Source organism: Kogia breviceps, chromosome 4 (genome assembly GCF_026419965.1).
Source record: "Kogia breviceps isolate mKogBre1 chromosome 4, mKogBre1 haplotype 1, whole genome shotgun sequence".
NCBI classification, from domain to species: domain Eukaryota; kingdom Metazoa; phylum Chordata; class Mammalia; order Artiodactyla; family Physeteridae; genus Kogia; species Kogia breviceps.
Window position 1 is genome coordinate 55,060,814 of NC_081313.1, and position 61,919 is coordinate 55,122,732.

Sequence of the window (61,919 nt, forward strand, 5' to 3'; positions counted from 1 at the left end):
CGTAAGGGCTTTCTCTACCTGCAGCGAGCAGGGGCTAATCTTCATTGTGGTACACAAGCTTCTCATTGCGGTGTCTTCTCTTGTTGAGGAGCGTGGGCTTAGTTGCTCCAAACCATGTGGGATCTTCCCAGACCAGGGCTCAAAACCATGTCCCCTGCATTGGCAGGCAGATTCTTAACCACTGTGCCACCAAGGAAGTCCCCTGGAGTTTCTTTTTATATTTGTTTGTTAGGTCTCTTTCTTTTAAGTTGGAGGATTTCCTCGAATGTCCAGTGCTCCTTGGCTGGCTGTTAATAGTTAAGAGTAAGAAATTTAAAACATTGATTAGAAGCTCTTTGTCAGTGTACAAGTATGTCAAACGGTGAGTGTCACTTTATTTTTTTTATTAGTTATCTGTCTTATACATATTAGTGTATATATGTCAATCCCAATCTCCAATTCATCCCACACCCCAACCCCCTTTCCCCCCTTCGTGTCCATTCATTTGTTCTCTATATCTGTGTCTCTATTTCTGCCTTGCAAATCAGATGAACATCTGTACCATTTTTCTAGATTCCACGTATATGTGCTAGTATACGATATTTGTTTTTCTCTTTCTGACTTATTTCACTCTGTATGAGAGTATCTAGGTCCACATCTCTACAAATGACCCAATTTCATTCCTTTTTATGGTTGACTAATATTCCATTACTCAGATATGTACCACATCTTCTTTATCCATTCATTTGTTAATGGGCATCTAGGTTGCTTTCATGACCTGGTTATTGTAAATAGTGTTGCAATGAACATTGGGGTGCATGTGTCTTTTTGAACTATGGTTTTCTCTGGGTATATGCCCAGTAGTGGGATTGCTGGGTTATATGGTAATTCTAGTTTTAGTTTTTTAAGGAACCTCCTTACTGTTCTCCATGGTGGCTACATCAATTTACATTCCCACCAACAGTGCAAGAGGTTTCCCTTTTCTCCAGCATTTGTCGTTTGTAGATTTTCTGATGATGGCCATTCTGACTGATGTGAGGTGATACCTCATTGCAGTTTTGATTTGTATTTCTCTAATAATTAGTGATGTTGAGCAGCTTTTCATGTGCCTCTTGGCCATCTGTATGTCTTCTTTGGAGAAATATCTATTTAGGTCTTCTGCCCATTTTTTGATTGGGTTGTTTGTTTTTTTAATATTGAGCTGCATGAGCTATTTATATATTTTGGAGATTAATCCTTTGTCTATTGCTTTGTTGCAAATATTTTCTCCCACTCTGAGGGTTGTCTTTTCATCTTGTTTATGGTTTCCTTTGCTGTGCAAAAACTTTGAAGTTTCATTAGGTCCCATTTGTTTATTTTTATTTTTATTTCCATTACTCTAGGAGATGGGTCAAAAAAGATCTTGTTGTGATTTTTGTCAAAGAGTGTTCTTCCTATGTTTTCCTCTAAGAGATTTATAGTGTCTGGTCTTACATTTAGGTCTTTAATCCGGTTTATTTTTGTGTATGGTATTAGGGAGTGTTCTAATTTCATTATTTTACATGTAGCTGCCCAGTTTCCCCAGCACCACTTATTGAAGAGACAGTCTTTTCTCCATTGTATATCCTTGCCTCCTTTGTCATAGATCAGTTGACCATAGGTGCATGGGTTTATCTCTATCCTGTACCACTGATCTATATTTCTGTTTTTCTGCCAGTACTGTATTGTCTTGATTATTGTAGCTTTGTCATATAGTCTGAAGTCAGCAAGTCTGATTCCTTCAGTTCCGTTTTTTTCCCTCAAGATTGTTTTGGCAGTGAGTGTCACTTTAAACATGACCCATCCATTTCATTGGTAACCCTTCTTAACCATCTGTATTTTTAAGAATTTTCTCTTGGGCTGGTCCATTTCTCAGAGAGGCATGCTTTTATCTCACTTAGGAGGTTATATGTCCGGCTGCCTGCATTTTAGGGGACTGAGTGGAAGAGGGAACTGGGTCTCACCATTGGGATGAAGAATTTCACTTCACCCCCACTCAGTTTGCCTGGTGCCTAAAATCCAGAGTTCCATTAGTTCAGCCTCTCCGGAACATAAACCTCTAATCATCTGCCAGGACAAAGAAGATGCTGCACTCTCACTGCACTCCTAAGTGCAGGAGGAAATCAAGCAATCCTGTTTTCAGCTCTACCTACACCACCAGTTTCATAGACTCCTGGTGCCTCCAATACCCAAGACTGCTGGTGTCTACAGCATGAATCAGTTTGCTTCTTTACTTTCCATTGCCAGCTTATATTCCAACTTTCTTGGTCTGGCATTTCCATTAATACTCTTCAATGTGTTTCCTACTTCTAAAATGGTGTCATTATTGTCTCACCCATCTTTGAGAGTTTATGCATTAAAAAAAAAATCCCTTTACTGCCTTCAAGAAGAAACAAAGATAAATATGTATATTTAATCTGCCATGTTAAACCACTACTCCCTCTGAGAAACACTGCCTTCTCTTCTCTGAGACACCACTATTTGGTCTCCTACCTCTTTGGTGTTCTTGTCCAATTTTCCTAACTTCCTAACAGAGAGGGCCTCTCCCTCTCTGTTCAGTCTTTAAAATGGAGGGCCCTGGGGCTTGCTCCTGGGCATCTACTCTTCTTTACATTCCTTCTCTAGATGATCTCATCTGCATCAGACTTTAAATACTATCTCAGCAAAGGAGGCTTTAGCTCCCACCCTGGCCTCAGCCTAGTAGACCTCTCCTCTTGTATATCTCTAGGCATTCCAAATGTCCTGCTACTCCCTAAAAGCTGCTCATCTGTTAGCGTTCCGTTTCATTTACTCAAGTCAAAACCTAAGAGTCATCCTTGACCCCTTTTCTCTCACTCTAAGCATGTAAACCATTAAGACCCAGCAAGTCTACCTCCAAAATATATCCAGAATCTATCCCATTCTGTCTACCACTACTAGTACCATCAAAGCCATCATCTTTTGCCTGGCCTGCTACAGGAGCCTATTAATGGCTCCCCTGCTTCTCTTCTCCTCCTGCTTCCCCCTCTGTCTCCTTCCCACCTACATGTATTCTCTCCACAGTGACTACAGTAATCTTTCAGAAAGACAGATTATGCCACACCTTGACTTAAAACCCTCCAAAGCCTTCCACTGCACTTATCATAGCTTGGTTTACAATGCCTTGTGTAATTTTACCCTTTCCAATTTCTTTAATCTCATCTCTACTCCCCTCCTCCCCCCATACTCCAGCCACACCAGCTTTTCTGAACATGACAAGCTCATTCCTATTACAAAAATTAATAAACAGAAAGCTCAGTTAAAATAGAATGGGAGGTCAGAAAGGGGAGCTTTCATGCCCTGTGACTTTGGCAGAGCCCAACAAGAAAAAGAGAGACTTTCTCTTCTTACCTGGCAAGAGCTCAGCCAATAAGAAGCCACTATATTTCAAATTCTCAATTCCTCCAAAGGACTCTGTTTACTATAGCCCTTCCAACTGCTTTTTCCCCTCTCTGTAAGAGTCCTCTCCTTGTGGCATGGGACTTGCATGGCTTGCCAAGGGTACAGATCCCAAATTGCAATTCTTTGTTGATCCTCAATAAACCCATTTTTGCTGGAGAAATAACTGGAAGTCTATTTATTTTAGGTCAACACTATCATTGGGTTGTCACAGACTATTTCCTTTATCTGGAATGTTTTCCTTCTTGTCATTTAAACCTCAGCTTAAATGTCAACTTCTCAGACTGTCCCTGACCACCAAGTCTAAGTCAGCTACCAAATCACTCTATTTGCATCACTTTCTTTTTATTCTCTGCCTAGCACTTAGTACTATAAGATATTTTTCCTACTTTACTTATTTAGTCTCTGTCCTATTGGAATATATGCTTAATGAGAGCAGGGATCTCATCTGTTTTGTTCAGAGCTGTATTCCTAGCACCTAGAACATCACCTGGTATATAGTTGGCGCTACTAACCGGGCCAGGGTTGAGAACATTGAGTAGTTCACCGAGAAGAAAAGTCAAGTTTCTAAGTGTTATAAAGAAAGGAGATGATCCACGAAACTTGTGTTAATTATGCATCAAAAGTTAACATTCTGAATAGAAATCATAGGGGGAAAGTCATAGGGGGACTTCCCTGGTGGTCCAGTGGCTAAGACTCCATGCTCCCAGTGCAGGGGGCCTGGGTTCAATCCCTGGTCAGGGAACTAAATCCCACATGCCACAACTAAGACCTGGCACAGCCAAATAAATAAATATTTTTTTAAAAAGAAGAATAAATGAGTTATAGGTATGTACATAGTTGGCAAGATTTCTCAAGCTTAGCACTACTAGACTATTGACATTTGGGGCTGGATAATTATGTGTGTGTGTGTGTGTGTGTGTGTGTGTGTGTGTGTGTGTGTGTGTGTGTTTAGAGGGTATAGGGGCTGTCTTGTGCACTGTAGGATGTTTAGAAACATCTCTGGTCTCTACCCACTAGATGCCAGTAGCACCTTCCCAGTTGTGACAACCAGAAATGCCAAATGGCTCCCCAAGCTTGGGACAAAATATTCCCCAGTTGAGAACTACTATGTTAAAAGAAGTTCCACTGAGCAATGGTCAGGAAGTGGTCTTCACTTAGGTCTGCTAAAGGTCTGGCATCCTAGGGTCATTCAAAGTATATGGCTTTTTATCAGCTTCAGCTAGTTAGAGAGAGCCCATGGCATTGGGACAACAGGGTCAACAGTTCCTAAGCAAGTGCTGCTGCGAGGGGAGGTGAAATCTAGGGGGAAATCTGATGAGAAGCACAGTCTTAAAGTGTCTCCCCACGGACACTTTATTCGTTGTCAGAAACAAACAACTAAATGTTCAGTGGAGAAAGAGGTAGCAGCTTGGCCAAGTGATCAAAATTAATCTCACTTATGGGGAACAGGTGAACACCATGTGTCTGCAGAGTTGATCCACTAAGAAGAATATGATGTCATCTACATGGCATAACAGCCAAGAGTACATAACCTCGATGTAAATCACAAGGAACAATTAGACAAACGCAAAAATAAGAAAGTTCTATTTTCTAAAAAGTGGCATGGAGTACTGTATTCTTCAAAAGCATCAGTGTTATAAAAGACAAAGAAAAGCTGCAGAAACTGTTCCAGACTAAAGGAGGCTACATGCAACATTGACCCTAGCTGGATCCTGTACTGGAGAAAAGAAAATGCTAGGAAGGACATTATTAAGTCAACTGACAAAACTGGAATACAAACTAGGTTGAATACAATGTTGTGATAAAGGAAATTTATGAAGTTGATAACTATAGTGTGATTATGTTAAAAGAACATTCCTTTTACTTAGGAAATACACACTGAAGAATTGAGGGATAAGGGGCCATGATAACGTAACTTACCCTCAAATGTTTCAGGAAGAAAATGTTTCTATACAGTTATACATGGATAGATCTATATATAAGAAAGATTAAGTAAATGATAAAGCAAATGGGGTAAAAGGTTAAGTATATATATACATATATTTTTAGGTTAAGGATATTTGAATCTGGGTAAAGGGTATACGTGTGTTCCTTGTAATATTTTTGTTTGCAACTTTTCTAAGTTTGAAATTATTTTCAAATTAAAAGTAAAACAAAAAGATTGGCTTTGGGAAAAAATTTGATTGAAATAATCTGGCACGTTAAGAGGCTGGCATTATTCTTAAGAGACAATTAGTGTTTTGGAAACGTCATGGATCTAAAGAAATCTAAGTTTAGTCTCCTGTTACTAATTTGTGATACTGAGAAAGTCACCCAAAGCCTCTCTGAGCTTGTTTCTCCAACCCAGAGTGCTGCCAGAATGATCAAATGAAAGAATGTATATACAAAAGCCTTTCCTGCTACATGCCACTGCAGAAGAGGAAAGTGTGTTTAACAATAAGTAGGACTAAAGCCATAACTTCCTCTCACGTCAAACCAGCGACTCCACTCTCTTTTCCAAGGCCCCGCTGCTAACTACGGCTGCGCACAGGTTCGCCTCTCCAGGTGGGCGGTGATCACCCCTCTCCAGGTGGCAACAGTAGCTACTTGACAGCGCAGGCGCCGAGCCAGACCACGTGACGGCCTGGCCCCACCCCCGCCCGTACTTCTTCGCGGGATCGCCCTGGAAACGCATTCTAGGAGGAACCGGCCGCCGCCAATGGGAAGAGAGCGAGTGCCACGAACAAGCCAATAGGGAGGGAGTGGTGCGGGATTTAAACCTCAAGCGGGGCCTGATTCCTCCCGGCGTGCTGCGGAGGAACGGCTGCTGGCCTGCGTTGGGTTCAAGGTCCCCGGCTGGTCTGGGGCTCCCGTGCTCTGCTTCTTCCTACTGAGCTGCTGCCTGGTGCAGAGGAAGCCATGGCGCTCCGGATCACCAGGGTGAGCTTCTAGGGGCGGTGAACAAACGCGGCTCTCCTGGCTCGCTGCGTCTCCTCTCCCTATCTCTCCTGCTGGAGTTCCCCTGGCGGGAGTGGACCGGGACAGATGTGGGGGGAGGATGGCGGTCGGTGGGCCCCTAAAACGGTGGGAGAGTTTGGGGTGCGGACAGACGGAGAGAGGAAGGTGAGAAAGAAGTGGATGGGGCTTGGATAAAGTCGGGGGGGAGGGGACAGATGGAGGGTAGACGCGAAACCTTTTGTAAAAGGTGACGGAGGACCCCTGAGCGAGCTCCCACCAACTGCATAACCGCCTCCCCACCGGAAAGGTGCCTGCAATTGAAGGCTTTTTCGATTTCCTTTCAAATGTAAACTCATGGTATTTTAGGTCGGGCGGGGACTGAGCAGGCAATCCCTCAATAGGTGAAAGAACAAGTTCGGGGAGGAATCTGGCTTGTTACAGCTTTAGCGTAGACCTTGGAACGCAGGTTTCCCCTGGGAACCCATTTACAGTCGGCATTCCTCCTGAGAGCCTCTGTTTTGCCCCCGCTTTAACCGTTGATTTACTCTAACTTGGCTGAGTCAGTTCTCAAAGTGGTCTTGCTTCTTACAGAACACGAAAATTAATGCTGAAAATAAGGCGAAGGTCAGTATGGCAGGCGCAAAGCGCGTGCCTGTGGCCACTGTTGCAGCCTCTAAGCCCGGGCTGAGGCCAAGAACAGCTCTTGGAGACATCGGTAACAAAGTCAGTGAACAGCCACAGGCCAAATTGCCCCTGAAGAAGGTAACTAACTGTCTTCCTGATTCAACTACTCTGTAAGAGTCTGCCTTCCAACTGTGACCCGTAATGGAGAAACATTCCATTCTCTCCTTTTCATCCACAGGAAGCAAAAACTTTAGCTGCTGGAAAAGTTATTGCTAAAAAACTACCAAAACCTCTGGAAAAGGCTCCTGTACCTGTGCCGGAGCCCCAGCCGGAGCTGGATCTGGAGCCAGAGCCAGAGCCGGAAACCGAGCCTGTTAAAGAAGAGAAACTTCCCCCTGAGCCTATTTTGGTAAACTTAACTGTAATATTTTAGAGCCTGTTGATTGTTTCTTTTCCCTTCATTTTACTAATGCATGGCATAGCATTGACTAAATAAGAAAAATAGTAACATTTATAGAGTGCTTAGCAGGAGGTAGGCTCTGCTAAGCACTTTACATGCATTAGCTCACATAATCCTACACTCTCTTAGTGCGCTGGTATTATTACCTCTACTTTTAGATAATGGAATAGAGAAGTATTAAGTATCTTTTCTAGAGTCATATCTCATCAGTGGCACATAATTGGATTCAAACCCAGGCTATCTGGCTTCAGAATCTATGCTTTTAATTGCTTTGTTATACTACCCCTCCTTTGTTTACTGTACTGAGTAGTAGCTGCCTGGACTAAAGATTTTGCTGTCTTTGGGTACAAGCCATCTCTGGCCAGAATTTATTGACTGAAACACAGATTGTTGAGTCCTTTTTTTTTTTTACTCCATAATGTGGCCACCAAATAATTAATAATAAGTCTGTACCACTGGAATTTATATAAGGATGTAAAGCAGAAAATGGAGCTTTCCAGAGAATGTAAGAAGATGAGTTAACACTTAGCCTCAAAAACCAAGAACATTTTATTAAATATCAGGTATGTAAATGTATCTACTCCTGTGAAGAAAAAATACACCATCTAGAAGAGGCTGCTTTCCTGAAACTACAATGAACTGCATTCTTTTTTTTTTCTTCAATATTTATTTATTTGGTTGTGCCAGGTCTTAGTTGTGGCTTGCTGGCTCCTTAGTTGCAGCACTTGGGCTCCTTAGTTGTGGCATGCGAACTCTTAGTTGCAGCATGTATGTGGGATCTAGTTCCCTGACCAGCAATGAACTGCATTCTTTTTTTTTTTTCTCTGCTGTGGCCCCTCCCGTTGCGGAGCACAGGCTCCAGACGCGCAGGCTCATTTTATTTATTTATTTTTGGCTGTGTTGGGTCTTTGTTGCTGCACGCGGGCTTTCTCTAGTTGCAGGGGTGGGGTCTCCCCTTCATTGAGTTGCACAGGCTTCTCATTGCGGTGGCTTCTCTTGTTGCAGAGCATGGGCTCTAGGCACATGGGCTTCAGTAGTGTGGCACGCAGGTTCAATAGTTGTGGCTCGTGGGCTCTAGAGCACAAGCTCAGTAGTTCAACTGAGTTCAAGCTCAACTAGGCACACAGGCCTAGTTGCTCTGTGGCATGTGGGATCTTCCTGGACCGGGGCACGAACCCGTGTCCCCTGCATCGGCAGGCAGACTCTCAATCACTGCGCCACCAGGGAAGCCCAATGAACTTCATTCTTAAGTTCTAATTTTTAAAACTTCATTAAAGCTGGTTGGGAAAATGATCGGTTAAAGTCATTCAGCCTAGCTCTATATCTAAGGGAAGGGAATGTGAGGCTATGGCTTTAGTATTGTCCTTCTGGACATACCACAGAAACCTGTAGCATGCGCAGTCTTTAACTGGCCATACCAAATGACCTGAGCTTTCCCTCAAAGTCCCATACTGATTCTTGCCTTCACTGTCCCACCCTCTTTCTTTTAACTGATAACCTTCTCATCCTTCAAAACAGCTCAATCATCAACACCTAAAGCTTTCCCTAACTTTCCCAACCCTACCCTAACTTCCCGCACCTCTAGGATTTGTTCCTAGAATCAATCTCTTTACTTCATTTACTTATTTCTTCTAAATTCAAAGCCACTTGAGGACACCATAAAGCCAGTGCCTAGCATAGAGCTTGACTTAAGAAAGTGCTCAATAAATGTTTGGACAACCGGGTAACTGGAGCTTGAAGAAAATGGTTCATGATAACAAAGTCAGTTAATCCTTAGTAGTTTGGGGGCTTCCCTGGTGGCACAGTTGTTAAGAATCCGCCTGCCAATGCAGGGGACCCGGGTTCGAGCCCTGGTCCGGGAAGATCCCACATGCCACAGAGCAACTAGGCCTGTGTGCCACAACTACTGAGCCTGCGCTCTAGAGCCCGCGAGCCACAACTACTGAACCTGCGTGCCACACTACTGAAGCCCATGTGCCTAGAGCCCATGCTCTGCAACAAGAGAAGCCACCACAATGAGAAGCCTGTGCAAATCAATGAAGGGGAGACCCCACTCCTGCAACTAGAGAAAGCCTGTGTGCAGCAACAAAGACCCAACACAGCCAAAAATAAATAAATAAAATCCTTAGTAGTCGGGACAGGACTTGTGTTCTCCTGTGCAGTGGGAAGCAGGCCATGTTACTAAAGACTAACTTGTCATTCACTTGGATTAACTTTACATGACATTGCTAAGCAAATGCGTTACTTATCAGTTTCCTTTGGAGGAAAGTCTAGATGTGAACTTGCTTCCTGTCCTTTTTACCTGTTAGCATTCTACTGACTCTAAACTGATTCAGTCTAAGTTGGCATTTCATCTTTCATATTATTCACTTCCTGAAGACAAATTGAATAAATTTGAAAAGGTAAATGAATTGTATGTCTATTCAGCAGATAGTCTCTTGAATTGGTACCAATAATCTGACCTTCATTCCCAGATTGTATGCTCCTCTTTGCTATTATTTCAAAAAGTCTATTCTGTTTCAAGGTTGATACTCCCTCTCCAAGCCCCATGGAAACATCTGGCTGTGCCCCTGCAGAAGAGTATCTGTGCCAGGCTTTCTCTGATGTAATTCTTGCAGTGAATGATGTGGATGCAGAAGATGGAGCGGATCCAAACCTTTGTAGTGAATATGTAAAAGATATCTATGCTTATCTGAGACAACTTGAGGTCAGTAATATTAAACCTTTGTTTTTTCTAAACTGCATCCAGCTTTATTAAAGAGATTTTCCATTAACAGTTCACAACAATTTAAGCAAGATATGAGCAGCATTTCTTAACAGGTTCCACTTTGAAATTCTTCGTGGAAAAATAAAAAGCCCCAAAGTAAGCCAATGAAATCTTTTTTTGGGGGGGTGGGGGGGTTGCATGCATAGCTTGTGGGATATTAGTTTCCTGACCAGGGATTGAACCCCGGGCCTGGCAGTGAAAGTCCTGACCACTGGACCGCCAGGAAATTCCCAATGAAGTCTCTATTTGCCATTTTGAACAGGGAAAATTCAAAGTGAGAGTGGATACTACCTTGGCTTTTCCTAAAGGAAAGTCCAGAGATTGAAAGGTATTTTATACCTATCACAGTTAGGAGTGAGTGAGTCCCAAATTCTGGGTTTAAGGAGCATAACAGGCAGGAGGTACATGGTAATGGAGAAGATGCTGAAAAACTGTAGCCAAAAAAAGGCATTTTGGGTCAGTGTTGCTTATGAGCATGTGATATCAGAGAAGTTGTTCTTTGTGTCCAAGAGGGGAGTATACTCAAAAACTAAAGGTTTTGGTTTTCTTCCATTTCATCCCATTTCTGAAACTTTCTATTAGTGTCCTTTGCCCTTTTCTCCCCCAAACAAGGAAGCATTCTGTATATTAACAACATAAGCTATAGAGTTACCAAATTTACCCAGCTGCTTGTTTATAATGCGTTGTGTTCTAGTGGTATCATTAACATCTTCAGGCTCTTGTCTGGTTCTTTTGGGCATCTCCATTTTCTACAGGATTGTCCTGTAAGAAGACTTCCTTGCCAGCACCAGCCTTCTGCTGTGTATTTCTTTTCTCCCTTGTCCTTAAAGTTTGTGTTCTAACTTTGGAGGAGTGGGTTTAGCAGATGTGTGTGCTGGATGTTGATGGTTGACTTTTGTTACCTATGGTGTTTTGGGGGTTTAAACCCTGGAGTAGGAGTGGTAGCATATTGGTTCCAGCTGATCTGGGAGCTGCTGCTATTTTTTCTACTTCATAAAACTCAGGTTGTGGGTTTAGAGTCTTAAGTGAAAAGATCTGAGGTGATAGATAGTATGGTATCCTTATTTGGGAAGAAGTGGGGAAAGGGTGTGGGCCAGTAGTAGTGATGGTGAATTGGACATGGTAAGATTTGCCAATATGAAAACCTGTCACACTGTCCTGTTTAATGTTTGCTTTCTTTGTTTCTCAGTGGTAGAGCTGTTTGCAGTGACCAAATGAATAACTGAGTTAAGAACCGTTAGAGATTCTAAATGTTCCAGAGCTATTTTGAGGTGACTCTATTTCTGGTCAGAAATGTCATGTGGAGTCTTGCTTCTTAGGATAATCAGCATTTCTTTTGCAGGAAGAGCAAGCAGTCAGACCAAAATACCTGCTGGGTCGTGAAGTCACTGGAAACATGAGAGCCATCCTAATTGACTGGCTTGTGCAGGTTCAAATGAAATTCAGGTTACTCCAGGAGACCATGTACATGACTGTTTCCATTATTGATCGGTTCATGCAGGTGAGCATAATTCTCCAATTGAGGGTTCTCCCTTCCAGTATCCTAGCTGAGTCATAAGAAACAGACTTTTTCAGCTAAAATCTGTCTTGAGGCATGGGGTGTCATTAATTGAGATTCCGTTGTGAGAGTGTGTCTTTCCCACCACTCCTTCACAGTTCTGTGCCTCCTTTTTCAAATATGTATTACTTATTGATCCAGTTGAAATTCCCATTGCAGGATAATTGTGTGCCCAAGAAGATGCTGCAGCTGGTTGGTGTCACTGCCATGTTTATTGCAAGCAAATATGAGGAGATGTACCCTCCAGAAATTGGTGACTTTGCCTTTGTGACTGACAACACCTACACTAAGTACCAAATCAGACAGATGGAAATGAAGATTCTAAGAGCTTTAAATTTTAGTCTGGGTCGCCCTCTACCCCTGCATTTCCTTCGGAGAGCCTCTAAGATTGGAGAGGTACAGATTTCTTGAAACCTTTGGTATGGTACATTAGGGAATACTGCTGGCCAATGAGATCTAATTCAAGTGCCTTGTATTTATACCTAACTACGTGAGGAAGGGATAAAGATGGTATTTATTTCCAATCAGGCTGTATGTTAATATTATTATTAAAGCCTTTCATGGGCAATTGCATTTGAGAGTTTGTAGGCAAACATCTGTAGTTAGTTGTGGGCATACCAGTTACTGCCAATGCAGAATTCTCTGACAGAACCTGTGGGTTTTATTCCAGGTTGATGTTGAGCTACATACTTTGGCCAAATATCTGATGGAACTAACTACGTTGGACTACGATATGGTGCACTTTCCTCCTTCTCAGATTGCAGCGGGAGCTTTTTGCTTAGCACTGAAAATTCTTGATAATGGTGAATGGGTAAGCTCTGTCCCACAAACTGAAGTTACCCTGAGCTTTTAAATTATAATATTTACTGCATACAGGACTGTTGTCATTAAAGGACAGTTCAAACGGTTCTTAAATATGGCATCTACTGAGAGAATGATTTTAAAAACATCTTGTTTGTGATATCTCCATAGAGTGCTTCCATTTCATTGCCTAATCTCATCTATCTATACCCCTTTGAGAAAGGCAGAGCAGCTGCTGCTCCTTACAGATGGAGAAGCTCAAGCAGGTCAAATGACATACTAGAAGTTCATTCATATTTGTTGATTCAACAAGTATTTCTCCTACATGCTGTGTGATACTCTAGGCCCTAGAAATAGAATTATGAATGAGAAAGTCAGCTCCAAAGAACTTGGAGTCTAGCTTTGGGGTGGGCAAGTCAGCAATTACAAAAGTGTAATTAAGTTGGAGCACAGGATCCTAGAGAAGCCATGAAAGAAGGGTATTTGGGGAAGAAGGGGGTCTTAAGCTTGTCTTAAATTTTGATTATAATCAGTCATACAGTATCTACTTCCCTACCTTAGTTTCGGATAACATCTAGAAATTTTATGAAAATTATTGGTGATGAGCATTTTCAACATTAACTTTTGTTGTCTTAGACACCAACTCTACAGCATTACCTGTCATACACTGAAGAATCCCTTCTTCTTGTTATGCAACACCTGGCTAAGAATATAATCATGGTGAATCGTGGGCTTACAAAGCATATGGTGAGTCAATGGTACTGTATGGTGTTGGGAAAAGTGAAAAATCATTAAGATTTTGTGTTTTTTTTGTATATAAATTTATTTATTTTTGGCTGTGTTGGGTCTTCATTGCTGCGCTCGGGCTTTCTCTTGTTGCGCTGAGCGGGGGCTACTCTTCGTTGCGGTGGGAGGGATTCTTATTGCGGTGGCTTCTTTCATCATGGAATACAGGCTTTAGGTGCGCGGGCTTCAGTAGTTGTGGCACTCAGGCTCAGTAGTTGTGGTTCTCGGGGTCTAGAGCTCAGGCTCAGTAGTTAACGGTGCACGGGCTTAGTTGCTCCGCGGCATGTGGGATCTTCTCGGACCAGGCCTCGAACCCTTGTCCGCTGCATTGGCAGGCGGACTCCTAACCACTGCACCACCAGGGAAGTCCAATCATTAAGATTTTATGCCTGTAAATTCATAGCTTGCTTTTAAGGAGTTGATTTTTAAGTGTATATGTGTATCGTTGGTTCTTACATTGTTTTCCTCTTTTCCTCCATTAATCACTATGCTTTTCTCTTCCAGACTATAAAGAACAAGTATGCTACGTCTAAGCATGCTAAGATCAGCACTCTAGCACAGCTGAATTCTGCACTAGTTCAAGATTTAGCCAAGGCTGTGGCAAAGGTGTAACGTGTGAACTTTGGAATACTATAAAATCTGCAAATAAAATTGGCACCATGTGCCATCTGTACATATTATATGTTACATTTATTTACTTTTAATAAAGTTGTAGTCCTTTTTACTTAAACCTTAACTCATTTGAATGTGGCTACTTCCCACTTGAGGATAAAAGTTGTTTTAAAGGTACAGTGGGGGAATAGTAAAAAAAACTTGGGGACCCAATTAATATACACAATTGGTTCTTCTTGGTTCTTGTTTTATGCACCTGGCTTTACTTCAGATAAATTACTAAGCTCTTGAAGGCATTTACAATCCTTACTTACTTTATGTCATACTGTATGTACGCCCAGTCATCTTAAGAGAATTGGCTGCCTAGTTCTATGTAAGGAAAAGTACCACCTCGTTCCCAGTTCCCCCGATTTATTTCTATTCCCTCTGGTGGTTGCTGCTCTAATTCTAAGTAATCTACTCGTACCACTTTCTTAAATTATCAACTTAAACTAGTATCAACTTTTTCACTTGGAAAAATAAGAATTTTAATTTATATTCAAAACCTAGTTTGCTTTTTCATTATTGGTTAAGAATATAAAACAATCCTCAAAACATAAGAAAGCATCTAAAAACGTTTATTTACCCACCCCCTCTTACTCTCCTACGTCTCAGTCCCGTCCACCTGAAGGATATCAGGAGTTTGGGATGTATCCATTCATGCCTTCTATGAATATAGACCTGCATGTAAATTGTTATGGGGGAGGTTATTTCAAAAATGAGATTATTCTATATACTTAGCAAATTTTTCAACATGGACAAGCCTTACCTGTATTTGGGCATTATAGGCCATAGTATGGATATACTATAATGTAATTAACCATTCCCCTGTTTATGTTCAGATTGCTTTTTGTCTTTGCTCCTACAGACAATGCTGTTTAAATGTCATTATATCCCATGCCTTTCTTTATGTACACTGGGTTCTCCAAAGAGTATGTTCTAAGTTCTGGCAGGTACAGCCATTGATGTTCTCAATGTCATCAGCATTAAATGTACAAAAGTTCTGGTTTTCTCTGCATCCTTGCCAGAGCTGAAGGTAATCATTCTCTTTAATTTCTGTGAGTTTGGCAAAAAAATGTCCTATTTTGTTTGCTGTTTTAATTTATACTTCTCATGAGTAGTTGAATCAATATTTGTTGTCTGCTTATTTATCAATTTGTAAGGCTTTCCCAGTTTGTCATTTGCCCTAAATCTGTTGATGCTATATCTTTTGCCATGCAGACACTTTAAATTTTTATGTTATCAAAACTTTTTTCTGTAGTTGCTTTTGGATTTTTGGTGTTAAGGTCAACTCCATCCTCAAACCATTACCATCTCTTAAATTTCTAAATTTTTCCTGTTTAGGTCTACAAGCCCTCAGTAAACCTTTTGTATGTTGTATGAGATAGGATTCTTAACTTCCAGATGGATGCCCATTTGCACCAGCCAGTATTATATGTTTAAAATCCTTGTACAATTGAAACATCAGTTGTTCCCTGATCTACTTGTTTTTTCCTGTGATTAATATAGTTTTACATTAAATTTATCTGGTATGATGAGGCTACCACTGTTCCCCAAATATGTGGGGGCAATTTCAAACACATGAACTTTAAAATTATGTCCATTTACTGAAAAGCTCCTTTGAGATTTTGACTGTATATTATATACATATATATAGAATGTTATGTACTAGCTCTGGATGGACTGACATTGTCTTCCCATCCAGAAACATTTTTCTGCATCAAAGACTTCTTGCATGCCTTTCATTGCAATGTTAGAATTTAATTATGTAATTGGTATACTTTTCTTGTCAAGGTTTATTGCTGGGTTTATGCTTTTTTTGGTCACTATTGTGAATAGGCCTTATTTCCCACTTCTATTTTTTATTGCTAGTTGTATTTTTGTTACTCAGTTACATCGATGTTCTTACTTGATTTTAGTGCTTTTCTAGGCCTTAAATCCCCAAATTTTATTCTTTCAACTATTTGATTTTTAAGTTATTGTTTTAGAATCTCTAAAATAACATTGATAATCAGTAGATACCCATCTTATTCCTGGATTGGACATCTCTTCAGTATTTTTACCATCTAATATTTATGTTAGTCTTTAAAAAAAAAACAGAAGAGCCCCAATGATATCATAAGCTGAAAGAGTAAATAAAATTCCCCAGCCTTGACTATTAAAAACTCTCAGCAGGAAGAGAAATTTAAAATGTATTCATTTATTGAAAGCTAGCTAAGTTAATCTGTAAAGTCACCTGACCTGTTGCTGCTTATAATGGTAGCTTTCCATGTTTTTTTGGTGTTTTTTAGGAATTTCCCACCACCATCACCTTAGAAAATCATCCATTCTGGATTTTCTAAATTATAGCTGTAGAGGTATATGATATTATTCCATCTCTTTTGTATTACACTTATATCTTCTCATTCCTGATGTTGAATACTTGTGTTTTCTAATCAGGCTTGCCTAGGGGGTCTTTTACTGGTGTTTTGAAACGATACAAAAGTATCATTTCTACTACCTTTATTTGGTAGTTTTAGCTTTTATGTTAATTCTCACCAACTGCTTTTCTTTTGGTTATTTTCTAGCTTAGGTTAAATATTTAATATATTTTTAGTAATAAAAGCCTTTGTATATACATCTTCCTCTGTGATAGCTGGTTTCTAAAGTCCTCTTTTGTCAATATCTGGTTATTTCTTTTGTGATCCTTTTTGATCTGGAGATTATTTTACTGCTTTTTTTTTTTTTTCCTAACATCTTTATTGGAGTATAATTGCTTTACAATGGTGTGTTAGTTTCTGATTTACAACAAGGTGAATCAGTTATACATATACATATGATCCCATATCTCTTCCCTCTTGCGTCTTCCTCCCTCCCACCCTCCCTATCCCACCTCTCTAGGTGGTCACAAACCACCTAACTGCTCTCCCTGTGCCATGCAGCTGCTTCCCACTAGCTATCCACCCTACGTTTGGTGGTATATATATGTCCATTCCAGTCTCTCACTTCGTCACAGCTTACCCTTCCTCCCCATATCCTCAAGTCCATGCTCTAGTAGGTCTGTGTTTTATTCCTGTCCTACCCCTAGTCTCTTCATGACATTTGTTTTTCTGAGATTCCATATATATGTGTTAGCATATGGTATTTGTTTTTCTCCTTCTGACTTACTTCACTCTGTATGACAGACTCCAGGTCTATCCACCTCACTACAAATAACTCAGTTTCATTTCCTTTTATGGCTGAGTAATATTCCATTGTATATATGTGCCACATCTTTATCCATTCACCTGTTGATGGACACTTAAGTTGCTTCCATGTCCTGGCTATTGTAAATAGAGCTGCAGTGAACATTTTGGTACATGACTCTTTTTGAATTATGGTTTTCTCAGGGTATATGCCCAGTAGTGGGATTGCTGGGACGTATGGTAGTTCTATTTGTAGTTTTTTAAGGAACCTCCATACTGTTCTCCATAGTGGCTGTATCAAATTACATTCCCACCAGCAGTGCAATAGGGTTCCCTTTTCTCCACACCCTCTCTAGTATTTATTGTTTCTAGGTTTTTTGATGATGGCCATTCTAACTGGTGTGAGGTGATAACCTCATTGTAGTTTTGATTTGCATTTCTCTAATGATTAATGATGTTGAGCATTCTTTCATGTGTTTGTTGGCAATCTGTATATCTTCTTTGGAGAAATGTCTATTTAGATCTTCTGCCCACTTTTGGATTGGGTTTTTGGTTTTTTGTTATTGAGCTGCCTGAGTTGCTTATAAATTTTGGAGATTAATGCTTTGTCAGTTGTTTCATTTGCAACTATTTTCTCCCATTCTGAGGGTTGTCTTTTGGTCTTGTTTATGGTATCCTTTGCTGTGCAAAAGCTTTTAAGTTTCATTAGGTCCCATTTGTTTATTTTTGTTTTTATTTCCATTTCTCTAGGAGATGGGTCAAAAAGGATCTTGCTGTGATTTATGTCATAGAGTGTTCTGCCTATGTTTTCCTCTAAGAGTTTGATAGTGTCTGGCCTTACATTTAGGTCTTTAACCCATTTTGAATTTATTTTTGTGTGTGGTGTTAGGGAGTGTTCTAATTTCATACTTTTAGGTGTAGCTGTCCAGTTTTCCCAGCACCACTTATTGAAGAGGCTGTCTTTCTCCACTGTATATTCTTGCTTCCTTTATCAAAGATAAGGTGACTATATGTGTGTGAGTTTATCTCTGGGCTTTCTATCCTGTTCCACTGATCTATATTTCTGTGTTTGTGCCAGCACCATACTGTCTTGATCACTGTAGCTTTGTAGTATAGTCTGAAGTCAGGGAGCCTGATTCTTCCAGCTCCATTTTTCATTCTCAAGATTGCTTTGGCTATTCGGGGTCTTTTGTGTTTCCATACAAATTGTGAAATTTTTTGTTCTAGTTCTGTAAAAAAATGCCAGTGGTAGTTTGATAGGGATTGCATTGAATCTGTAGATTGCTTTGGGTAGTAGAGTCATTTTCACAATGTTGATTCTTCCAATCCAAGAACAGGATATGTCTCTCCATCTATTTGTATCATCTTTAATTTCTTTCTTCAGTGTCTTATAATTTTCTGCATACAAGTCTTTTGTCTCCTTAGGTAAGTTTATTCCTAGATATTTTATTTTTTTTGTCTTATTGGTAAATGGGAGTGTTTTCCTTAATTTCTCTTTCAGATTTTTCATCATTAGTGTTTAAGAATGCCAGAGATTTCTGTGCATTATACTGCTTATTTTCTAAGTAGTTTATTTATTTTTGCTGCATTGGGTCTTTGTTGCTGCACACGGGCTTTCTCTAGTTGTGGCCAGCAGGGGCTTCTCATGGCAGTGGCTTCTCGTTGCAGAGCACGGGCTCTAGGTGCATGGGCTTCAGTAGTTGCAGCACGTGGGCTCAGTAGTTGTGGCACACAGGCTCAGTTCCTCCACAGCATGTGGGATCTTCCCAGACTAGGGATCAAACCTGTGTCCCCTGCATTGGCAGGCGGATTCTTAACCTCTGTGCCAGCAGGGAAGTCCCAGTAGTTTTTTTTTTTTTTTTTTTTTGTCAGACATCTGTATGTTGGTAATTTTTTATTTCATTGGAAATAAGGTCGGTAAAAAAAAAAGGCCTTTCAAAACTTTTCTACATGGATAAGTACTTGACTGACTTATGTAAATATTCCATGGATTTTATTTCCTAATAGGAAACAAAGTTTTAGTGATTTACATAGGCAAATATTAAGGATACAGAGGAAAAAAACTGTATGGCTGTCATATACACAAGTGTGTGCACTTGTGCACATAAATTCTTTTTTTTATTTTTGCGGTACGCGGGTCTTTCACTGTTGTGGCCCCTCCCGTTGCAGAGCCCACGCAGGCTCAGCGGCCATGGCTCATGGGCCCAGCCACTCCATGGCATGTGGGGTCATCCTCCCAGACTGGGGCACGAACCCATGTTCCCTGCATCTGCAGGCGGACTCTCAACCACTGCGCCACCAGGGAAGCCTATAAATTCCTATTTTTAAGAGCCATTTGAAAGTAAATTTCAGGTGTCAATATAATGTCCCCTTAAATACTTCCATCATGAATCTATGTCCTAAGAATTAAGACCCTTAATTTTGATTTGGACCATTATTACAGTCTTTATTGAATTTCTTACATTACTGCGTCTGTTTTACATTTTGTTTTTTTTGGCCACGAGGCAAGTTGTATCTTAGCTCCCTGACCAGGGATCAAACCTGCCCACCCTGCATTGGAAGGCGAAGTCTTAACCACTGGACCACCAGGGAAGTCCCCACAATCTTTTTATCACACTAAGAAAGTTAAGAACTCCATATGTAATACACAGTACATAATCAAATTTCCACAATCATTCCAAAAATGTCTTATAAACATTTTTCCAATCCAGAGTTCCAAGTTTCATTTCTTTTTCCATATAGAACAATTGCCCTGCCTTTTTTTTTTTTTTTGGCTGCATTGGGTCTTTGTTGCTGCGCATGGGCTTCTCCTTGTGGTGGCTTCTCTTGTTGCAGAGCATGGGCTCTAGGTGTGCAGGCTTTGGTAGTTGTGGCACGCGGGCTCAGTAGTTGTGGCTCGCAGGCTCTAGAGCACAAGCTCAGTAGTTGTGGTGCACGGGCTTAGTTGCTCCGCGGCATGTGGGATCTTCCCAGACCAGGGCTTGAACCCGTGTCCCCTGCACTGGCAGGCAGGAAGATTCTTAACCACTGTGCCACCAGGGAAGTCCCCATTGCCCTGCTTTTTAACATGAATTGTCTAGGCCATTTTTCTCATAGAATGTCCTTCATTCCAGATTTGTTGTCTGATTGTTTCTTCATAGTTAAGTTCAGGTTATGCATTTTGGCAAGAATATTGGTGATTTGCAAAACTTAGGCATCATCGGAGTCACGTATCAGATTGTTAAACACTACTGGTGATACCACATTGGATCATCTGGGTAAGGTGGTAACCACCAGATGAGTTTTGCTGTAAAGGTGCTGTTCTCTTTTTAGTTTTAACATTCATTAACGATACTTGCTTTGAATAATCTTATTTCACTGGGAGTGGGATGATGGTAATTATCTAATTTATCATCCATTCTATACTATTGGACATTGATTCTGATGCATGCTCACCTTGGAGAACCACTTCGTGGTCTTCATCCCAAATTTGGCCAGTGGACACCTGACAGGCAAACTGATTAAAAGGATGAGATTGATGTGAGATATTGGAAGATATCCCGATAAAAGCTGTTAAGTGAAAAAAGAATAGGGTCACTTTTTTGTAAAGAAAAAAGGAAGCAAAATGTTCTTCCAGGAATTTGGCAGTAGGAGTGGTGATCCTAACATTTTACATCCGACCGTGCCTTTGAATGTTTTACCAGGAGCTGAATTACTTTGATAATAGGAAGAAAGGGGAGAATTGTGTGAACAAGTATAACTTAGGGGAAACTCGCTATAGAAGGGAATGCTAGGCTCTGTTGTTTAGAGGCCCGAGCTGCTTGTGCTTGTGCGGCAAAGACTGTCCCCCTTACACGACTGACCATAGTGAAAAACTACAAAGCAGTCAGGCATTTATGTCCTGCATTGCCCGGTCACTGCTCAGCTAAGAAAGCTCAATTATAATCTTCCGGATCATCAAGCTGACACTTGGGGGCACCCAACTCTGTTACGAGTTCGAATCTTACAGCTGAATTTCAAACTGGAAGTCTGCACTGCCTCGTGGGGAGGAAGTGGGTATCTCTGAACTTGGGCCACTCTCTTCCCCGCCAAATGAGGGGCCTGGACTTAATGAGATCAGAGCAAAAGTCTACCTAACCCTCCAATGTTTATCTCTGCCAGCCTGCCCGGCACAGCCATCCTCCAAGGCCGCGGATGGAAGAAGGGGAGTGCTAAGGTGGGTCACTAACGGCTATCCCAGCTCCAAGGCTGAAAGACCTGTGATGTCGGGGTTCTCTCCCCTGTAGGCCGCGGTGCCAGGAGCCGGGGAGTGCCCCCGAACGGCTGCTGCATAGCCCTTAGCCCAGCACTCCACAGAACTGACGCTGAATTAAAGTGCTTCCAACTTTCACTAGTGGTCTGTAACGGTTTTAACCAGTACCTGGGCCAGGAAGGGTAAAAGAAGGGACAGCAGCCGCCGGAGACCGGGGCGGAAAAGGCGGGGCCCTGCGCCGGAAGGGGCGGGGTGGGGCGCCATGACCCTGCGGCCCCTTCCGGTGTCAATTTAGTGGCGGGAAAAGCGGCCCCTTCTAGGGTAGCGTGTGTTGGCCCTAAGTGGTAGCTCTTCGCGCCACGGATGGAGACGCAGTCCGAGGAGCAAGCCGCTGCCGAGGCCGCGGACTCCAGAGGGGAAAGCGAGCCGCCACAAGTCGCCGACGCCCAGGCGGCGTGTCCCGAGGACCGCATGACCCTGCTGCTCAGGTTGTTCCCTCTGGCCGGCTGGGCGGGAACCAAGTGGGCGTCGTGGCCAAGAGCTCCCCGCTTTGATTAGAATGTCCAGGGTTCGAATTCAGCGTCGGTCGCTTAATGGCTGCGTGCCTGCATCATTCACTTAAGCTCTTGAAGCCCCTTTCTTCATCTTGGCAAAGGAGAGAAAAATGACAGCTTCCTAGCAGAGTTGCTGTGGGCATTAAACGAGATATTCCGGAATCAGCGTTTAGCAAAGGGCCCTTAGAGCCTATGGAGCTGTAATTAACGCCTCCTTTCTTACCCAGTCATGCCCTGGGGCCCCTATTTTCAAGCCCTTTTGTTGGTTGCATGGAAGCCCTGATAACACTGGAGGGAGGTGGCTCCGCCCTTTTCTGTTATAGCTATGGCCCTTTTCAATCCAGAAGCTTCATTAGTTATATTTTCTACCAGGAAGCAACGTTTCTACGTTGCTAGGGCAAGAATTGATGAGAAAGGACATCAGTCTTTTACACCAGTGGGCAACTGTGGCCCTGGCCTTATCCATCCTACTCTGTTGTGTGACCCCCTCAAGCTAAGTTTTCATGTGTTTAAATGGTTGGGGGGAGTGGAATCACAAGAATATTTAATAATAACAGATGAAAATTATATGAAATTAAATTTCAGTCCCCTTAAGTAAAGTTTTATTGGAACACAACTTTCCTGCTTCAAGGGCTGAGTTGAGTAGTTACAGCAGATACTGTATGACTCACAAAGCCTAAAATATTTGCTGTCTGGTCCTTTACAGAAAAAAATTTGCAGATTTCTGTTCTAAATCAAAACAAGGTGATTTTTTTTAAAAAAAAGCTTTGTAAAAGTATTTCGGCTTTACCACTGCTTTGAAAGGCCTTGCCTAATAATAAACCTCACAACCTCACTTTAAAAATTCCCTCCTACCAGTGCACAACAGGTTCTCCCAAACATGGAATCTTGTAGCCCAGGTCTTACCTGAATCAGGATGAGGGAATTGTGCGTCCAGGTGGGGCTGTTGGCCATGCCTCTGCCTGTGGCTTATCTGCACATTCTGCCTCCCCTCCTACCCCCACTTTCTCCTGCTCTTCCATCATGGTAATTGTCAGGGAAATTGTTCACCTACAAGGGACTGCACGTCTCCTACTAGGATTCTGTGGGTATGGCTGGAAGTCTGGAGAAAGTCATGCTTCTATGTGGCTTTCCAATGTCCAGTTATGATTGGTACAAGATTTAGGTAGGTTAGACCATCCAGTTTCATTCAGTGATCGCCCTCGATTTCTTTGGCGTTGGTGTCAGTGACAACCTGAGATCACACTATTCCATGTTTGATCAGGCCAGCCTCATGGAGGCACTTTGGCGGTATCTGGGACTCCAGAACCTCAGGATCAACCTTTTTTCTCATGATTATGTAGATGTCTTTGCCCAGGAGCTGCTCTGCAGGCTCAAGCAGATTTGATCTGGTCGGCTTACTATAAAGAGTCTCTGTCAAACAGAATTGTATTTCCGAAGACTCACCATCTTCTCCTTCAGAGGCCTCTCAAAGAGGGAAGCATGCTTTCACCCATTCTCACTTGATTAATGAACTTCTTTGTATTCTCTCAAGGTCTCACCACAGTCTTTGGGCCATATACCCGACCCTCTGAGAGTGAGTTGTGGGACCTGTGGACAGGGATAGGCAACAGTGATGGGAACTTAGTTATAGACAGTCTTTTATAATATATCCATCAGAGGAAGAAGTTTGGAAGACACCGGGTCGGAGCTCTTGCCTTTAACTCTTCCTGTTCATTTTATCTATGAGGCATTGGATCTGGTCAGTCCCTATCCAGAGTTCTTGGAGTCATATAGGAAAATGCTGGTGCAGTCCATTGTCAATTCTGGACAGCCATATTAGCCACTGTCCACAGCTAGAGTATCCCATGGCCTTCTTGAATGTATATATGGGCTTCATCAACTCCTGGAAAGAATAGCTTCCCTGTATTACCTTCTCCTATTCCCTTATTTGTTGTGTATTGCACTTAGGAAGAAATGCCCAAAAGAGGTCCTGGCTACCAAACACTGTTCTCTCACAAAGGTCAACCTGACTCGTTGTTGTTGTTGTTTTTCGGTACGTGGGTCTCTCACTGTTGTGGCCTCTCCCGTTGCGGAGCACAGGCTCCGGACGCGCAGGCTCAGCGGCCATGGCTCACGGGCCCAGCCGCTCCGCGGCATGTGGGATCCTCCCGGACCGGGGCACGACCCCATGTCCCCTGTATCGGCAGGCGGACTCTCAACCACTGCGCCACCAGGGAAGCCCCACCTGACTCATTTTGATCTATTTGTTTGTGTAGCCCTTCTTTTTAAGCCTCATTTCAGTGTGGCCCATTAAGAATAATTTAAAAATCAAATTTGAGGGTTTCCCTGGTGGCGCAGTAGTTAAGAATCCACCTGCCGATGCAGGGGACACGGGTTCGTGCCCCGGTCCGGGAGGATCCCACATGCCGCAGAGCGGCTGGGCCCGTGAGCCATGGCCACTGAGCCTGTGAGTCCGGAGCCTGTGCTCCGCAACAGGAGAGGCCACAACAGTGAGAGGCCCGGGTACCACAAAAAAAAAAAAAAAAAAAAAAAAAAATCAAATTTGAAACTTTTCCTCACAGATGCTGTTTTCCTACTGTATTTCGAGTATTTTTCTGAGGCCTTATAAATTCTTTATGCCCATTTAAAATAAAATAGGCCAAAATGGAAGACATTAATGCTATTTATTTGTACTCATTTTGTTGCATCAGCTTGCAAAAAAGATGAGTAGATTTTTAATATAGTAATGAGTAAAACCTCAATAAATAATATAACTTTCTTCTCTTTATCTGTTTTCAGGGTAAGAGCACAGACCAAACAACAACTCTTGGAATATAAATCAATGGTTGATGCAAGTAAGTATTTTCATTTTCAAATAAGGTTTTGTGAGTTTGTTGATGAATAGTACTCCAGGGAATACACCAATTTTACAAAAATTTATTTATTTAGGGAATGGGAGGGCCAGCATAATGCAGTACTATACCCTGTAAGAAGGCAGAAAGCAGGCTTGCCCTGGTCCTAAGGAACTAGTTAGGAATTCAAGAAATGTATATAAAACAAGTAAATAACAATACAGGACAATTAAGTTCTGTTGATCAGAGAATTGGGAAATCCCTGTGGACTTAGGAAATCACAAAACTTACTACCATCAACAACCTGAACATTAAATTAGCAGATTAGGTGATTGTTAAGCAAGTGATCTGACACCTATACTTTGAGAAACACTGGATTATTGGCGTGAGAGCAGAAGAGGCATAAAGGTGTAAGTGAAAATTTTCAATTCTAAACACAGAAAAATTTTAAATTTATCTTTTAAAATTATTAATCCAGAAATCTCAGGGACCAAGAGAGTAGTAAAATGATGATTTAGTCATCCTGAAGTAATAACCACCTAATAGCCACCTGATTTATTGTAAGCCCTTGGGTCACAAAGATAGATTTTGGTTACCCTTTCTTTCTCTATGAAATAAACTTAAAGAGTAACATCAAATAGTACACTAGGTGGAATCACGAATTGTGGAGGGACCTCCCTGGTGGTCCAGTGGATGAGACAGCACTCCCAGTGCACTGGGCCCAGATTCAATCCCTGGTCAGGGAACTAGATCGCACATGCATGCCACAACTAAGTAGCCTGCATGCCGCAACTAAAAGAACGCACGTGCCACAACAAAGATCTTGTGTGCCGCAACTAGGGCCTGGCGCCTCCAAAATAAATAAATAAATAAATCTTTTTTTAGAAAAAATTGTGGAAAAGCCAAGGGACCTCATAGATGTCTTAATCACTTCCCTGAATCCATGTTTGAACTTAGGTAATTTTTGAGCTCTCCTGAAGCTCTCTTTAAGGTCATAGATCTGAAGGCATTTCTGGTGTGTTTTCCATCTCCATTCCAGGGTTTGTAAAGTCGTATTTTGTAAAAAACCAAACCAAACCCTAAAAAAATGGACCCCCAGCCTCTTTTCTGCTTACTGTAACTAGTAACTGTAGGAACTAGGATATTAACCAGGCCTTCTTGCCTCCAAAGCCATGTCCCTTTTGTTATATCAATAATGCTTGCCTCCTGAAAAAGAATATCTATTACATATATTTATATATAAATATATTATATATATATATATCTGAATCACTTTGCTGTATACCTGAAACTGATACAACATTGTAAATCAACTATACTTCAATTTAAAAAATGCTTAACTCAAAGATGGTTAGTAGGTCACTGCCCTTCCCCTGGAGGAATTAATGGTGTTCTTGTTTCCAAAGCTCATGTTCCTTGTATTAACCCAGTTACGTTTACCTTAGAGATGAGAAGTAGGACATACCTAATGCTTTTTCTGGCATGAGAGCCCATGTAATAAAAAAGTATATTCGATCTTAGATGTTGAAGTATAGGGGAAAAGCTATTCAAACTTTGGACCATTGAAGAATTATCTCTGAGTATTCCTGCACTCATAGTTGAATGAATTGATGCTAGGGATGGAGATACGGTGTTGAACAAAGCAGACTTTACCCTCATGGAGCTTAAATTCTATGTAGCAAAACAGGTAAGCAAAGAAACATGTGAGATAATTATGAGGTGAGGTAAATGTGATGAAGGCAATAATGGTGTGATAAGAGGGAGTGTCTACTTTAGACAGAGGAATCAGAGATGGCTTCTTCGAGAAGATGACCTTAAAGCTAAAATCCAAGTGATAAAAGAGTCTGCCTCCTCATGCAGTTCTTGTTTTCCCTGTATAGATAATTTTATTTTTAAAGGGTTGTGACATCTGAAAACTTGAGTAGATTTAATAGTCCACACTCTAGAATTTCTAGAATTTCTAGAAATTATAGTATTTGGTAGTGTTCAGTGTAGAAGTCATACATGTATTTTGTTAAATTTATCCTTAAGTATTTTGTGTTTTTGCGTGCAATTTTACATGTATTTTTAAATTTTAATTTCCTATTGTTAGTTGCTAATATATAGACATAGTTTTTTTTTTACATTGATTTTGTTCATTTTTTACTTTTTCTATCATTCTAAAACTGTGCTGTCTGACGTATTAGCCATTAGCTCCATGTGACTGTTGAACACTTGGAATGTGGTTAGTCCTCATTGAGAAGGACTGTAAATGTAAAATATGCACAGAAGAAAAGATTGTGAAATGTTTCAGTAGTAATTAGAAATTGATTACATGTTAAAATGATAATATTTTGGATCTGTTGGGTTTAATAAGCTATATTAAAATTAATTTCACTTATTTCTTTTGTAGTGTGGAAATGAAATTAAAAGTTACGTATTTGGTTTGCATTTGTGGCTTACATTATATTTCTGTTGGACAATGCTTTTATAAAATACTACTAACATCAAAAATTTATTTATTTGTAGATGAAGAAAAAACTCCAGAACAAATCATGCAGGAAAAGCAAATTGAAGCGTAGGTCATATTTTAAAATTTTAGTTGTGGTTTTTACAGATTTAATAATATATCCATCTTATAATATTGGCTGTCTTTTTCCTTTCCTTTTTTTTTTTCCAAGTAATTTGTAATGCACATATTGAGAAGTTGTTGATGTGGGATGTAGACTTACATGCACATGAGTGATCATATTATCACTTTTGGCATCCTCCACACCTTAACAAGATACTTAGCAAAGTGTCATAGCAGGAATCAGTTTACCAGATCTGTAAATGTATAGGTGTGGGGAGCCTGTAGAATACTTTTATTTAGAGAATAGGCATTTTACTTTCTTCACAGATTTACTTTATACCTTTATTCAAGTAGTTACTTTTTCTGATATTGCTGAAATTCTTTTGTTCATGCTTTTTTGGCAGTAAAATTGAAGAACTGGAAAAAGAAATTGAAGAGGCAAAAGTTGCTTTTGAAATGAAAAAGCTTGCGTTAGACAGGTAATTATTACCTTTTAAGTATGCAAAATGGGTATGGCTCAAGGTGGAGGGGATATTTTAACTAGTCTGAAGTAATCAATCAAAATGATGTTTAGATAATGGTCCCAGAAATTTTGAGCCCTGAGAGAAAAGTTATGTCATTCATTAATGTCTTCATTTGATGAAGTTACATAAGATAGGGTTAATAAGGAAATGTCAGTCAAGATAATAAAAGTGTGAGGTTAAATCTCATTCTGTGTTTGAAAGGATTATATGGATTCATTTACTCCAGTAACTTTTTAAAAAATATTTATTTATTTATTTTATTTTTTGGCTGCATCAGTTCTTAGTTGGAGCACGCAGGATCTTCGTTGTGGCGTGTGGGCTTCTCTCTAGTTTTGGCGCTTGAGCTCAACAGTTGCGGCATGTAGGCTCTCTAGTTGTGGCTTGTGTGCTCAGTAGTTGGGGCTCAAGGGCTTAGTTGTCCCGCGGCATATGGGATCTTAGTTCCCCGACCAGGGATCGAACCTGTGTCCCCTGCATTGGAAGGTAGATTCTTAACCACTGGACCACCAGGGAAGACCCCTATTCCAGTAACTCTTAATGGAGTAAAAGAATTGTCATTGAGTTTAAATATATTTTTAATTTTAGGCTTTGCATATATATTTTAAAATTCATTCAACAAATATTTGAGTGCTTACTGTGTCGTAAGCTTTGTGCTGGAGCTGGCATACAGTTGTTAATAAGACAAACGGTGGTCTCTATTATAGACTTATGATCTGAATTAATAGTCTCAATTAAGTGAATGACTCTAACAGTTTTTTCCTGTATTTCTGGCCATCCCAGATGAATTTACTTACGTTTAATTGAAAAGTAGTTAAAGCCCTTTTAATTGCTTCTAACAGTGAACATTTTTCCCTCATTTCATATGCTGGCTCATTATATAGATCATATTTTTTAAGTAAGGTGACTTCAAAGCTATTAAGATATCCCCCTTTAAGGAAATGACTGATATTGCTGAGCTGATTGCCTTTTTTTTTTTTAATTTATTTTTGGTTGCTTTGGGTCTTCATTGCCATGCACGGGCTTTCTCTAGCTGCGGCGAGCAGGGGCTACTCTTCTTTGCAGTGCATGGGTTTCTCATTGCAGTGGCTTCTCTTGTTGCGGAGCATAGGCTATAGGTGTGTGGGCTTCAGTAGTTGTGGCACACAGGCTCAGTGGTTGTGGCTCTTTGGCTCTAGAGTGCTGGGTCAGTAGTTGTGGCACGTGGGCTTAGTTGCTCCGTGGCATGTGAGATCTTCCTGGACCAGGGCTCGAACTTGTGTCCCCTGCATTGGCAGGTGGATTCTTAACCACTGTGTCACCAGGGAAGACCCTGATTGCCTTTTTATTATTATTTGTTAGCTATTTGAATTTAAAAATAAATTACAGTGCTTGCTTATACATAGACACATTTTAAAGTTCACAGTCAATTATGGCTTTGTATTCCCAAACTGTACTCATTTTGGGCCCGTGTTGATCTCTGTAGTAACCTTTTTTTTTCTTCCAGTTTTATTGTAATATAATTGACATACAGCACTGTATAAGTTTAAGGTGTGCAGCATAATGGTTTGACTTACATGCATCCTGAAATGATTATCACATTAGGTTTAGTGAACATCCATCATCTCAGATAGATACAAAATTAAAGAAATAGCAAAAAAAAATTTTTCTTGTGATGAGAACTCTTAGGATTTATTCTCTTAACAACCTGCATATATAATTTACAGCAGTGTTAAACATGTTTATCTTGTTGTACATTACATTTTGTAGTGCCTTAATGCTTCCTCACAGCCCCGCACTAAGGTGGACAGCTTGGAGAGTAAGTTCAGGCTGGGTGTCAGGTCTGCTCAGCCCCCCTCTCTGGCCATATGCATAACTGCATGCAACAGCCCCATTTATATTGGTGTTCCTTCATATTTCTATAACTTACTTATCAAAGTATTTCCCATATGATACTGTTTGAAAACCTACTTTTGTTTTATGTTATATTTAAAGAGAAATCAATCTTTACCTTGTCATATTTTTAAATTTTCTTTTTCAATGTACCCTAAATGTTATCCATGTTTTATAATGGAAGATTTTTTTCCTCTATAGGATACAGCTTTCAAGTGCAGTTAAAAAACACCTGGAGAAAATTAACACCAAGACTAGGTATGTTTTTTGTTTGTTTTATTTTCTTTTTTCTGGATTTGGTAAGGGTGGGAATAAGGGAGGTCCGCATAATGACTAGTTCTATGAATTTTTTTTTTTTAATTACCTGTCACTGCTGACCACCTTTATCTGGGGAATAAGAAACATGACAGAATTTCTGTGGGCCCGTCTCATAATTACAACTTTATAGTCCTGTTGACATCTTGTTTCATATGGATCAGGACCCTAAGGAGCAATGGAGGTTTTACCTTTACAATCTGGGATTTAAAAAAAAAAAAAAAAAATTATTTATTTATTTATATGGCTGCACCAGGTCTTAGTTCCCTGACCTGGGATCGAACCCGGGCCCCCTGCATTGGGAATGTGGAGTCTTAACCACTGGACCACCAGGAAAGTCCCCAATCTGAGAATTCTGAAGGAGGTTGTTTTTGTTTTGAATACATTTATTTATTTATTTATTTTTGTCTGCTTTGGGTCTTTGTTGCTGTGTGTGGGCTTTCTCTAGTTGCAGTGAGCGGGGGCTATTCTGTTGTGGTATGTGGGCTTCTCATTGCAGTGGCTTCTCTTGTTGCGGAGCACATGCTCTAGGCACATGGGCTTCAGTAGTTGGGACACGCGGGCTCAGTAGTTGGGACACGCGTGCTCAGTAGTTGTGGCTCGCAGGCTCTAGAGCGCCGGCTCAGTAGTTGTGGTGCACAGGCTTAGTTGCTCTGCGACATGTTGGATCTTCCTGGACCAGGGCTCGAACCCGTGTCCCCTGCATTGGCAGGCGGATTCTCAACCAGTGTGCCATCAGGGAAGCCCCTGAAAGAAGGTTTTGAAAGTTAACTTTCGTTTGGGATTTACTGTAAAACAGGAGCAATGCTATCTCATTTAAGCCAACAACAACTCAATGAGATAGGAAATATACTCCTCACTTTTGTATTGGCAGAAATGAGCTTGCATAGGTTCAATAATTGGCCTGGCAATCAGGGTCATCTCTAATCTGATTCTAAGTGCCTGGCCACCAGGGCCTTCCCTGTGATTTTATTTATCTCCCAGAGCTCTAATCTTGTGATAAAATACCACCACCAACAACCCCCACTGTTGGCACCAGAAAAGTACCAAGATGGATCTGGCACTTTCTCTATCTGGACGTCTTAGCCCCGACTGATACCCATTCCTCCCATATTCCATTTAACTGCAGGATTATATAAATCCTAAAATCTCAATTTGAACTCTCTAAATATTGCTCTCCCATGAAAGGAGAGCTTAAAACATTCTTGAGTTAAAGGAGTGCAGGATAGGGCTTCCCTGGTGGCGCAGTGGTTGAGAGTCCGCCTGCCGATGCGGGAGACACGGGTTCGTGCCCTGGTCCGGGAGGATCCCACATGCCGCGGAGCGGCTAAGCCCGTGAGCCATGGCCGCTGGGCCTGTGCGTCCGGAGCCTGTGCTCCGCAACGGGAGAGGCCACAGCGGTGAGAGGCCCGCATACCGCAAAAAAAAAAAAAAAAAAAAAAAAAAAAAAAAAAAAAAAAAGGAGTGCAGGATAGATTCATGGCATTGACACCAAAGACAGCACAAAGGCCAGGTAGGCTGAGGCAGCACCTTTAACCTGTCTTAAAGTTTACAACCACGTGTAGCTGTAACTAGCAGAAAAATGAGTTCAGCTCTCACGGGTCTGTGCAAATAGTCCCCTTTTTCAGCCTCCCAGGTAAACTTCTACAGTGTTTCTCACGCCTGGCTGATTATCAGGATAATTAGTATTTTCACAATAGTCACATTGCTGGTCCCATCCCAAACCTGCTGACTCAGAATCTTTGAAGATGGGGAGCTGGCAATCCACATTTAACAAGCCTCCCAAGGGATTGTGGCACTCTAAATGTGAGAACCACTATTCTCATCCAGTCTTATTTCCACCCTTTTACTCCAGCCATACTAAACTGCTTGATCTAGGTAATCTTCATAATTACACTTGACCATTGAACAACCTGGGTTTCAACAGCCCAAGTCCACTTATATGCAGGTGGTTTGGGTTTTTTTCTCAATAAATATGGTACCTGTATTTTCATTTTACAGATCTTTAAGTTAACTAAGTATGGGGGAAGATTTGTGTTTAGTTAGAGGTCACAATATGTGGAATCAGAACTAGGGTTTGATCCAAACTGTTTCAGCTTTCTGCCCTTGGGTGAGTCATTTAATTCCTTTGTTTTTGAGGCAGAGATAGCAGTGCTCTTGACTGTGTGGGATGGTTGGTGTCCCTAACCACTCACCCCACCTGCATTGTTCAAGGTTCAACTGTACTTTTCATCTTTTAAGACTCAAGGATTTCCCTTGTTCCACCCTTTGCACAACTCTTAGAAGGGTTCATAGCCGTTACTGGTTGTAATGAAACCATATGATGGTTGTGGATTGATTTTTTCCCCATAAGATTCTTTCCTCTTTGAAAACATGTAGTATGTTTTATTCTATTTTGTATTCCTGGTGCCTGGCACAGTCTTACCATGTAGTAGTCACTCAGAAATACTTGTTGGAGGGGCTTCCCTGGTGGCACAGTGGTTGAGAATCTGCCTGCCAATGCAGGGGACACGGGTTCAAGCCCTGGTCTGGGAAGATCCCACATGCCGCAGAGCAACTAAGCCCATACACCACAACTGCTGAGCTTGTGCTCTAGAGCCCGTGAACCACAACTACTGAACCCGCACACCTAGAGCCTGTTCTCACTGCAACTAGAGAAAAAGACCGTGCGCAGCAACAAAGACCCAACGCAGCCAAAAATAAAGTAACTAATTTAAAAAAAAAAGAAATACTTGTTGGAGAAATGGGGATAAAAGCAGTTTATTCAGTGAAACTATTCTGTATGATATGATAATGGTAGATACATGTCATTATACATTTGTCAACTCATAGAATGTACAACACCAAGAGTGAACCCTAACCCTAATGTAAACCATGGCCTCTGGGTGATAATGATGCGACAGTGTAGGTTCATCATTTGTAACAAATGGATCGTTCTGCTCGGGGAGGCTGTGCAAGCGTGGGGGCAGCCTGTACATGGGCTTCCCTTCCACTCGGTTCTGCTGCGAACCTAAAACTTGTCTAAAAACTAAAGTCTATTTCCAAAAAAAAAGTGATGAATTAGTAAGCTGTTAGGGGTTTTTCTCCCTAAATATGAGATTTTTAGAAATGTTCCTGGGGAATTCCCTGGCGGTCCAGTGGTTAAGATTCCGAGCTTCCACTGCAGGGGGCACCGGTTCGATCCCTGGTCTGGGAACTAAGATCCCACATGCTGTGCAGTGCGGCCAAGAAAAAAAACAAAAGGAATTAATTTGATATCCTTTGTTGTCTGTGAGCAAAATTTTTTCTAGGGAAATGCATCTCTAATTCTAAACAGAAATTTAGTTTACATCAAACTTTTCCAGACTTATTTTGTTAAGTTTTCTATTGAAGTGTACAATGAATATAATGAAAGTAAATATATACTATCTGATTTCTTAATTGAGTTTTATTAACTGTTAATAAATCATATTTTTTATTCCTTTTCAGTGTGCTCATGGATAACATGAAACAAATACTAAGTCTAAATAAATTAGTAATGAAATCACAGCAGGTAACTTTGAATATAAAGCAGCTTGTGCATTTTCATGATTTCAGTAACATTCTTGCTGGTAACTGTATGTGACTAAATAGGATTGCCCAAAGAGACTAATATGGTTGGAATTCAGTGTCCTTAAGTTTTCTCTCTTTTCCATAATTCCATTATTTCTGACTAATTATCTACTTATCATTTAAGCTACTTTTCCTTTCCCTTTTGTTGTGTGGAAACAGAGGAATTGATAACCGGAGCTCTAGAGAATATGAATAGATAAAATTCAGTGATTTAAATATTATAGGTGTATTCTTAGGTTATGTGCCTTAATCTTTTTATTTCTAATAACAGGAAACTCGAGACTTGGAAGGCAAATTGCTTGATGTTAGAAAGAAGAGATTGCGTATGTAGAACACTTTTATTTTTTTTTGGAGAATACATTTTCACTTAATATGAAGATTGATAAGGCCAGATCTCTCAATCACTGAAAAATTTTTTAATTTTCTTAAAACTTTGGACATAGCAATTTAAAAAATAGTACATAAAATGGATTTTGCTTGATTTGTTGTTTTAGAACTTTAAATCACAAAAATTAAGACATTCTCAGTGGGGGAAGGAATATCAAATAATACAAAAAAGTATAATGTGAAAGCCATACCTCCGTCCTGTGTGACCACAGTTAGGAGTACATCATTCCAGGCCTTTTTCCACACCTATATAAACATATTTATATAAACATAATTTTTAAAAATTTATTTAATTTTATTTTTGGCTGTGTTGGGTCTTTGTTGCTGTGTGTGGGCTTTCTCTAGTTGCGGGGCACTGGCTTCTCATAGTGGTGGCTTCTCTTGTTGCGAAGCACAGGCTCTAGGCGCGCGGGCTTCAGTGGTTGCGGCATGTGGGCTCAGTAGTTGTGGCTCTCGGGCTCTAGAGTGCAGGCTCAGTAGTTGTGGTGCACGGGCCTAGCTGCTCCGCGACATGTGGGATCTTCCCAGAACAGGGCTCGAACCCATGTCCCCTGCACTGGCAGGTGGATTCTTAACAACTGTGCCACCAGGGAAGCCCCCTAAACATAATTTTTAAATGATCACTTGATACATATGGTTCTACAGCTTTTTAACTTAATGAACATGAGATGGGTTTTTGCATTGAAATGTTTTATTGAAATGTATTTTAGAAGTAACACATATTCTCTATAAAGAACTTAGAAACAGAAAAACATACATAGGAAGTTAAATTTTTAATTTTATCAAGAGATAATCGATCTTCAATGCTTCTTATTTATAAAATAAAATTGGCATAATTTTATTCTTTGTTGTAAACTGGTTTTTTCATTATCAGTATAGGCATGATTTATTATTTTAAAATATTTTGTAGATTTGCCTTTTTGTAAGTAATCTCAGGGTTAGAAGTACTCCTGGTCATCTGATCTAATCACCCTTTGGCTTTTTTTCCATTGCATTCCTGTCAAGGAACCAAGCTCCTGAGATACACCCATTTATGTTTTCAAATACTGTCTATCCTCAACTTATGATGTTTTGACTTAATGATATTTTGACTTTATATTGATATGCATTTAGTAGAAACTGAATTCAGATTTTGAATTTTCCTCTTTTCCTGGACTAGTAACATACTCCCATGTGATGCTGGGCAGCAACATCAAGCCCCAGCTCCTATCAGCCACATGATCACAAGGGTAAACAACCAATACACTTAGAACTATTATGTTTTTCATCTTCAGTACAGTATTCAATAAATTACATGAGATATTTAACACATTGTTATAAAACAGGCTTTGTGTTAGATGGTTTTGCCCATTTGCAGCCTAATGGAAGTGTTCTGAGCATGTTTAAGGTAGGCTAAGTTAAGCTGTGATGTTTGGTAGATTAGGTGTACTAAATGCGTTTTTGACTTAGGATATTTTCAACTTAAGATGGGTTTACCAGGAAGATCTCTAGTTTAGTTCTCAGAACATTTCGGGAACAACAACAAAAAAATGGTTGATGGTATTTATCCCTGGAGAAAGGAATCTTACCTTTCCTTGAAAATTCATCTTGTTGATATTATAATTTTCGTAAATAAAGTGGGGGAAAGTTTTTCCTTACATGTATCTCCTGCTATTTTTTTGGTAACCCAGAGTAAGTCCTCTTTGACATGATGCCACAGCAAACATTTGTAGACAGTATCATTGTCATACGTGCATACCTTGAACATCTCACAGAGGACATTACTAAGTATGAAATTAAAATATTGGTGTTTTGCACCAGAGAAATCATTTTCAGATCAAAATGGAACTGCAGCCTAAAATGCTGCTTATTTAAAATTTTCTCTTGACTGAAATAATCAGCAACTGTTCTGCTTCATAAGTTTTCAAGATTCTTGTTTATAGGAGTTATCATATATAGTATATCATTTTATTTTTAACCCAATAGAGTTAAAACAAGCTTCAGAAAGGAAGCTTTTAGAAATACAGACTGAAAAGAACAAACAGAAAGATGATTTGCGTAGTATGGAAAATTCGGGCAAGATAAAGACCATACAACAAAACCTGGAGACGGAGATACAGATTACTACAGTTATTCAGCATGTGTTCCAGGTAATATTTTTATTTATTTATTTTTTTTTGTGGTACGCGGGCCTCTCACTGTTGTGGCCTCTCCCGTTGTGGAGCACGGGCTCCGGACGCGCAGGCTCAGCGGCCATGGCTCACGGGCCCAGCCGCTCCGCGGCATGTGGGATCTTCCCGGACCGGGGCACGAACCCGTGTCGCACGAACCCGCGTCCCCTGCATCGGCAGGCGGATTCTCAACCACTGCGCCACCAGGGAAGCCCCAGGTAATATTTTTATAAAATAGGAAGGGGGGTAAAGAACTTTTAAAAAATGGTTGGTTCTATTACTTTCAGGCTTATTTTCATTTAATTTTTGATCTTACTAAATAATTCAGTACTGAGTATTAAGTTGTTTACATATATCTTGAATTTATGTCTATTTAGCTTTTAAGGCTTTGGTTTTTTGTTATAGCTAGACCTTAGGCATTCATAAATGGAAATGATTTCAGCAGCTCTGTGGAGGCAGAATGGTATAACGGTGGAGAGCAGTAGACTTCAAGTTGGGAAGTGGGGAAAACATGGATGCGGGTGATGGGAATCTAGAGTTAAGATCCTGCCAGCTACTTAATAGTTGCTGAGGGACTTCCCTGGTGGCACAGTGGTTAAGAATCCGCCTGGCAATGCAGGGGACATGGTTCGATCCCCGGTCTGGGAAGATCCCACATGCCACAGAGCAAATAAGCCCGTGTGCTATAACTACTGAGCCTGCATGCCACAACTACTGAAGCCCATGCACCTAGAGCCCATGCTTTGCAACAAGAGAAGCCACCATAATGAGAAGCCCATGCACCGCAATAAAGAGTGGCCCCCGCTCACTGCAACTAGAAAAAGCCCGCGCACAAATAAATAAAATTTTTTTAAAAACTTGCTGACCTTGAGGAAATTATTTAACTTTTCTAAGCATTAGTTTCCTTGTGTAGAAAGAGTGGTTATTAGGACTAAAGGTGATAATTCATGTTAATCTGTTCAGCATGGTGTCTGGTCGAAGCAAATTCTCAATGAATATTGGTGGTAGTTCTCATGTCAGGGATTTTTTATTTTTATTTTTTAAGTTTATTTATTTTTTGGCTGTGTTGGGTCTTCTTTGCTGCACACAGGCGTTCTCTAGTTCTGGCAAGCAGGGGCTACTCTTTGTTGTGGTGCTCGGGCTTCTCATTGCAATGTCTTCTCTTGCTGCAGAGCATGGGCTCTAGGTGCAGGGTCTTCAGTAGTTGTGGCTTGCAGGCTCAGTAGTTGGGGTGCATGGGCTTAGTTCCTCTACGGCATGTGGGATCTTCCTGGACCAGGGATCGAACCCTTGTCCCCTGCACTGGCAGATGGATTCTAAATCACTGCGCCACCAGGGAAGTCCCCATCATGTCAGTTTTTAAATTTTATGTGTTCATTTAGCCTGGAGATTTTTCTTTACTTTTTTTTTTTTTTTTTTTTTTCTTTTGTGGTATGCGGGCCTCTCATTGTTGTGGCCTCTCCCGTTGCGGGGCACAGGCTCTGGATGTGCAGGCCCAGCGGCCATGGCTCACGGGCCCAGCCGCTCCACGACATGTGGGATCTTCCCGGACCGGGGCACGAACTTGTGTGCCCTGCATCGGCAGGCGGGCTCTCAACCACTGCGCCACCAGGGAAGCCCACTTTTTAAAAAAAAAAAAAAATTTATTTATTTATTTGGCTGTGCTGGGATCTTCGTTGCTGCGTGCGGGATCTTTAGTTGTGGCATGCGAACTCTCAGTTGCGGCATGTGGGATTTAGTTCCCTGACCAGGGATCAATCCCGGGCACCCTGTATTGGGAGCGCAGAGTCTTAGCCACTGGACCACAAGGGAAGTCCCTCTTTACTTTTTTTTTTTTTTTAATAAATTTATTGTTTTTGGCTATATTGGGTCTTCGTTGCTGTGTGCGGGCTTTTCTCTAGTTGGGGTGCGCAGGCTTCTTATTGCAGGGGTTTCTCTTGTTGCGGAGCACGGGCTCTAGGTGTGTGGGCTCGGTAGTTGTGGCTCACGGGCTCTAGAGCACAGGCTCAGTAGTTGTGACTCACGGGCTGAGTTGCTCCATGGCATGTGGGATCTTCCCGGACCAGGGCTCGAACCTGTGTCCCCTGCACTGGAAGGTGGATTCCTAACCACTGTGCCACCAGGGAAGCCTCCTCTTTACTTTTTTTTTTTCTTCTTTACTTTTTTTTTTTTTTTTGCAGTACTCAGGCCTCTCACTGTTGTGGCCTCTCCCTTCGCGGAGCACAGGCTCCAGATGCTCAGGCTCAGCGGCCATTGCTCATGGGCCCAGCTGCTCCGTGGCATGTGCGATCTTCCCGGACCAGGGCACGAACTCGTGTCCCCTGCATCAGCAGGCGGACTCTCAACCCTTGCGCCACCAGGGAAGCCCTTTCTTTACTTTTTGAATTATAAAATGTCTCTGGAACTGTTGAGATGAAATACTTAAAACTACCAGTTTTCAATTATGAAGATACCCAGTTAAAACTGCCAATTATATGTAAAGCATATCCTTATAGAACATGAGGTCTTATATCTCACTGTAAGAAATTCTTTCCCAGGTCTTACTCCTATTTTTTAGTAGCAACGGGTGATTTGATTAGGAATAACCAGATCCCCTAGGCTAACGTCAAGTGGAATATTGTATAATAAGTATAGAATCATTTTAATTTTCTTTGGCACATATTCCTTACTACTGCTTTGAAATTTCTGTTATTTTGTGTTTCTTAGTTTTTATTCATATCCTCTAAATTAGTGTTAATTGTGATTTAATGAACCTATTGCTTTGTTGAACGGAATGTAGCTTTGCCCAATCTTAGGAGCTCTCTTTGTTCCTAAAAGAAAAAGAGCACTTAGTGGTTCAGTCATGTGTGAATGCTTACCTCCACCTGCCTTTGTACATTTGACTGGATTTATATACACTATCCCTTTCATTCACTTACGGCAAAAACGTGCCTTATATAGGCCAAGGTTTTTCATATTTTTATATATAACAATTTAACACTTATATTCTAAAATCTATTAACAGTATTTCAATTAGTAATTCAGTATCATTGAGCTGCAGTTTTTAAAAGAATAATGACCAGAGTTTTCATTAATTATAACCCTAATCATTCCTCCATTGTCTACTGCAAAAATATTCTTCACCTTTGTCAGGGTCTTAAAGCTTTACAAGGGCTAAAAACTAAGCTCTTCTTTTACCTCTTGTAAAAATAATGCATGTTACTTACAGTTCAATTGTTTTTCACCATAGAAGTGCAAAATGAACTCTGGACCACAGCTGCAATCTTTTCCCTTTAGGACACACTGCCAGTATCCTTAATAGGTAAAAACTATCCACAAAAACTGGCAAAGCATAAAAATTGTTGTAAACATTGTAAATATTCCCTAGCATTATGTAGATCAAGGTTGAAGTATTACTGAAAGTAGAAATGGGGATACAAGAATGCATTACTACTTCTTCTCATCATCACAGAGTAAATGTTCACACCTACTTCTGTAAAGATAAGATCAGTGAAAGGATTTATTTATTTATTTATTTATTTTAAAACTACCTTTTAAAAAATTTTTATTTTATTATTTATCTTTTGGTTGTGTTGGGTCTTCATTGCTGTGTGCAGGCTTTCTCTAGTTGCGGTGAGCAGGGGCTACTCTTCATTGTGGTGCGCAGGCTCCTCATAGCGGAGGCTTCTCTTGTTGTGAAGCACCGGCTTTAGGTGCACGGGCTTCAGTAGTTGTGGCTCGCGGGCTCTAGAGCGCAGGCTCAGTAGTTAGGTGCACGGGCTTAGTTGCTCCATGGCATGTGGCATCTTCCCGGACCAGGGCTCAAACCCATGTCCCCTGCATTGGTGGGCGGATTCTTAACCACTGCGCCACCAGGGAAGTCCTGAGGATTTTTTTTTAATCTTGTTAAATTTTTAAGAGTACTTAGAACTTTAATTTAAAAAATTTTTTCTTAATTACAGAACCTCATTTTGGGGAGTAAAGCCAACTGGGCAGAGGATCCTGCCCTTAAGGAAACTGTACTGCAGCTTGAGAAGAATCTCACCACGATCCAATAAGAATTCTGTTTTGACGTTTTTTTTGTTTCTGTCTTTAATGTCATTTAAATTGCAATTTCAAGTGAAATTCTTTTCAGTGTTTTTGGAACTGTTCCAATACTACAATTTTTTTTTAGCTTAACAGTGTTACATGGAATTTACTACTTTAAATATGATAAAGTGACCAGCATAATCTAAAAGAATCTGAAAATCTTAACCTTGGAAGTGTCCCAAAAGATATCTAGTCCAGCTTTCCATTGAATGTGGACTTTTTTTTTTTTTTACAATATTCCTGGAAGTCCCAACTTTCATTTGGAATACTTCTCTGTATTTGTTTGTCAACCAAAATATTGGAAAGTTAGAAAAGCATATCCACATCTTTATTTTTTTCAACTGTCAGTTGTATTTTATTCAAATAAATCTCATTTTAGTTCTAACTAGAGATTTTCTTTTGCCTTTAAAAAAAAAATTTGTGATATAATTGATATGTAACATTGTGTAAGTTTAAGATGTACAACATGTTGATTTGACCACCGTGGTATTAGCTAACACCTCCATCATGTTACACAATTATCATTTCTTTATCATGGTGAGAATATTTAAGATTACCCTCTTAGTAACTTTAAAGTATGTAATATAGTATTGTTAACTAGAATCACAGTGCTGTACATTAGATCTCCAAAATTTATTCATCTTCTAACTGCAAGTTTGTACCCTTTGACCACTATTTCCCCAGTTCTCTCACTCCCCCATCCACATTTTTAAACAGACACCCAAATAAAGCACCTCAATCATGAAAAAGAAAGAAAAAGAAAAACATTCTAAATGTTAACAGTTGTGGTTATTATAGAAAAATTGTGACTTTTTTCTTTTGTATTTTTATGTTTATCGTGCATTACTTTTATAAGTTAAAAAATAAAAAGAATAAATATTATTCTATGTTATTTAAAAATAGAACTTGCCACCTTTTATAGAATCCAATTCCATTTTTGGAAAACGAATTTGAGCTCTTTATTAATTTGGAGCTGTTGATAATTTTTATAGACAATGTAGTGTTTTCAACATTCTTTTAAGATGGACTTTAAGGGATCCCTGCTTAGGGAACTAGATCCCACATGCATGCCGCAACTAACAGTTTGCATGCCACAACTAAGGAGCTGGCAAGCCAGAACTAAGGAGCCGGTGAGCTGCAACTAAGGAGCCCGCCTGCCTCAACTAAGACCTGGCACAACCAAGTAAATAAATATTTTTTTTTAAAAATTACTCTAGTTGAAAAAGACGTGACATTTTTTTTTAAAAGGACTTTAAACTGGAAAAGATGCACTGCAGTGGATAATAGCATTTGAAATCTGTTATTTAGATCAGTAACAAAAATAAAGAGATTTGAATACTGAAAACTTTTCTTTGGAATATTTATAGTTTTGCTTCATTTGTTTTGATAAATTATAATTTATGTGGTTTTTTTTTTAAGTTTTTAAAATTTTATGTGTAGTTACTCTTTTTGCCACAGTGTATTCTTGGAAATGGTCCACATGAATTATAAAACAAGTTATATTTTTCTCATAGAAAAACATTCTGGAAACTACCTTCCTGATCCAAAGATACAGCATTAAATAAATCATAGATGCATGCTTTATTAGTGAATCCCAACTCAAAGGGTTACCACCATCCTCAGAAAAACTTTCTGCATTTTCCTAAGATTTTATTGTCCTGTTGTGTGCTCCCTCTTAAAGCCCAGCTCTGAGGGAGAAATTGTATTACTTAGTTTTCTTGGAAATTATGCTGAAAAACAACCTCAAATCTCAGTGGCTTATAAGGAACATATCCTCTGTTGGATCCATGGTTTGGCTGATCATTCTAGGACCCAGGCTGAGGGAGCAGCCACTATCTGAAACACATGCTCATGGTTTATGAGGCCAAGTCAAATTATACAGCACATTTCATTTCTACTTGGAAGAGGTATACATTATTTCCACCCAGGTTCCACTCAAGCTTAACATCACTGGGGCAGGAAAGTATACTCCCACAGCAGGGAAGTGCTGGGGAAACCAAATGGATATTTGCTGAAAAGAATATAGTCTACCACAGCCTGCTACCTTGGTCTTAAATATCAACTTCCCTTCTGCATGTAAAAGATGCACCTCTCCCCAAAGAAGGTAAGCTAAGAATGTCATCTAGTCATACCAGTTTCAAAGAGTCTTCACATTATTTCAGATGTATCTCTTCCTGATCTGGAGACCTATGAACTGAAAAGACAAGCTATACTGCTTCACACAGCCAGCAAACAATAGTGGAGAAGGACTGTAGCAATTCTGAAATATTGCCTGGCAAGTGATAGGAGGTCCCCTTTCCTAGGGGACAGGGAACACCTTTGGATTTGGCTCTCTGGAAGCAGTTCTTTATCTCTGGTTCTTCATTCTGCCCTTTGGGAGGTTCTCCCTATCCATTACTAACTTTGGCCATATCTGAAAAGGGCATTAGAGATTATGCCCATCTGAACAGCTTTCTTAGTTGGGGACCCAAATATCTTTTTACATCTCAGTCACAGTCTTAAAATCCAGGCTAGTGGTGCTTTTGCTAATACATTTTTCTTAAAAATGGTGGTGGTGGTGATGGTTGTTTTGGTTGGTTGTTTCATCGTATCAAACTATGATTTACCAGCTGACTGGTTTTATAAATAAAGTTTTATTGGAACAAAGCCACACCCATAGGTTTACATATTATCTATGGCTGCTTTCCCTCTACAATAGCATACGCTGGTCCCCTGTTTATGATGGTTCAGCTTAGGATTTTTCAACTTTGTGATGGTGCAAAAGCTATATGCATTTAGTACAGACCATACTTTGTATTTTGAACTTTGATCTTTTCCTGGGCTAACAATACTCTCATGATGCTGGGCCACAGCAGCAAGCCACATTGTCAGCCACACAGTCACAGAGGCAAACAACCAATATACTGGGCTTCCCTGGTGGCGCAGTGGTTGAGAGTCCGCCTGCCGATGCAGGGGACACGGGTTCGTGCCCCGGTCCGGGAAGATCCCACATGCCGCGGAGCGGCTGAGCCCGTGAGCCGTGGCCGCTGAGCCTGCGCGTCCGGAGCCTGTGCTCCGTAACGGGAGAGGCCACAACGGTGAGAGGCCCGCGTACCACAAAAAAAAAAAAAAGGGGGGGGGGCCTGGATGAGAATTCTGTGGAGTATGAATGCCAACACTTACAAATAAATCCACAAGTAGAGAAAAGTTGGAGCATTTTCCTGGCAGGCTTCCCAAACAAAATTCATACCAATATGACCAGTAATTTGTACTGCATTTGACATTTTCTGAATTTATCATCAGGTATTCCCAGGAAACTTTTTGGTATTACAGGACTTGGAAAGTTTATCTTTTAATTAAATCTCTAGACATATATACACTAATATGTATAAAATAGACAAGAACCTGCTGTATAAAAAAATAAAATTTAAAAAAAAGTCTCAGGTTTCCCTGGTGGCACAGTGGTTAAGAATCCACCTGCCAATGAAGGGGACATGGGTTTGAGACCCGGTCCAGGAAGATCCCACATGCCACAGAGCAACTAGGCCCGTGTGCCACAACTACTGAGCCTGCGCTCTAGAGCCTACGTGCCACAACTACTGAAGCCCGCGCGCCTAGAGCCCGTGCTCCGCAAAGAGAGAAGCCACCGTAGTGAGAAGCCCGTGCACCGCAGTGAAGAGTAGCCCCCGCTCGCTGCAACTAGAGAATGCGGGCGCACAGCAACAAAGACCCAACGCAGCCAAAAATGAATGAATAAAAAATAATATAATTTTTTAAAAAATCTCTAAATCATGGGAATCCTTTGCCCATTTTCTTCATCTCTGAAGTATAATCATAAAGGGAAATAACAAATATTTATTTTATTTAGAAAACTAGCCAATAAATTCTCTCTTAAATGACCAGAATGAGAATCTAATATTGTAGATTTTCACACAGAAACTTGCTGTTTCTCTGAATGTAAATGAAAAGTCTGTGTACTTGGAATCTAAGCTGCTGTTGCTTTTGAGCTTTTCCCCACCAGCTTTATTGAGGTCATTGACAAAATTGTAAAATATTTAAAGTTTTCAATGTGTTGATTTGATGTATGTATACATTGTGAAAGGAATCCCACAATCCAGTTAACATATGCATCACCTCACATATTTACCTTTCTTTTCTTTTCTTTTTTTGGTGAGAACATTTAAGTTCTACTCTCTTAGTAAATTTTAGTTGTACAATACAATGTCATCAAGCATAGTCACCATTTTTGAACTTTAAAAACACATTAGTTTATCTGGTTTTGGTAATGGTGACTTTAAAAAATAATTTTTTTAATACACTTTATTTTTTAAAGCAGTAGGTTCACAGCAAAATGGTGCAGAAAATCCAGAGTTCCCGAATACCTACTTCCCACACACAGGCACAACTTCACCCCACTGTCACCATCCCCCACTAGAGCGGTACATTTGTTACAACTGAACCCTAACATTAACATGTCATTATCACCCAAGGGTTGTATGTTTTATGAATTTTGACAAATGTATAATGACATGTACACGCCATTATAGTATTGTACAGAATAGTTTCACTGTCCTAAAAATCCCCTGTGCTTTGCCTATTGTCCCTCCCTCTCCCCAGCCCCTGGCAACCACTGATATTTTAAGTGTCTCCATAGTTTTGCCTTTTCCAGAGTTAGGAGTCATTCAGTATGTAGTTTTTTCGAGTACCATCTTTTACTCCCACTGTCGATGAAAATTCAATTAACTATTCCGTTAATTGATACTCAATGAACTATCAAGATAAGGGGGGGGAAATTTTATTCAAGCCAAACAGGATTATAATCCAGGTAGCCGATTCTCAGAAAGCTCTGAGAACTTTTCCTCCCGTTAGAAGTCTAAGGCACAGTCATACATTTTTGAGACAAAGGATTGTACATCAAAATGACAAACTGATATTTTACGTAAAAGTTCACCAAGCATACATAAACCAGGTGAGCAGCAAGTCACCGTGACCCCCTACAGAGCTGGGAAAGAAGGCTATTGTTTTAAGAAGTTACATTGCTAGCGTCAGAAGAAAGAAAGAAAAAAAGATCTTTGCAGTTGAGCAAGTGCTCCCATGTTTGATGAGCTCTGGTTAATGTGTAATGCAGATGCACAGTGCACATTAGGGAGGGAGGAGGCCCAAAGGGACACACAGAGAGAATTTTATGTTTAATTTTTCTTGTCCTGTCTTAAAATACAAGTTTCATTTTATCACCACCAACGATATACATTAGTGCCTCTTTCCCTACAGCCTCCCCAGATCATATTCTCCAAATTCTGTCTGTTGGCCAATTTGACGGCTTGAAAATAGCGTTTCAGTGTAGTTTAAATTTTTTCTTAGAATAAGTGAGGTTGAATGTCTTTTAACGTTTTTAAGGGCAATTTGTGTTTCTTTTCTGTAATTTACCCGTTCATGTGCTTTGCCCATTTAACCACTTTATCAATCTGATTTTAGAATATGTGCTACTAAAACAAGCTTTGAAAGCTTAAAAAATAAAGATTCCTGGTGTCCTCCACACACATACTGAATCAGAAGGGCCCATATTTAGGCTCAATAACCCTCCTAGATTTAGAAACCATTGACCTAGATCATCAAAACAAATTTGTCACTCTAAATATTTACAATAAGGCTACATTACCTACAGAGTTAAATGGCTGCAACATATTGTGTATTAAAATTTTTAACATTGTAAACATTAATATTTACCATAGAATTTAATATAACGTGGGGGAATGATATGGATGGCTCATGTTTCAAAAAGAAAAACTTGAACTGAGTTTTCTCAAACTCGAAGTAGGCAGCAGTTTAATATCAGGACTAATGCTAGAGAAAGAAATCAGAATACCAAATCGAGAAATGTTAATAAGCAACGGGAATTAATACAACATTGTAAAACAACTACACTTCAATTAAAAAAAAAAAAAAAAGTAACGGAGTATGAGGTGGCTTTGTATAGATCCGGAACTGACCACTCTTTCTGAGCTTGCTTCTTACTCCTAACAAGATTGTCGTTTGAGGAAGCCACAAGAATTTATATTACTTATTTGGTTTCAGATTAAATTTTGGACTACACTGAAACTGGAAACTGCCTATCTGGAGAAGAAATGGTCCCAGATCACTCATAGGCCGGTGAACAAAATAAATACAATACCACAAACCTTCGTCTGCAAAACGAAGCAATGGGAAACACCTGGGTCAGTTCCCAAGCAGGAAGAGAGGAGGGGCGGTGTCAGGCACAAGTGGGTGGGGCTAGCTCCGCAGTGGAGGAGGGTCTCACCCGAGCGCCTGCTCCTTCTTCGTGACGTCACAGGTAGAGCCCGCCCCCAGCCGCCCAGGACTCCTGTTATAGCCGAAGCTCGCTAGGACCCCGGAAGCTGCCCCTCTCGGGGGTCATGATGGGCAGCAAGATGGCGTCTGCCAGCAGGGTCGTTCAGGTAAGGCGACTCAGTTGCCTTTCTGCGCCGTAGGCAGTAGGGATGGTGCTGACTGTAGCACCGGCGCTGGGGAGGAAAGGCGGCGGTGGAGACTTCGCGGTGACCACGGCCCTGCGTAGGGCCAGCAGCGGCTTCCCGGGGTGTATGTGAGAATTGGACCTTGAGCTCGTTGGGTTGGGCAGTGAGCCGGGGACCGCAGCTGAGGGTTCGAGCTAGGCCATGGGAGTGCATCTCAGCAGGTAGACACATAGCTTTTCCGAAGTCCCTGGACTGCCCTCCACCGGGACCTCGTTAGCCTGTTAGGAGTCTGCAGGCTTGGCTGTCCTGGCAATATTCCGGCCAATCAGCGACCAGTACTGTCTGTGTTGTCGCGGATCAACCAATCGGAAGGAAGGCGGTAGCGGTGAGTGAAAGGAAGCTAACCCTGCGTCTGACCTGGTGTCCCTTCAAGGTCTTGGGAATGGCCAGAGAACTGTCCCCGCGGGCTGCGTCCTCGCCGGAGGCGGATTCTCCCCCACCAACCAGCGGCTGGTTACAGGCTGGATGGGGGAGAATGGAAAAAAATACATATTTAAGTTTATCTGTAATACATGTCTTAGTGTTGGTTTCCTAAGCTTTTTTTCCCCAGAATTTTGATTGGCGCTAGAGAAACTTTATTGTTAATCCACACATCAATTACTAACTCCTGACAGCTTTTGTTTTTGCTTCTCCAGCTGTGATCTGTAGCTTAAATAGGAGAGGTAAAATTGGTATATAATGGGCCACAATCTCCACTTTTGTGGTTGCTTTACACGAGTTGTTTTCAACTCTTAAAGTGTATTATTGTACACTTAACTTTTAACTTTGACCCGAGAAGTGCATTTCCCTTTGCATATCTCTTAAAAGACCTTTTCTTAAAGTTATTTCGCTCTGAAAGAGAATCCTAGATCCCAGTCTTTGCTCCCATTGCAACGAATGATCCTCACTTATTCATTCAACGGGTAGTTATTGAGCGTTAAAGATGCTGTGAAGACAGGAGAACATCCGACAAAGGACTGGTATCCATAATAGATAATTATATATATCCATAATATATAGATCAATTTTTCAAATGGGTAAGAAAAACTTGATATTGCACAAAGCAAGATATTCAAATGAGCACTAAGCCAGTGAAAAGATACTCAACATCATTACTTGCCAGGAAAATGCAAATTAAAACCAGGAAGTACTACCACACCCACCAAAATTATTAAAAAGACTGACAATACCAAATGGTGATGAGAACATGAAGCACCTGAAACTCTCATACAATGCTGGTGGGAATATAAAATGGTACAGTCACTTTGGAAAACTTTTATCGGACTCTAATACTAGTTAAACATACCTACCCTATGTCCAAGCAGTTTTTCTCATAGGTTTATAACCCAGAGAAATGAGTGCATATACCTATTTAAAAAACTATATAAAAATGTTCATAGTTACTTTATTAATAATAACCCCTAAACCACAAATTATCCAAATGTCCATTAGCAAGATAAGGTGTGGTAGATTTGTTAAAATGGAACAGTACACAGCAGTAATAAAGAACTTACTATTGATATATGCAACAACAACAAAAAGATGCTGCGAGATATACAGTAAGAAATGGTCTGTCTCCTTTTTTTGTTGTTGTTGGTTTTTTTTGTTTGTTTTTTTTTTTGCGATACGCGGGCCTCTCACCTTTGTGGCCTCTCGTGTTGCGGAGCACCGGCTCCGGACACGTAGGCTCAGTGGCCATGGCCCACGGGCCCAGCCACTCCACAGCACGTGGGATCTTCCCGGACCGGGGCAGGAGCCTGTGTCCCCTGCATTGGCAGGTGGACTCTCAACCACTGAGCCACCAGGGAAGCCCGGTCTGTTTCCTTTTAACAAAGCTGCAAAGACTTGTATTCAGGTTCATTATACAAAGAAGTATGTGCTGACATTATGTAATAATTACATGTTAACATTAGCAAAATGTATTGAGTACTTCTGTGCCAGACCTATACTCAGTGCTGAGACTGCAGTGCCAACAAGACAATACATGGTGCCTCCACAGAGCTTAGAACTTGGCTGTTGATTGGTGTCTTGAAGAAAGAGTAGTATTTCAACAGGCTGGCACAAACTGATAGGAATTCACCAAGCATAGTGTCACCATTAAGTAGAGGAATTTGGCTGGACCACAGGGTATTCAAAAGTAATTTTAGAAGAGTAATTTATAAGTGTTCATTAAATGCCTGCTAAATGCCAAGCAGGGGCTTCCCTGGTGGTGTGGTGGCTAATAATCCGCCTGCCAGTGCAGGGGACACAGGTTCAAGCCCTGGTCCAGGGAGATCCCACATGCTGCGGAGCAACTAAGCCCATGCGCCGCAACTACTGAAGCCTATGCGCCTAGAGCCCGTGTTCCACAACAAGAGAAGCCACCGCAATGAGGAGCCTGCACACCACAACGAAGAGTAGCCCCCACTCGCCACAGCTAGAGAAAGCCCGCACGCAGCAACGAAGACCCAACGCAGCCAAAAATAAATACATAAATAAATTTATTTTAAAATAATAATAATAGGGGCTTCCTTGGTGGCGCAGTGGTTGAGAGTCCGCCTGCCTATGCAGGGGACACAGGTTCATGCCCCGGTCCGGGAAGATCCCACATGCCGTGGAGCGGCTAGGCCCGTGAGCCATGGCCACTGAGCCTGCGCGTCCGGAGCCTGTGCTCCGAAACAGGAGAGGCCACAGCAGTGAGAGGCCCGCATACCACAAAATAATAATAATAATAATAAATGCCAAGCAGTATATATTTGATATGTTTGGGATGATGCAGTAGTAGAAAGGAGATAGTTAATCATTTAGGAAATCATTTGGCTGCATGAGACGGGGGAAGAAGATAAGTGGTTGGATTAATTCAGGGTTTGAGCTTTACAGGTGAGGTGAAAATAAACCTTCAGCAAGGCAGTTGAGAGTGCTAAGAGGTTTTTGAATGGACTGTAGGTTCTAGGCTAGATTAGAAAGGAAGTAAAGTCAGGATGGAACCAATTGACTGGGAGAAAAGGGACTGATAAAGGAAATGAAGGGCTTGCTGGAAGTGATGGTGGGAAATAACAGAGAAGAGAGTTGTAAGTTAAAAGGTTGTAGTTGAGTTTAGATTTTAGATTAAGATTTTAGGGATGGTACAGTTCTGAACTCAGTAAAGAATTAAGAGTAAAAGAAAAGAACCTTTCAGGAATAGATGCTAAACTGGAAAGAATATAAAGGTCAATAGAAAACTTGGAAGTTTTGCTAAAGGAAATAGTGGAGGAAAGGAGAAAAATGATTTTTTTTAAAGTCACACATAGTGATTGAGGCCTAGGCAGGTCCCAGCCTGTCCACAGTTTGGTGTTGCTATCTGCCTCATAAAGCAAAGTAGAGGGTTTGTCTTCTGGGAAGACAAGAGTTGTCTTCTCCTCTAAAAAATCCTCTTACATAGTTGGCTTTGGCATCTTCCAGGAATAGGAGGCAGGGATTGAGGCCTCTTGAGGCTCGGTTTTCAGTTGAGGTAGAGAGAGGAGATGGTGGTTATAACCAGAAAGTCCAGAGTGGAGTGTTACCTCCAGAACTCGTCACTGTTAACTCTGCCTGGGCTTCATGAATCATAGAAGTGGATTCCTTAATAGAATAATAGTTTCCAAAAGAAATCACTGATAATGAAAAAAGATGAAAGGGATTCAGAGAAAATCATAGAAGTAGATAAAGACAAGACGATGCAACTTTTGTATAATAAGTAGTCTCTGAAAAAGTGAAAGTAGATAGAGTTGACCAAGTCTCAAAACCTATAATTTAATAAAACTTTCCTTATGCAAAAGAAGACTTACATTATACCTTGTAGTTGAGAGATTTGATCCAGTATGTTTGATTAATTAGTATATTCTAGTAAAATCATTAAATTTTAAAGAAAAAAATATTTGGTGATCCAAGCGACAAGACCAAGCACTTAGAATGGAAGTTATCAGAGTTTTCAACAATAATACTTCATTAAGGAAAACATGTGGATAACATATTTAAAGTAGTTAAAGAAAATGTGAACCAAAGCTTTATCTAGCTACATTGACCTTCAAGTGTAAAGGCCACAAACTCTTCTAAACCTTTAATAACTCAGGGAATATTGTTCCCTGAAGCTCTTCTTACAGCTCTCACAGAGAATGGGCTTCAGACACCTAAGAAATACTTATTTGTGCTTGTGGCTGTTTTAATATAGGAACTAGATATAAGCACTGAATGTATTTAACTATAGAACTAAGACTAGATAATGCAGATAAGGGAGAAAGACTTGTTGGTAATATTTTTTTTGACAGTATAGATCTAATAAAACTTTTTAAATGGAGGGAATAAGGGGAAGAGTATACGGAAGGTAGAATAAACTTGCTAATTGCCTCTGGTTATTAAATGGTAGTAAAAGATGGGGAGGGAAGGCAGAGAAGAGATTACCATCAACTACTTTCATTCTTTCTCATAATAGTGAACCAATAGATAGTATCTCAGCAACGGGCAACTAAGAGTATTATCTAAAGGTAGCAACATAACATAAACATTATACAAAAGTACAAATCTTTCCAAATACCAAAAAACAAAACAACAAACCCCACAAATGAAAGCAAAGAAAAAGATCATATGACAAAGGACTTTATATTTAAATAATCATATAATGATATGACAGAAAATACACCAAACTTGTGAGTTATATCTATAAATTTAAATGGTCTAACTGCCCTTTTAAAAGTATTCTCAGATTGGCCAACAAATGAATAGTCAATGCTATGCTATATATGAGGGACAGCTAACACTAAGAGACTTAGAAAGGTAGAAATAACAGGATAGTCAACTGATCTTTGACAAAGAAGCAAAGGCAATACAATAGAGAAAAGATAGTCTTTTCAATAAATGGTGCTCGAACAACTAGACATCCACTTGCAAAACATGAATCTAGTCACAGACCTTATACCCTTCACAAAAATTAACTCAGAATGGATCATAGGCCTATATGTAAAGTGGAAAACTATAAAACTTCTAGAAGATAACAGAGAAGAAAACTTAGATGATCTTGTGTTTGGCAGTGACTTTTTAAATACAACACCAAATGTACAATCCATGAAAGAAATAATTGATAAACTGAATGTCATTAAAATTAAAACCTTCTGGTCTGCAAAAGACACTGTGAAGAGAATGAGAAGACAAGCCACAGATTGCGAGAAAATATTTGCAAAAAGAATATCTAATAAAGGATGTTATTCAAGATATATAAAGAACTCTTAAAAGTTCCCTGGTGGCACAGTGGTTAAGAATCCGCCTGCCAATTCAGGGGACATGGGTTCGAGCCCTGGTCCGGGAAGATCCCACATGCTGTGGAGGAGCTAAGCCCGTGCACCACAGCTACTGAGCCTGCGCTCTAGAGCCCATGAACCACAACTACTGAAGCTCATATGCCCTAGAGCACGTGCTCTGCAACAAGAGAAGCCACCGCAATGAGGAGCCCACGCTCACCTGCAACTAGGGGAAGCCCGCGCACAGCAATGAAGGCCCAACACAGCCAAAAATAATAAATACATTTATTTTTTTAAAAAATGAAAGTCAACAATGAAAACAGCCTGACTAAAAAATGGGCAAAAGAGCTGAACAAACACCTCATCAAAGAAGATATACAGATGACAATCATATGAAAAGATGTTCAACATCATAGTCATTAGGGAATTAATTGCAAATTAAAACAACAGTAAGACACCTCTATATACCTATTAGAATGGCTGAAACCCAGAATACTGACACCACCAAATGCTGACAAGGAAGTGGAGCAATGGAACTCTCATTCATTGCTGTTGAGAATGCAAAGTGCTACAGCCACTACGGAAGGCAGTGTGGCAGTTTCTTACACAACTAAACATACTTTTACCATATGGTTGAACAATCGCACTTTTACCCACATGAATTGAAAACTTATGTCCAAACAAAAACCTGCACATGGATGTTTATAGCAGCTTCATTTATAATTGCCCAAACTTGGAAACAACCAAGATGTCTTTCAGTAGGTGAATGGATAAATGAACTGTAGTACATCCAGACAATGTAATATTATTCAACACAATATTATATTATTGTAATATTATTATATAATTATATATTTGTATATTTTACAAATATAATTTATAATGTTATTTCAAAAAGAAATAAGCTACCAAGCCAGGAAAAAACATGGAAGAAACATACATGCATATTACTAAATGAAAGAAGCCAATCTGAAAAGGCTACATGCTGTATGATTCCATCTGCATGACATTCTGGAAAAGGCAAAACTATGGAGGCAGTAAACAGATCAGTGGTTGCCAGAGATTGGGGAATGAAGGGATGAGTAGGCAGAACATAGAATACTCTATAATAGTGACTATGTCATTGTACATTTGTCAAAACCCATAGAATGTACAACACCAAAAATGAACTCTAATGTAAAACTTTGGGTGATAATTACGTGTTAATATAGTTTCATCATTTGTAACAAATAGAATACTCTGGTGGGAGATGTCCATAGTGAGGAAAGTTGGACGGTGGGTTGAGTGGGGGTGTGCCCAGTGGTATATGAGAACTGGAAGAATATTGGAAATGACTCAGATTAACAACCCCAATTAACAGGGGGCTGGTTGAATAAACTCATGGCATTTATCATGACTTCTTACTGATTCCCTCAGATTCCAGTCTTAACACTACAGTATTCTTCCTTGCCTTCCCTCATCCCATATTTGTATTTTCTTTCTCTCACAGGGAAATCCCTGCCTTCCCCAAACATCAATATATGTATATACTCATTTGCTTAGTCCTCCAATATATACAAAATGTATAGCTATATCTATACAACCAACCTACTAAGTAAAAAGTTCAAGATTTCTTTGTATTTCTTTTTGTCTTTAGACTGAAGGTATATAGTCCAAGCACTATGAAAGTTATTTGGATTAGCTTCTTTTTTTCCTTAGTTATAAGCTGCTCAACTAATTGACAGACTTATTTGTTTCTCTTTGTATTTACATTTAGAGTTTTAAAAAGAGTTTTGAGACAGGAAAATGTGAGCATAGCTAAATAATAGATGATATTAAAGAATTATTTTTGTTAAGTGTGGGAAAAGTATTGGGATTATGGTTTAACCAAAATCCTTTTCTGGTAATGATACATGTAGATGGTATTAACAGATGAGATGAGATGACTAGGATTTGTTTAATGGGAGAAGGGTTGATGAAATAAGATTGATTACTGTTGAAATTGTGTGATGTGTTTATCAGGGTTTATTTTACTATTCTATCTACTTTTATGTATTTTTAAAATTGTCTCTGAAAAAGGGGGGATACCAAACTGTGGGAATTTAATCTATATGGGCATATTTTTAAGTGTACAAAAGCAATGTTGAAATGGATTCTTTCTCTCTGGTGTATGTACATTTGTTTAAGTGTGTGTATACATACTTACATACCTATACAGTTAGCCCTTACTCACAAATGGTCTATTCACTCATTTGTCAAATGTTTGCTGAGCATTTACTACGTACTGGCTACTGCTGCAGAAGTACTTAATTTTCCATCTCTCCCTTTCCAGGAGCTTTGCTCTCCTGTAATCATTGGTTCATTTACTGTCCTCTACACAATATTCTTAAGATGTTCAGGTTGCTGTGGAAACACAGGAGGAGTTTTAAAATCAGATTTAGGAATCGGGAATCTTTTTAGAGAGGAGTGACAGTTGAGCTGTTTTCAAAGATAAGCAGTCAGATGAAAGTGGAGGCATGGAAGCGGGGTGGGACCTGGGAGAGATTTGTGGCAGAGCACACAAGCTGTAGATTGAATGGGGATGGAAACGGTATGAGGAGTTAGGGAAATGGAAAGTACTTCGGAATACCTGGAGTGAAAGGTACAGTGGTGGGGAATGAGGCTAGAGAGGTAGGGAGAGGCCTGATCATGATGGGCCTGTGTGTGCCAAGTGCGAGTTTGAAGTTTATCCTGAAAAGCTTGGGACTATAGGAAGGAAAGAACAGTCTTCCGAGAAGCCTGGCTATGAAAAGAAACAGGTACTAGATGGAGTGAGGTTTGTTTTTTAACAAGAAAGATGTGAACATGCTTTTATGTTTAGGGAGACAACTATCTTCCAGCATTTTCTCACAGCAGCAGAATTATGGTGGTTAGTTTTCAGACCCATCCCTACAAGCCTATTTGCTTCTGTACTCATATAAAATGTGTAATGTGTAGTACATATATACAAACATATTGCAGATAAACACACACCTGTCTCACTAGTTACACAGCATCTTACAGATTACGTTAGTAAAAAATAGTGCTCTGTTTATTAGAGTCTCAGCATTTTATATATATTCAGAAGATTTCATACTGAAAGTTCTGCTTAAGCTCCTCTGTAGCATTAACTGGAATTTTAGGGATAAAACATTAATACTCTTCAAATATTAAAAACAGTGTTCTAAATACATGTATTTCTGTGGGTATAGGAAAAAGGCTGAAGTCAAGGACTATCAAAGGTTTAAATCTATTTTATGTGGGTTTTGGCTTATAGATGGTGTTTTCTTCTTTGTGCTTTTCTGTGTTTTTTCCAAATTTTTACACAGAACATGTGTTACTTTTGTAGTCAGAAAAAGTATTTTTTGGATTACCTAATTTTCAATATGCTTTTTATCCTATTCTAAACCACTAGGTATTAACGTAGTAGAGAAACAACACTCAATACAAGTCAGGAAACTTCCAGTTCTTACCAATCAGCAGGGTGATTTAGAAGTCATGCAACATAAAATCCTTGTCACCTTATAGGGTTGTGTTGAGGTCAATAGGCAGTACAGTAAAATATCTTTTTTTTTTTGACAAACCCATCTTTTTAAAAAAAATTTATTAATTTATTTATATTTTTGGCTGTGTTGGGTCTTCATTTCTGTGCGAGGGCTTTCTCTAGTTGCAGCGAGCGGGGGCCACTTTTCATTGCGGTGTGCAGGCCTCTCACTGCCGTGGCGTCTCTTGTTGCAGAGCACAGGCTCCAGACATGCAGGCTCAGTAGTTGTGGCTCACGGGCCCAGTTGCTCCGTGGCATGTGGGATCTTCTCAGACCAGGGCTCGAACCTGTGTCCCCTGCATTGACAGGCAGATTCTCAACCACTGCGCCACCAGGGAAGCCCTAAAATATCTTGTGATGTATAAAGTACAAAGTTCTTATGAATATCAGATAAGATAATAGTTCATAGACTAGCTATCCTTGTTGGGAAAGAGTAAAATTTAAAATAGTTAAATTTAAAGTTGCTGTCAGGTACTAAGTTATTTTATTTTAACAAAGGCATCTGCTTGTGAGGTTCATTAGATTATTTCTTATGTAGTAAATGAGGTTATTTTAGTGCTTCATTTCTTTTTCATGCATTTTATTTTTCCTTTAGGTAGTCAAGCCACATACTCCATTAATAAGGTTCCCTGACAGAAGAGACAATCCTAAACCCAATGGTAAGCTGTAGTTTATTTATACTAAAAAAATATGTACATTGCAGATTTATACATGAATATTCTATTATACACAATATTTCTCATTTTAGAATCAGGTAGACAATAGTAGCTTAGATCATAATGGTATGTTACGTTGCATTAACTAACTTTCTAGTACCTCCTTGTAAAAAATAGTAACTTGACAGTAGATATTCCTGAATTTTTAATGATACTGTGTTTATATATGGGAATTTTTGTTCCACCTTCTGTCCTTCAGAAGAATCTCCCATGCTTATATTTGCAGAGATAATGATGAATAACCACCATTCCTATATTTCTCTCCCAGCTAACCTTCTTTTCTTTCATTCCCTGATTTATCTGTTTATTCAGGCAGTAAATATTTCTTGGATTGCCATAGAACTTAACAATTATTGCCTATTAAAGTAACTGAAGATTCTGAACAAGTTCTGTTTTTCTCTTACTGCTCTGTCCCTGTCTTTAATTATAAGATACTTGACCTTTAATTCAGGGAGAATTTTAACAAATTTTGTATGGATATTTTTAACTTATTTTAACTCTTGAAAAATTAAGATATAGGTGGCAAACAAGTATGGAGAAAACAAATCTCATCTGCATTTACCAACTTTCTTATTCTCCATTGTATGGTATTACCTGTAATCTCTACCATATGGCAAAATTTAAGTATTGTAAGTTATCCAAATGGGTTGAACTCCACTACCTAGAAATTTCTTTATTTTATGAACTTATTCTTCAATTTAGTAATTCATTCACTTAAAACTACCTCATTTGCTTTGAAAAGAACTTTATGAAACTATATATAGCTACCCAACTAAGTTACTCTATAATATTTATCTCTTGGATTATAATACTTATCATTTTAAGAATAACTTGATTATTTAATGATAGATAATTCAAAATAGTATTTTAAGACACTGAACAATTCCTATATATATATATTTTTTTAATTTCAGTGTCAGAAGTTCTGAGATCAACAGGACTACCATCTCACTCTTCTTCAATTTCACAGCATTCTAAGGGAAGTAAATCGCCAGACCGGCTGATGCATCAGGGTCCACCAGACAGTGCAGAGATAATAAAAACTTTACCTCAGAAGTACAGAAGGAAACTTGTATCTCAAGAAGAAATTGAATTTATCCAAGTACGTTGTTGCTTTTTATCCCAATACTGTGGAAAACACCTTAACGTTATTGGCTTTGGAGTTTCATATTGCTGATTTCCATGTTCTTCCCATTGTCTTGTCAAGGTGTGTCCATAGCTAAGACAGGGATGGTCATGTAGGCCTGGACTGTGAGAAATAAACGATGTTCGAGCCCTCAGTAAATGTGCATGAAGGAATATATGTGTAGAAGTATAGTATGGTAAATATCAAAATATATATACCCCATGGAAAAAAGCTCTTTAGGGTCCTCATTAATTTTTTAAAAATTAATTTTTTTTTGGCTGCATTGGGTCTTTGTTGCTGTGCACGGGCTTTCTCTAGTTGTGGCAAGTGGGGACTTCTCACTGTGGTGGCTTCTCTTGTTGCAGAGCATGGGCTCTAGGTGCTCAGGCTTCAGTAGTTGTGGCGCGTGGACTCCGTAGTTGTGGCTTGCAGGCTCTAGAGCACAGGCTGAGCAGTCGTGGCGCATGGGCTTAGTTGCTTTGCGGCATGTGATCTTCCCGGACCAGGGCTCGAACCTGTGTCCCCTGCATCGGCAGGCAGATTCTTAACCACTGCGCCTCCAGGGAAGCCCCCTCATTGATTTTTTAGAGTGTAAAGGACCAAGAAATTTGAGGACCATTGATCTACATCAACCTTGAGTTCCCTTCAGATCTGAAATTCTTTATAACATTGATAGGAGTGCCCAAAAGCTATGAAAAATCTGAAATTGTTTTTAAAACCTAAAGATCATTTGCTTAAAATGTTTCAAATTTGTATAGTGGCCATGAAAACATTTCTTTGTAAATGAAACACCTAATCTTATTGCTTTATTTCTTCCTTTTCAGCGTGGAGGTCCAGAATAATCACTGACAATGTGGCTGCTGTTTGTTTAGTCAGACAAAGAGTCTTTACAATGAAGGACTTCCAGAATGACAAATGAGAAATTGTGCATTAAACAACTTTAATAAAATTTCTGTGTAAAAAAAAAAAAAAATAGGTATAGAAAATTTAGATGGACACTTGTATCTCCTAATTTATGTATCTTGGTCAGCTTCTCCACAAGCTTACCTGATTGTTTATATACTTTATACTTATTAAAGTATACATTTTAAAATGTTAGCCTATTAATTTACTCAAATAATCAAATTATCAAGCATTACAGTGTTGAACTATTAAAAGTACACAATGTCTAGTGAACAATCATAGGTTTACCATAATTTCACTTCTCAGTTTCTGTTTAAACATGGAAAGAATATATCTGGCAGAATAGCAGCTTTCTGGAAGTAATTTTCCTGGAATTGGATAAGGATCAGTGAAATAACGACTCCATTATTTGTTCTTAATTCTCTCAGTGTTTTTGCATTCACAAAGTTACTGGAGAATAACTGGCTCAATAAGCATATCGTACTCTAATAAAAATACAGTCATGGTAAAACAGATGCCTTTGTGGTATTAAGACTAGGGAGTTAACACAAAAGATTATGTAACCTGTGTTCAGAAAAAAATGTCAGAGTATAAAATGGAAAATAAGAGATCAAAATGAATATAGCATAGGAATAACATTTGACCAGAAATTTTAAGTTATTCTGTTTTTAGGGGTGTTAAGAAAGTCTTATTCTTTAGTTTATTTTACTGTTTTGATTGTGATCATGTGTACAAATCCTGATAATCATAAACTTTCTCAAACTTCATTGTCCGAAAACCTCATAAAATCAACCTATTCACCTAATTAAGGCAATTTACAGAATTTTAATAGGCTCTTCCTGTGCCAAGGGTATGTATGATTGTGAAAGTAAAGCCTCACAAAGTGAAATAAATTCTCTTCTATACCTTTGATGATTTCTAGAATATGTGTTAAAGAAGTCATCCCTAATAGTAAGGGTAACTCATGAGTAATAGACACAGTAGAATTGTTGAGTACCTTTTTGTATTTGCCCAGATGTGTATGGATTAATCTTTATACTTTTTTTTCTTTTTTACTATTTCAGAGTTGATCTGCTTTTCATGTAAATTCTGTATTGTGGCCTAGTATAAATGTTGCCCAACTCGAATGTGAAATAGGAGTTTGGTGCTAGCAATGAGCTATTCTGGTAACTCATGAGAAATACATGACTCATGATTTCTTTTTTATTATTTCAAAAATATACTTGGAAAAATTTCTTAAAAACTAGCACTATTCTCTTTTTTCTCCTTAGCTTTCTCATTTCAGTAAAAGGAAGCCCAAGGCATTTTTTGGCTCTCAGAAACAGAGTAGGTGCAGGAAATGAAGAGTGGCTTGAGTAATGCCCTGGGCCAGCAGTTAGAAACCCCAATACTGGAACCGTCTGAGAACCACCTTTACTACAGCTGCTGCCATGAAAGTTCCAATGAAAAAATATATCACTTTTACAGAATTTATGACTAGAGGTATGGCAAAAGGATGTTAGTGGGAATTGCTGTCATAGGATGAGCTCCCAAGGAGGATGGTGTCATAGAAAGAATTTGGGCTTGACTTATCGAGTAAATAGCTTGTGTTTTCATTTAGGAGTTAAACACTTAAGTATCTGTAACCGTTAGCAAATTGCTCAGTTTGTCCAACTTGCAGTTTTTTCTCCAGTACTATACAGTGTGATAGGCAGGATCAAATTAGTGTATTGTCTACTACGTTGTAACAAATCACCCCCAAATTTAGTGGCTGAAAACAACACTCAATAGCTCATGGTTTCTCTGGGTCAGGAATTCTGGGGCAGCTTGGCAGGGCAGTTCTGCTCAGTGTTTCTCATGAGGTTGCAATCAATGCCACCTGGGGCTGCAGTTATCTGAAGGTTTCACTGGGGCTGGACCATCCATCTCCAAGATAGCTCACTCACATAGCTGGCAGGTTGATGCTGGCTGTTGGCAGGAGGCCTCAGTTCCCCTCCACCTAGGCTTCTCCACAGGGCTGCCTGAATGAATTCATGACATGATGGCTGACTTCCCCCAGAGCAAATGATCCAAGTGTACAGGCAGAAGCAGCAATACCTCTTTATGATCTAGACTCAGGTTATACACATTCATTTCTGCAATGCTCTATTAGTCACACACAACAGCCTGTTTCATTGTGTGAGGAAACTACACAAGTTCATGAATACCAGAAGGCAAGAATCATTAGGGCCATCTTGGAATCTGGCTACTACTGGTGTGTGAAAGCGCTTTCTTAACTGTAAAATGCTATACAGATGCTGAATGGTATTTTATATTTATACAGTGCCCTAATGAACCCAGAATATCACTTAAACATTGCCTTTGTTACCCTATTTAAAATGTCCCAATATAGGAATTTATTGTCAGCAGCATGGTATAATGTGATTAACAATTCATATGACATGGTACACTTGGGAACCTCAAGCCTCAAATTTAGCTCACTATTTAGCTTGTTTCTACTACAAGTGAGGTTAGATTACTATTAACAGTGATGTCTTTTAGAAGGAACGATGACCTAAGTCATGTGACACCATATATCACTAGGTATGACTTGCCACAATTAAGAGATATAAGTTGTAGAGATGGTATGTTTTCTGCAACATAGGAGAATTGTGCTTAATGAATAAATCAGCGCTCAATAAAGACCCAAGTAGTGACAAACAGCTGGAAGGTGACCAGTAATAGTTATGTGATGGCTAACAGACTGCACACTGTCAGTATTCTAAGGGTTTCTGATGTGTGCAGTCATTTAATTAAGCCTTACAGCAACCCAGTGAGTAGGTCCTATTACAGAAGAAACTAGCAACAGAAAGGTTAATTTACCCAAATCATAAACCTAGTAAATGAATAGTGGTGGGGCCAGTATTCATGTGCAGGTAGCCTAGATCCAGAGTAAGGACTCATCCTTTACACTGTATTACCTAGAGTAAGTTATGAGTTTTTGTATTCTGCTGCCTTCTTCAACGTAACTCTGAAAATCAGGATTCTCAACTCTTAGAAGCATCAAATGCTCCAGCTCAAAACCTTAGAATTATCCTTTTCTTCCCCCACAACCCATGTCCAGTCTGTCAGCAAATCGTGTTGGCTAGAAGCCCAACTGGTACCCTCAATACAACCATCTGGATTCCTGCAATAATTCTTTAACTGGTTTTCTTGGTTTTCCTTGCCCCTCTAAGTTTACAGTGTAATCTCTCACAACAGTCAAAGGGCGAGTTTTAAAACATTAAGCCCGATATGACTTGTCTGCTCAAAACTCTGCAATGGCTTTTCAGTAATGTCTTTCTGGTACCACCCTATTTAAAATCACAAACCCTACTATCTATCCCCTTTCCCAGCTTTATTATCTCTGTAGCACTTATCACTATGTATCATAGCGTATTTTAATTATCTCCTTCCATTGGAAGGCACTGATATTTGTTTTTCCCCTGCTGATTTCTCAGTCTGCAACAGAGCCTGGCATATAGTAAGCATTCAATATATATTCGTTGACTAAATGAATTAATTGTTGATTTATATGAAAACTTATGAGAATCAAAGTTGGGTACTGATCACAGTTAACCATTGAGCACTATGTCTAAATTTTGTGCAAGTTTCATTTAATCCTCGCAACCACCTATGACGTAGTCTACAAGTTCCACCTTACAGGGTAGAAAA

The 61,919-nt window shown here is 39.9% G+C and overlaps 3 protein-coding genes and 1 pseudogene across 3 annotated transcripts; all 4 read left to right on the plus strand.

Moving 5' to 3' along the window:
• The first annotated feature begins 6,179 nt into the window (after nucleotides 1–6,179).
• Nucleotides 6,180–14,997, plus strand: CCNB1 (cyclin B1). Its single transcript, XM_059062563.2, has 9 exons — nucleotides 6,180–6,336; nucleotides 6,946–7,116; nucleotides 7,217–7,387; nucleotides 9,963–10,145; nucleotides 11,548–11,706; nucleotides 11,923–12,159; nucleotides 12,434–12,574; nucleotides 13,201–13,311; nucleotides 13,855–14,997. Exons 1-9 carry the CDS (start codon nucleotides 6,316–6,318, stop codon nucleotides 13,960–13,962), a joined length of 1,302 nt encoding a protein of 433 aa, XP_058918546.1. The 5' UTR covers nucleotides 6,180–6,315; the 3' UTR covers nucleotides 13,963–14,997.
• Nucleotides 14,998–21,645: 6,648 nt separating this feature from the next.
• CENPH (centromere protein H) lies at nucleotides 21,646–41,580 on the plus strand. The gene is made up of 9 exons (XM_059062576.2): nucleotides 21,646–21,884; nucleotides 24,732–24,787; nucleotides 27,293–27,341; nucleotides 27,740–27,814; nucleotides 29,930–29,986; nucleotides 33,512–33,575; nucleotides 33,906–33,957; nucleotides 35,987–36,150; nucleotides 40,113–41,580. The coding sequence occupies exons 1-9, from the start codon at nucleotides 21,760–21,762 to the stop codon at nucleotides 40,206–40,208; spliced, it is 738 nt and encodes a 245-aa protein (XP_058918559.1). The 5' UTR covers nucleotides 21,646–21,759; the 3' UTR covers nucleotides 40,209–41,580.
• LOC131755936 (mesoderm-specific transcript homolog protein pseudogene) lies at nucleotides 22,867–23,597 on the plus strand (annotated as a pseudogene).
• A 4,948-nt stretch (nucleotides 41,581–46,528) lies between the features above and the next one.
• On the plus strand, nucleotides 46,529–59,157 carry KGD4 (alpha-ketoglutarate dehydrogenase subunit 4). The gene is made up of 4 exons (XM_059062579.2): nucleotides 46,529–46,673; nucleotides 56,098–56,161; nucleotides 57,133–57,320; nucleotides 58,169–59,157. Exons 1-4 carry the CDS (start codon nucleotides 46,632–46,634, stop codon nucleotides 58,184–58,186), a joined length of 312 nt encoding a protein of 103 aa, XP_058918562.1. The 5' UTR covers nucleotides 46,529–46,631; the 3' UTR covers nucleotides 58,187–59,157.
• Nucleotides 59,158–61,919: the final 2,762 nt, after the last annotated feature.

What these genes read in the sequence shown, in the direction of transcription:
- KGD4 (XM_059062579.2), top strand. Translation starts at nt 46,632, where the DNA reads ATGATGGGCAGCAAGATGGCGTCTGCCAGCAGGGTCGTTCAG. An exon ending in CTGCCAGCAGGGTCGTTCAG is followed by an intron (nt 46,674 to 56,097) that starts GTAAGGCGACTC and finishes TTTTTCCTTTAG; the next exon opens with GTAGTCAAGCCACATACTCC. An exon ending in AGACAATCCTAAACCCAATG is followed by an intron (nt 56,162 to 57,132) that starts GTAAGCTGTAGT and finishes TTTTAATTTCAG; the next exon opens with TGTCAGAAGTTCTGAGATCA.
- CENPH (XM_059062576.2), top strand. Translation starts at nt 21,760, where the DNA reads ATGGAGACGCAGTCCGAGGAGCAAGCCGCTGCCGAGGCCGCGGACTCC. An exon ending in CGCATGACCCTGCTGCTCAG is followed by an intron (nt 21,885 to 24,731) that starts GTTGTTCCCTCT and finishes ATCTGTTTTCAG; the next exon opens with GGTAAGAGCACAGACCAAAC. An exon ending in AAAAAGCTTGCGTTAGACAG is followed by an intron (nt 27,815 to 29,929) that starts GTAATTATTACC and finishes TTTCCTCTATAG; the next exon opens with GATACAGCTTTCAAGTGCAG.
- CCNB1 (XM_059062563.2), top strand. Translation starts at nt 6,316, where the DNA reads ATGGCGCTCCGGATCACCAGG. An exon ending in CCAAATTGCCCCTGAAGAAG is followed by an intron (nt 7,117 to 7,216) that starts GTAACTAACTGT and finishes TTTCATCCACAG; the next exon opens with GAAGCAAAAACTTTAGCTGC. An exon ending in GAGCCTCTAAGATTGGAGAG is followed by an intron (nt 12,160 to 12,433) that starts GTACAGATTTCT and finishes GTTTTATTCCAG; the next exon opens with GTTGATGTTGAGCTACATAC.